At 37.1% G+C, this 52,925-nt stretch overlaps 1 protein-coding gene, 1 non-coding gene and 1 pseudogene across 2 annotated transcripts; 2 read left to right on the forward strand and 1 right to left on the reverse strand.

Moving 5' to 3' along the window:
* Nucleotides 1-4,332: 4,332 nt before the first annotated feature.
* Nucleotides 4,333-4,440, reverse strand: LOC130977666 (small nucleolar RNA R71). Its single transcript, XR_009085349.1, has one exon. It is a non-coding gene; the product is annotated as a small nucleolar RNA R71 (small nucleolar RNA).
* A 30,075-nt stretch (nucleotides 4,441-34,515) lies between these two features.
* Nucleotides 34,516-35,789, forward strand: LOC130973966 (uncharacterized). The gene is made up of 2 exons (XM_057898666.1): nucleotides 34,516-34,646; nucleotides 34,763-35,789. Exons 1-2 carry the CDS (start codon nucleotides 34,516-34,518, stop codon nucleotides 35,787-35,789), a joined length of 1,158 nt encoding a protein of 385 aa, XP_057754649.1.
* A 10,556-nt stretch (nucleotides 35,790-46,345) lies between these two features.
* Nucleotides 46,346-51,836, forward strand: LOC130973969 (glutathione S-transferase T1-like; annotated as a pseudogene).
* The last annotated feature ends 1,089 nt before the right edge of the window (nucleotides 51,837-52,925 follow it).

Consider the following 52,925-nt stretch of genomic DNA (forward strand, 5'->3'; position numbering starts at 1 on the left):
TTTTCTGCAAAATCCCTTTTATGGGTTAGTTGGTCCGGACCCTAATGGTGCGAGCTTGGAAATATGGACGAAGTTGTCTAGATGTTAGTATGAGAGCATAGGCGAATTATTCTATTTTTTGATAGTTCAGCTCGGATCCTTGTTATGCCTTGCTGATGAAGTATACAGGTGTGTTGCCCACTATTGTCTTCTCGGACTAGTGCTGAGGCTACTGTCCGATTTCCTACTGCGAGGTATAATAAAAGTGGTTCTCCTTCCCGGGCCGAGTTAGGATAGGTGGCTGTCCCAAAAATCTCTTGAAATCTTGGAAGGCCTGCTCACACTCCGTTGTCCATTCAAACCTTTTTCCCTTCCTTAGAGTGGCGTAGAAGGGGAGAGATCTTATTGCCAATCCGGCTAGAAATCTTGATAAGGCTGCCAACCTTCCATTGAGTTGTTGTACTTCTTTGACACAAGTTGGGCTCTTCATGTCGAGTATGGCCCGGCATTTATCCGGATTTACCTCGATTCCTCTTTGTGTGAGTATAAAACCCAAGAATTTTCCGACCTCTACTGCAAAAGTGTATTTCGCAGGGTTAAGTCGCATGCCATGCCTTCTTATAGTGTCGAATACTTGGGTGAGGTTGGACAGTAACGTCTCTTCACTTTGTGTCTTTATTAGCATGTCGTCCATATATACTTCCATGATTTTCCCGATGTAGTCTGTAAAGACCATATTCATTAATCTCTGATAAGTAGCTCCTGCGTTTTTGAGTCCAAAAGGCATGTGATGAGCGGATAATTTGTACGCTTTTTGGCATTGTTTTTAGTATGTTTTTAGTATCTTTTAGTTAGTTTTTAGTATATTTTTATTAGTTTTTAGTTAAAATTCACTTTCTGGCTTTACTATGAGTTTGTGTGTTTTCTGTAATTTCAGGTATTTTCTGGCTGAAATTGAGGGATCTGAGCAAAAATCTGATCCAGAGACTCAAAAGGACTGCAGATGCTGTTGGATTCTGACCTCCCTGCACTCGAAGTAGATTTTGAGCTACAGAATCCCAATTGGCGCGCTCAACGGCGTTGGAAAGTAGACATCCTGGGCTTTCCAGCATATGATAGTCCATACTTTGCCCAAGATTGATGGCCCAAACCGGCGTTCAAAGTCACCCTCAGAAATCCCAGCGTTAAACGCCGGAACTGGCACCTAAATGGGAGTTAAACGCCCAAACTGGCATAAAAGCTGGCGTTTAACTCCAAGGAGAGTCTCTACACGAAAATGCTTCATTGCTCAGCTCAAGCACACACCAAGTGGGCCCGGAAGTGGATTTTTATGTCATTTACTCATCTTACACCTTAGGCTACTAGTTTTCTATAAGTAGGACCTTTTACTATTGTATTTCATCTGGAGATCTTTGAATCTTTGATCACTGGGAGGCTGGCCTCACGGCCATGCCTAGACCTTGTTCTTATGTATTTTCAACGGTGGAGTTTCTACACACCATAGATTAAGTGTGGAGCTCTGCTGTACTCGAGTATTAATGCATTACTATTGTTCTTCTATTCAATTCCGCTTGTTCTTGTTCCAAGATATCACCTGTCTTCAATTGATGAATGTGATGATCCGTGACTCATCATCATTCTCACTTATGAACAAAGTGACTGACAACCACTCTTGTTCTACAAGCATACGAGGCTAGTGAATATCTTGGATTCCTGATACACGATGCATGGTGATCGCCTGACAACCGAGTGCTCGCCTGACAAACGAGCCAGCCATTCCGTGAGATCAGAGTCTTCGTGGTATAGGCGAGAACTGATGGCGGCATTCAAGAGAATCCGGAAGGTCTAACCTTGTCTGTGGTATTCTGAGTAGACGTGCTTCAAACTCCTAGCAGGCGGGGGTAGTGACAGACGCAAAAGAATCGATGGATTATTCGGCCTGACCGAGAACAGACAGCTGATTACCCATGCTGTGACAGAGCATAGGCGACGTTTTCACTGAGAGGATGGGAGGTAGCCACTGACAACGGTGAAATCCTACATGAGCTTGCCATGGAAAGGAGTAAGAAGGATTGGATGAAGACTGTAGGAAAGCAGAGAGACGGAAGGGAAGGCATCTTCATACGCTTATCTGAAGCTCTCATCAATGATATACATAAGTATCTCTATCTTTATCTTTATGCTTTATTCGTTTATCACCATACCCATTTGAGTCTGCCTGACTGAGATTTACAAGGTGACCATAGCTTGCTTCATACCAACAATCTCCGTGGGATCGACCCTTACTCGCGTAAGGTTTATTACTTGGACGACCCAGTTCACTTACTGGTTAGTTGTGCGAAGTTGTGTTTATGCCATGGTATTGAGCACCAAGTTTTTGACGCCGTTGCCGGGGATTGTTCTTGTGTATGGACAACTGACGGTTCATCTTGTTGCTTAGATTAGGTATTTTTCTTCAGAGTTCTTAAGAATGAATTCTAGTGTTTCATGGTGATCTGCTGAAATCTGGCTGGCTGTGAAGCCATGTCTAATCATATTGGACCGAGGTTTCAACTGATCATCACAATAGCTTGTTGATCTCTATCAATCTTGCTATTGGAGTAATGATCTGCTAAGGCTTGGCTGGCCATTGGCCATGTCTAGTGTTTTGGACCGAAGCTTTCTTTGAAAGCTTGGCTGGTTGTGAAGCCATGTCTAATTCCTGAACCGGAGTCTTAGACTAGCATTGCAATGATTCCTGGAAATTCAAATTGAGAATTCTGAAACCTTTATTTTCTATTTCCATATAATTTTCGAAAAAAAAAAGCACAAAAAAAAATTTTTTTTCATAAAAAACCAAAAATATTTTATGTTTCTTGTTTGAGTCTAGTGTCTAATCTTAAGTTTGGTGTCTTGCATGCCTTGTTTAGTTGATCTTGGTTCTATTTTCAAGTCAATAGTACAGGGGACTGAAGATTCAGAACATGCAGCAGAGGAATTACACAGAAAAAGCTGGGCGTTCAAAACGCCCAGTGAAGAAGGACAGACTGGCGTTTAAACGCCAGCCAGGGACCTGGTTGGGCGTTTAACGCCCAAAAAGGTAGCATTTGGGCGTTAAACGCCAGAATGGATACCATTCTGGGCGTTAACGCCAGGATGCACAAGGGGGAAGATTTTGTTTTCAAAATCAATTTTTTTCAAGTTTTCAAAGTTTTTCAAAATCAATCTTTTTCAAATCATATCTTTCAATCAAATGTTTTCAAAATCAATTTCTTTCTTTTTTCAAAGAGACTTGCTAACAATTAATGATTTGATTCAAAATTTAAGTATGTTGCCTTTTCTGTTGAGGAAGGTTTAATTTTTGAATCATATCTTTTCTTGTCAGGCAAGTCATTAATTTTAAAATCAAATCTTTTTAAAATGTTTTTCAAATCATATCTTCTCAATCACATCTTTTTTAAAACCAATCATATCTTTTTAATCACATCTTTTTCAAAAAAAGTTTTCAATCAAATCTTTTTAACTTCTAAATTCAAAGTCTTTTTCAAAAATCATTTGATTTCTTTCCCACACTTATTTTCGAAAATCAAGTAGTGTTTTTCAAAAATGTTTTCAAAATCTTTTACTTAATTTTCGAACATTACTTCCCTTCTTTTCACATCCTTCTATTTATGGAGTATCACTCCTTCTTAATGCACAATTCGAACTCTATCTGATCAAGTTCGAATTCTTCTACCTCTTTCTTCTGTTTTTCGTTTCCTCTGACACCTCAAGGAATCTCTATACTGTGACATAGAGGATTCCATATTTTCTTGTTCTTTTCTCTTTCATATGAGCAGGAACAAAGACAAAGGCATTCTTGTTGAAGCTGACCCTGAACCTGAAAGGACCTTGAAGCGAAAGCTAAGCGAAGCTAAGGCACAACTCTCTGTTAAGGACCTGACCGAATTCTTCAAGGAAGAAGAACCTATGGCAGCCGAAAACAACAACAATGCCAACAATGCAAGGAAGGTGCTGGGTGACTTTACTGCACCTACTCCCGACTTCTATGGGAGAAGCATCTCTATCCCTGCCATTGGAGCAAACAACTTTGAGCTTAAGCCTCAGTTAGTTTCTCTAATGCAACAGAATTGCAAGTTCCATGGACTTCTATTGGAAGATCCTCATCAGTTTTTAGTTGAGTTCTTGCAAATCTGTGACACAGTCAAGACTAATGGGGTTGACCCTGAGGTCTACAGACTGATGCTATTCCCTTTTGCTGTAAGAGACAGAGCTAGAATATGGTTGGACTCACAACCTAAAGAAAGCCTGGACTCTTGGGAAAAACTAGTCAATGCCTTCTTGGCAAAGTTCTTTCCACCTCAAAAATTGAGTAAGCTTAGAGTGGAAGTCCAAACCTTCAGACAGAAGGATGGTGAATCCCTCTATGAAGCTTGGGAAAGATACAAACAATTAATCAGAAAGTGTCCCTCAGACATGCTTTCTGAATGGAGCATCATAGGTATTTTCTATGTGGTCTCTCTGAACTATCCAAGATGTCTTGGATAGCTCTGCTGGAGGATCTCTTCATCTGAAGAAGACGCCTACAGAGGCTCAAGAGCTCATTGAAATGGTTGCAAATAACCATTCATTACACTTCTGAAAGAAATCCTGTGAACAATGGGACAGTCAGAAGAAAGGAGTTCTGAGATTGATACTCTGAATGCCATTTTGGCTCAGAACAAGATATTGACTCAACAAGTCAATTTGATTTCTCAAAGTCTGTCTGGAATGCAAAATGCACCAAGCAGTACTAAGGATGCTTCCTCTGAAGAAGAAGCTTATGATCCTGAGAACCCTTCAATGGAAGAGGTGAATTACCTAGGAGAACCCTATGGAAACACCTATAATTCTTCATGGAGAAATCACCCAAATTTCTCATGGAAGAATCAAGAGAGACCTCAACAAGGTTTCAATAACAATAATGGTGGAAGAAACAGGTTTAGCAATGGCAAGCCTTTTCCATCATCTTCTCAGCAACAGACAGAGAATTCTAAGCAGAACCCCTCTGACTTAGCAACCATGGTCTCTGATCTAATCAAAACCACTCAAAGTTTCATGACTGAAACAAGGTCCTCCATTAGGAATTTGGAGGCACAAGTGGGACAGCTGAGCAAGAAAATTACTGAACTCCCTCCAAGTACTCTTCCAAGCAATACAGAAGAAAATCCAAAAGGAGAGTGCAAAGCCATAACCATGGCCGAATCTGAAGAGGAAAGAGAGGAAGTGGACGCCACTGAGGAAGGCCTCAATGGGTGTGCACTGACCTCCAATGAGTTCCCTAGTGAGGAACCATGGGAATCTGAGGCTCAAAATGAGACCATAGAGATTCCATTGGATTTACTTCTGCCATTCATGAGCTCTGATGAGTATTCTTCCTCTGAAGAGGATGAGTATGTCACTGAAGAGCAAGTTGCTAAATACCTTGGAGCAATCATGAAGCTAAATGACAAGTTATTTGGAAATGAGACTTGGGAGAATGAACCTCCTTTGCTCACCAAAGAACTGGATGACTTGTCTAGGCAGAAATTACCTCAAAAGAAACAAGATCCTGCGAAGTTTTCAATACCTGTACCATAGGCACCATGACCTTCAAGAGCTCTGTGTGACTAGGGTCAAGTGTAAACCTCATGCCTCTCTCTGTAATGGAGAAGCTAGGGATCTTTGAGTACAAGCTGCAAGAATCTCACTAGAGATGGCAGACAACTCAAGAAAACAAGCTCATGGACTTGTAGAGGATGTATGGTGAAGATTGAAGACCATTACATCCCTACTGATTTCATAGTCCTAGAGACTGGGAAGTGCATGGATGAATCTATCATCCTTGGCAGACCCTTCCTAGCCACAGCAAAGGCTGTGATTGATGTTGATGGAGGTGAACTGATCATTCAAGTGAATGAAGAATCCTTTGTGTTTAAGGCTCAAGGATATCCCTCTGTCACCATGGAGAGGAAGCATGAAGAGCTTCTCTCAATTCAGAGTCAAACAGAGCCCCCACAGTCAAACTCTAAGTTTGGTGTTGGGAGGCCACAACCAAACTCTAAGTTTGGTGTTGAACCCCCACATTCAAACTCTATGTTTGGTGTTGGGAGGTTCCAACATTGCTCTGAGTATCTGTGAGGCTCCATGAGAGCCCTCTGTCAAGCTACTGACATTAAAGAAGCGCTTGTTGGGAGGCAACCCAATGTTATATTTTATATATTTTCCTTTGTCATTTTATGTTTTTTTATAGGTTGATGATCATAAGAAGACACAAAATCAATTGAAAAAGCAAAAACAGAATGAAAAACAGGAAGAAAAACAGCACACCCTGGAGGAAGAACCCACTGGCGTTTAAACGCCAGTGAGGCTAGCAGTTGGGCGTTTAACGCCCAGTCTGGCACCATTCTGGGCGTTTAACGCCAGAAAGGGGCACCAGACTGGCGTTAAACGCCAGAAAAGGGCAAGAACCTGGCGTTAAACGCCAGGAATAGGCATCAGCCCGGCGTTTAACGCCAGAAATGGCTCAAAACGTGATTTTGAATGCCATTTGGTGCAGGGATGACTTTTCCTTGACACCACAGGATCTGTGGACCCCACAGGATCCCCACCAACCCACCATCCTCTCTCTTCTTCTTCACCCATTCACCAATCACCTCAATACCTCTTTCCCAAAAACCCCACCTACCTCACCCTTCAAATTCAAACCACTTTCCCTCCCAAACCCACCCATAATGGCCGAACCCTATCCCCCCTCCCTCCTATAAATACCCTTCTTCACTCCTTCATTTTCACACAACCTAAACATCACTTCTCCCCCTCCTTGGCCGAATACATAAGCCAATCCCTTCTTCCTCATTTCTTCTTCTTCTACTCCCTTCTTTTTTCTTTTGCTCGAGGACGAGCAAACCTTTTAAGTTTGGTGTGGTAAAAGCATTTTGCTTTTTGTTTTTCCATAACCATTTATGGCATCCAAGGCCGGAGAAACCTCTAGAAAGAGGAAAGGGAAGGCATAAGCTTCCACCTCCGAGTCATGGGAGATGGAGAGATTCATCTCAAGGGTGCATCAAGACCACTTCTATGAAGTTGTGGCCTTGAAGAAGGTGATCCCTGAGATCCCTTTCAAACTCAAAAAGGGTCAACTTTAATCAAAGGTTGGACCAAGTCCTCATAAACATTTGTGAAGAGGGCGCACAATGGAAGAGAGATTCAAGAGGGAAGCCGGTTCAATTGAGAAGGCATGACCTCAAGCCCATGGCTAGAGGATGGTTGGAGTTTATTCAACGCTCAATCATTCCCACTAGCAACCGGTCCGAAGTTACTCTAGACCGAGCCATCATGATTCATAGCATCATGATTGGAGAAGAAGTGGAAGTTCATGAGGTCATAGCTCAAGAACTCTACAAGGTGGCGGACAAGTCTTCCACCTTGGCAAGGTTAGCCTTCCCTCATCTCATTTGTCACCTCTGTTATTCAGTTGGAGTTGACATAGAAGGAGACACCCCTATTGATGAGGACAAGCCCATCACTAAGAAGAGGATGGAGCACACAAGAGACCCCACTCATCATGAGATCCCTGAGATTCCTCAAGGGATGCACTTTCCTCCACAAGACTATTGGGAGCAACTAAACACCTCCCTAGGAGAATTGAGTTCCAACATGGGACAACTAAGGGTGGAGCACCAAGAACATTCCATCCTCCTCCATGAAATTAGAGAAGATCAAAGAATCATGAGAGAGGAGCAACAAAGACAAGGGAGAGACATTGAGGAGCTCAAGCACTCCATAAGACCTTCAAGAGGAAGAACAAGGCGCCATCACTAAGGTGGACCCGTTCTTTAATCTCCTTGTTCTTTATTTTCTTGTTTTTCGAATTTTAGTGCTTATGTTTGTCTATGTTTGTGTCTTGTGATCATTAGTGTCTTAGTGTCTATGCCTTAAAGTTATGAATGTCCTATGAATCCATCACCTTTCTTAGAGATTGTTCTTAATTGAAAAAGAAAAGAATTGCATGAATTTTGAATTTTATAACAGTTTAATTATTTTGATGTGGTGGCAACACTTTTGTTCTATGAATGTATGTTTGAACAGTGCATATGTCTTTTGAATTTGTGGTTCATGAATGTTGGCTCTTGAAAGAATGATGAAAAAGGAGACATGTTACTGAGGATCTGAAAAATCATAAAAATGATTCTTGAAGTAAGAAAAAGCAGTGAATACAGAAAAGAAGAAGAAAGCAAGCGAAAAAAAAACGAAAAAGAAAGAGAAAAAGGAAGAAAAAGAAAGAAATAAAGTTGTGTTCCAAGGCAATAAGAGTGTGCTTAAGAACCCTGGACACCTCTAATTGGGGACTTTAGCAAAGCTGAGTCACAATCTGAAAAGGTTCACCCAATTATGTGTCTGTGGCATGTATGTATCCGGTGGTAATACTGGAAGACAGAGTGCTTTGGGCCACGGCCAAGACTCATGAAGTAGCTGTGTTCAAGAATCATCATACTTAACTAGGAGAATCAATAACACTATCTGGATTCTAAGTTCCTAAAGAAGCCAATCATTCTGAATTCCAAAGGATAAAGTGAGATGATAAAACTATTCAGAGGCAAAAAGCTAAAAGCCCCGCTCATCTAATTAATACTGATCTTCATAGATGTTTTTGGAGTTCATTGCATATTCTCTTCTTTTTATCCTATTTGATCTTCAGTTGCTTGGGGACAAGCAACAATCTAAGTTTGGTGTTGTGATGAGCGGATAATTTGTACGCTTTTTGGCATTGTTTTTAGTATGTTTTTAGTATCTTTTAGTTAGTTTTTAGTATATTTTTATTAGTTTTTAGTTAAAATTCACTTTTCTGGACTTTACTATGAGTTTGTGTGTTTTTCTGTAATTTCAGGTATTTTCTGGCTGAAATTGAGGGATCTGAGCAAAAATCTGATCCAGAGACTCAAAAGGACTGCAGATGCTGTTGGATTCTGACCTCCCTGCACTCGAAGTGGATTTTCTGGAGCTACAGAAGCCCAATTGGCGCGCTCTCAATGGCGTTGGAAAGTAGACATCCTGGGCTTTCCAGCAATATATGATAGTCCATACTTTGCCCAAGATTTGATGGCCCAAACCGGCGTTCAAAGTCACCCTCAGAAATCCCAGCGTTAAACACCAGAACTGGCACCTAAATGGGAGTTAAACGCCCAAACTGGCATAAAAGCTGGCGTTTAACTCCAAGGAGAGTCTCTACACGAAAATGCTTCATTGCTCAGCCCAAGCACACACCAAGTGGGCCCGGAAGTGGATTTTTATGTCATTTACTCATCTCTGTACACCTTAGGCTACTAGTTTTCTATAAGTAGGACCTTTTACTATTGTATTTTCATCTGGAGATCTTTGAATCTTTTGATCACTGGGAGGCTGGCCTCACGGCCATGCCTAGACCTTGTTCTTATGTATTTTCAACGGTGGAGTTTCTACACACCATAGATTAAGGTGTGGAGCTCTGCTGTACCTCGAGTATTAATGCAATTACTATTGTTCTTCTATTCAATTCCGCTTGTTCTTGTTCCAAGATATCACCTGTTCTTCAACTTGATGAATGTGATGATCCGTGACACTCATCATCATTATCACTTATGAACAAAGTGACTGACAACCACTCTTGTTCTACAAGCATACGAGGCTTAGTGAATATCTCTTGGATTCCTGATACACGATGCATGGTTGATCGCCTGACAACCGAGTGCTCGCCTGACAAACGAGCCAGCCATTCCGTGAGATCAGAGTCTTCGTGGTATAGGCGAGAACTGATGGTGGCATTCAAGAGAATCCGGAAGGTCTAACCTTGTCTGTGGTATTCTGAGTAGGATTCAATGATTGAATGACTGTGACGTGCTTCAAACTCCTAGCAGGCGGGGCGTTAGTGACAGACGCAAAAGAATCGATGGATTTTATTCCGGCCTGACCGAGAACCGACAGCTGATTACCCATGCTGTGACAGAGCATAGGCGACGTTTTCACTGAGAGGATGGGAGGTAGCCACTGACAACGGTGAAACCCTACATGAGCTTGCCATGGAAAAGAGTAAGAAGGATTGGATGAAGACTGTAGGAAAGCAGAGAGACGGAAGGGAAGGCATCTTCATACGCTTATCTGAAGCTCTCATCAATGATATACATAAGTATCTCTATCTTTATCTTTATGCTTTATTCGTTTATCACCATACCCATTTGAGTCTGCCTGACTGAGATTTACAAGGTGACCATAGCTTGCTTCATACCAACAATCTCCGTGGGATCGACCCTTACTCGCGTAAGGTTTATTACTTGGACGACCCAGTGCACTTGCTGGTTAGTTGTGCGAAGTTGTGTTTATGCCATGGTATTGAGCACCAAGTCTTTGGAGCCATTACCGGGGATTATTTGAGCTGTGAAAAGTATTGATCACAATTTCGTGCACCAGCATGACGATGTATTAGTAATTTGCTTTTGGAGTTAAGAATGAGGTTTTTTCCTGATCAGGTGGGTACATTGGGATTTGGTTATATCCCGAATAGGCGTCCATAAACGAGAGGTATTTGTATCCGGAGGAGGCATCCACCAGAGCGTCGATACTTGGGAGTGGATAAGGATCTTTTGGGCAGGCTTTATTGAGATCAGTGTAGTCAGTGCACATCCGCCACTTCCCATTTGATTTTTTCACCAAGACGACGTTAGCTAGCCATACTGGGTACTTGACTTCTCTTATGAATCTTGCCTCCAGTAGAGCTTGTACCTGTTCTTCCACAGCTTATGATCGTTCTGGTCTGAGTTTTCTACGTCTCTGTTGTATTGGCCGAGATCCTGGGTAGACTGCTAGCTTGTGGCACATTAACTTAGGATCTATGCCTGGCATGTCTGCAGCCTTCCATGCAAAGAGGTCGACGTTATCTCGTAAGAACTGTACAAGTGATTCTTTTATGTCTCCTTTCAGGATTGTCCCGATATTGGTTGTTTTGTCCGGGATATCTCCGATTTGTACTTTTTCTACTTCACAAATTTTTCTATGATATTTTTAAGGTCGAAACATTCGTTGGTGGAATATCCATAGATCCGATGATATCCACAATATTCAGCCCGGTTTCCTCCTCCTTTTTTGCTTTTGAGTGGTCGAGCTGGAGGTATCTTTTCAGTATGTCATACTTCTCTGTAGACATCCACAAGGGATACCCGAAGAGGGGTATAATTGTGGTATTTTTTTTATCTTTTCCCCATATTGATCTTCTTTTTTCTTGGATTCTTTGTCCTTATCTCGAGAGGAGTAGGAGAACCCGGATTTTGAGGTCTCTCCATGTTGATATACTTCTCTGCTCGTTCTTGTACCTCATTTAGAGATGTAGGATGTTTTTTCGATATGGAGTGGCTAAAAGGCCCTTCTCGTAAGCCATTGATGAGGCCCATGATGCCGCTTTTGTGGGCAGACTTGTATGTCTAGACATGCTTTGTTGAATCTTTCCATGTTACTCCGAAGACTTTCCTAATCTTCTTGTTTGATTCCTAATAGACTTGGGACGTGTTTAGCTTTGTCTTTTTGGATAGAGAATCTGGCTAGAAACTTCTTGGCTAGGTCGTCGAAGCTTGAGATGGACCTAGGGAGTAGATTGTCGAACCACTTAATCACCGTTTTTGTTAAAGTAGTCGGGAAGGCTTTACAGCAGACTGCATCGGAGGAGTCAGTGAGGTACATTCGACTCCTGAAATTACTGAGGTGATGGCTGGGATCTGCCGTGCCATCGTATAAATTCATATCTGGGAGTTTAATGTCCTTTGGGATTTTGTTCTTCATGATCTCCTTGGTGAATGGATCTTGGTCTTTGCGGGAGCTCTCCTCATGAGCGGATCGAGTGGCTTGGCCTTGAGATCGGCTTCGAGTTTTAGAAGTTTGTCCTCCAATTCCCGGCGTCGCCTTATTTCCCTTTGTAGGTCTTTCCCAGCTTCTCGTTGATGTTGAGCTTCTTTTTCAAGTTGTTTTAAACGATCTTGAAGTGCCTCCAAGGCTCCTAGGTTTGGTGAACTCTTATCTCCGTTAGGTTGTGGGATATCTTTTGGTGTAGTGTCTGTGTTTTTGTGCGGCGTTCTATCTTCTAGATCCGAGTCGTGGTCATTATCATGTTCGTCCGTCACGGTGGTGGGAAGACTTTCAGGTTCCCCGGCAACGGCGCCAATGTTCCGAGGGTTACCTGAAACTGTAGGTCGATCTCAGACGAGATCTTCTGTTCTGGTCGGAGATGACGTGTCCGGCTGGTGGGTGGCAGCCGGAGCTGTCGTGTCTGACTTGTTGGACTGGCTATGCTACTGATCCTTTGTCACCAGAGGATGGTGGTACCTGCAAGGGACTCTAATGCTTAAGTTAGCAAGGGTATTAAGCAGATTTTTAGTAGAATCAGAGTATGAGTTATACCTGGGTGCTCCAGTGTATTTATAATGGTGTGGAGTGACCTTCTTAATTAAGATAAGTTAGTTATCTTATCTTATCTTTGAGTGAGGTCATCTTTATCTTCAAGAGAACCGCCCTTATCTCTATGGGCTTGGGCTGCCTTTGGATTTGGGTCGTGTTCTTCTATTCGGGCCCTTTATTGGGCTTTCTTGGCAATTTGGCCAAGCTCTTTGAGAAGAGGTCGGATAGTCTGACCTGAAGAGGTCGGTCGCCTTGTCGCTAAATATCCCGGGTCGGACAACTCGACCCAGGGTATGAACAATATATTTTTCTATTTTTAAATAAAATAAAGTTTAAATCAGAATTAATAGGAGATTACGTGCTTGCTTCTTGGAGAGTTGGGAACCACTTGATTCCTTAATAATCACGTCAATTGGACTTCTGTAGCTTGAGTTATTCAGGTTTGAGTGCAGAGAGGTCAAGCTTGACAGCATCATTCGACTTCTTCTCTTTTTCTGCGAAAACTCCATCAAATCCTTCTGAATGTTACCTAAAATAAACAGAATTGCACAAGACTCAAAGTAGCATCTATAGTGGCTAAAAGATAATTAATTCTTGATTAAACACAACAAATTAAATGCAAATTCACTAGGAAAAGGTAGGAAAGATGCTCACGCATCACAACACCAAACTTGAATTGTTGCTTGTCCTCAAACAACCAAAATTAGTACATGATTAAGATGTGAATTTGCATGAGAGATGAGAGTTCATTTATGCTCATGTCTCTTCTTAAAGTGGGGTTTATCTATTATAATTCTGAACAGTTTTGCCATCTCATTCTCCTTTGAATCAGAGGAATGTCATTGTCATTCGGAATTAGAATCCGGATCATATTATGAATTCTCTGCTCTTTGTACTCCAGTTTAATCCTTGAACACAGCATACATCCTTTACTTCTCCATGAATTGGTGCTTTGCATCTTGAGTCTAGCCGTGACTTTAAATGTTTTGTCTCAAGCTTCACTTGACACAAAAACACCACAAACACTTGATTGGGGAACTCTCTTTAAGTTATGATTTTTCTTTCAGTTACTCCCAGATAGTGGTGCTCAAAGCCTTTGGCATACTCTGATAAATGTATTTGGCCTTGACTCTAGATATTCTGTCTCAAGGATTACTTGACACAAGAACACCATAAGCATATGACTAAGGAAACAACTCTTTGAGCTTTTAATCATGTCTAACCTCCTTAGTCATTGATGCTCAGAGACTTGGACCTTGCTTTTATTTTATTTTTTTTTTGCTATTTATTTTACTTCAAGGATTAAGCTTTCACTAATTTCAGAGAAGTCATAATAGTTCTCTAAAGTCTTGTTCCTTATACATCAACATCCTTTGATTCAAATTTAAATATGCACTGTTCTTGTCATTCATTTAAAATCATAAATAATACCACCACATTTAAGTAAACAAGACTAATCTTAAATATAAACTCAATTTCTCATGCAATACATCACTTTTTTTCTTTTCTTTTTAGATTCAAGTTCAGTGAGTGGTACATGAAACATTTTTTTTTACTAAAAGCAGATGACAGAATGAAATTTAATCTAAGAACTGAAAGTACTAAAGATCATGCAGGCAATCAAAGCAACAGAAAATAGAAGACAACAAAATAAGAACGGAAGAGAAATAGAATGAAAGGAACTCAACCACCTCAATTATGCTGGTGGCCATCTCATTCCTCCATGAAGAACATTCATCTCCCTTTGGTGCTATTAAAATAAACAGAAGAGGCCAAACGCGAAGCGACAACACCAAACTTAAAAGTTTGCTTGTCCTCAAGCAAAGAAAAGCTGAAAACAGGGTGTCAAAAATTCTTCTTAAATTGTTCCTATTCTAAAAATTCTGCATGATCAAGCATACGTAAAACAAAGGAAAATAGTAAAAACTCAATAAAAATCAAACGAATAATATAATTAACGCAACGGAAAAATAACTAAGGATAAGAAATCATCGGGTTACCTCCCGACAAGCACTTCTTTATCGTCACTAGCTTGACGGTCAGCTCCTCTAAGGAGGAGGATCATAGGGGCTTAGCTCTTCTCCCCTCACTGTGAATCTTCTCCCTGTGTCCTCATAAAGTAGCTCAATATGCTCCAGAGAGAGGATTCTGTTTACTGTATAAGTGAACACTGGATTTCTAGTCAACACCACCTTCATTCCTGGGGAGAAGTCTTCAGTGGGAATCTTTTTGCTTCTCCATTCCCTGGGTACTTTCTTCTTTTTGGGAACCTTCGCCTTGGTGGATGATGCATTCCCGACACCAAACTTAGGTTTGATGTCAGGAAGAACTTTATTGATTGTCACCAAAGGAGGTTTGAGCTGCAGATTCTGCTGTCCATCATCAGGGGGTTCTTGAAGGTTTGGATCAATAAGCTCAGTCTGCATGCACCTCTTTTCTTCACCTGCTGAATGTATATCTTTGAAGACGTGAAAGACTAGTTGCTCATCATGCACTCTAAGCACTAATTCACCCACTTCTACATCAATTAGAGCTCTCCCAGTGGCTAGGAAGGGTCTTCCTAGAATTATAGAGGCATTCTCATCCTCCCTGTGTCAAGAATCACAAAATCTACTGGGAGAAAGAACTTACCCACTTTGACCAAGATATTATCCACTAATCCGTATGTAGGCTTTATAGATTTGTCTGCCATCTGTAATGCTATTCTTGTGGGTTATGCCTCTTGGATTTGTAACTTCTTCATCATAGACAAGGGCATTAAATTGATGCTTGCCCCCAGATTATATAATGCTTTCTCAAAGGTTGTGCTCCCAATGGTGCATAGAATTTGAAAGCTTCCTGGATATGGCATCTTCCTTGGCAAGTTATTCTAAATGATGGCACTACATTCCTTAGTCAGGACCACTGTCTCATCTCCCTTTAAGGGCTTCTTCTTTGATAATAGCTCCTTCATGAACTTAACATAGAGAGGCATTTGTTCCAAAACCTCAGCAAAAGGAATATTGATTTGTAACTTTCTGAAGACTTCCAAGAACTTTGAAAACTTCTTGTCCTTGGTCTCCTTTTGAAGTCTCTGAGGATATGGCATTTTAGGCTTATACTCAGGAGCCTTTGGCAATGTAGGATAAGTGTCAAGAGAGTCTAGAAATGGGTTGTCCGCACGCTTTGGAGGGACGTGCTCTACTTCTTCCTTCTTCTCCTCTGGAGATTCTTTTTCAACCGGCTCCTCATTAACTTATGCTTCCGTACTTGCCACTTGTCCACTTATCAAGGTGATAGCCTTGCATTCCTCTCTTGGATTTGGAATTATGTTACCAGGAAGGCTATTAGTGGTCCTCTTATCAATTTCATTAACTTTTGTGGCTAATTGACCCATCTGAATCTCCAAGTTCTTAATTGATGCTCTGGTTTCCTGTCTAAAACTTGCCAATATTGCTTCCAAATCATTATTCTGCTGGGGTTGAGAAGTTGCTTGCTGAGATGACTGAAACTGGTGGTTATTAAAATTATTCTGTTGAAAACCACCCTGAGAATTATTATTAAAATTTTGTAGCCTCTGAGGTTGCTCTCTCCACTCAAAATTTGGATGATTTCTCCACCCTTGATTGTAGGTCTTAGAGTAGGGATCATTATTGGAAGTTCTAGGAGCACTCCCCATGTAATTGACCTGTTCAGTAGAAGATTGAGCATAATTATAATTCTCATTTGGCATAAAATTACATGTCATGTCATAAGGGACCTCTTGAGGTGCATTCTGAGTGTTGATAGCTGAAACTTGCATTCCACTCAACTGTTGAGTAAGTAGATTTATTTTCTGAGACATAAGCTTGTTCTGAGCAAGAAGGGCATTAACAGCTTCCACTTCTAACACGCCTCTCTTCTGAGAGGTCTCAGAGTGCAAAGGATTCCTGTTGGAGGAATATAAGTATTGGTTGTTAGCAACCAACTCAATAAGCTCAATAGTCTCCTCTGGTATCTTCTTCATGTGCAAAGAACTACCTGGAGAATTATCCAAGCGCATCTTGGACATTTCACATAAGCCCTCATAAAAGATATCCAACTGAGTCCATCTAGAGAACATGTTTGGAGGGCACTACCTAGTAAGTAGCTTGAATCTCTCCCAAACTTCATAAAGTGTATCACCATCTTTTTGTCTGAAAGTCTGAACCTCCACCCTTAGCTTAGTCAGCTTTTGAGGTGGGAAAAATTTAGTCAGAAAGCCAGTGACAACCTTGTCCCAAGTATCCAGACTCTCTTTGGGTTGAGAATCTAACCATAGCTTTACTCTATCCCTCACAGCAAATGGGAAGAGCATGAGTTTATACACCTCAGGATTCACTCCATTGGTCTTCACAGTATCACAAATCTGCAGAAAATCAGAGATAAATTTATTTGGATCTTCATGAGGAAGTCCATGATACTGACAATTTTGTTGCACAAGAGTGACAAGCTGAGGCTTCAGTTCAAAATTATTTGCAGTTATAGGAGGCACCACAATACTTTTTCCATAAAGATCTGCATTAGGAGCAGTGTAAGAGCCAAGCACTCTTCTAGGTTGCTCATTCCCAGCTGGATTTGCCACATTGGCATTAACAGCATTATTATGATCCATAGTGAATTCTGCAGCCTTGTACAGTCTTGCTTGTTGTAAACGCCGCCTGAAAGTCCTTTCAGGTTCAGGATCAAGGTCTAAAAGAGGTTCCTTGTCTCTGTTCCGTCTCATAAACAAACAGAAAATAAGAAAAGACGGAAATCTCTACGTCAGAGTGGAGAGAATTTTCTGTGAGGTACTTGTGTAAAATAATAAAATAAAAATATTAAATAAAATAAATAAATAAATTTCGAAAATTATAGGTAGAATTAAGATAGAAAAATTCGAAATTAACAAGAAAAATAAACAAAAAAATTAAAATAAAAATAAATAGGAGACACCAAATTAATTTCAGAAATTAAGAAAAAATAAATATATGATGCAAAAAAAAATTTTAAAAAAATTAAAGACAAAAATAAAATAAAATTAATAAAATATAGAAAGATAAAAGTTAATGAAAAAAAAACAGAATGAAAATAAAAGAAAATAAAAAGAAAAAGAAAAATAATAAAAAAAAATGGACGAAGGTTTTGACGAGACTTCAAAAGTTAAAGGAAGTGAAAATAAAACAAGGGATAGGGGATGGGAAACGAAAATCAAAGCAAAAAAAATAAATAATAATAATAAAAGAAATAAAGAAAAAAAGAAAAAAATGAAAAATAAAAATAATACTACTAAAATTAAATAAATTAATATAAAAAATTATTTAATCTAAGCAATCAAACAACGAGTAGTTGTCAATCACAATCAATTTTCGGTAACGGCGCCAAAACTTGGTGCTGAATTTAGAGTCCACAAACTAACTAGCAAGTGCACCGGGTCGTACCAAGTAGTACCTCTAGTGAATGAGGGTCAATTCCACGAGAATTGATGGATTAAGCAACAATGGTTAAAAGATTTACTTAGTTAGACAAGCAGAAAATAGTGTTTGAGTGTTCAAAAGTATTAAACAATAATTCAGAGAATCAGAAAGCAAGCAGTAAATTGAGGTGAAATATATATAGAGAAAACAGTTAAGGTTTCAGAGTCATCTATCTTTCGGATTGACTTTTCTTACTAACTATTTTAATCATGAACGATTTAATTCATGGCAAACTATAAGTGGCTAAACCCTAACTCCTTAGACCTTTTTAGCCTCCTCTAAAATTCATCAACTACCAATTCCTTGGTCACTTAATTCCAATTAGAGGGTGAAGTTCAATTCTAGTTTATATGCCACAGAAATCCTAATTACCCAAATATAAGTGGATTATATGTCACGTATCCCGTTAAGTCCAGATAATTAGAAATTTAGGAGAATATATTTTCAAGCTGTTGTTCAAGTAAAGAGCTTTTCCAAGTTATACAAGAACTCAATTAGAACAAGGGTCATACTTCCGTTCTACCCAAATTCATAAAATAAAGAACGAAAACAATTCTTCAATTATAAATCAGTACATGAATTAAAATAGAAAGGTAATAGTATCAATCCATACAATAGACAGAGCTCCTAACCTTAACAGTGGAGGTTTAGTTGCTCATGGTTCCGAGAGAAAATAAGGATTCTGAAAAACTGTAAATTGTGGAATCAGGTAGAAGAGAAGAGAAGAGCCTATTTTTCCTTTTATATCTAATCCTAATTAATGTAAAATATATTTCTTAAAACTAAATAATATCTTTTCCTATTTTTAAATAAAATAAAGTTTAAATCAGAATTAATAGGAGATTGCGTGCTTGCTTCTTGGAGAGTTGGGGACCACTTGATTCCTTAATAATCCACGCCTAACTTGAGAAGAAGTATAAACTATTATATATCGTTGGAAAGCTCTGAAAGTTAGCTTTCCAACGCTACTAAAATCACGTCAATTGGACCTCTGTAGCTTGAGTTATTTAGGTTTGAGTGCAGAGAGGTCAAGGTTGACAGCATCATTCGCCTTCTTCTCTTTTTCTACAGAAACTCCATCAAATCCATCCGAATACTACCTAAAATAAATAGAATTGCACAAGGCTCAAAGTAGCATCTATAGTGGCTAAAAGATAATTAATTATTGATTAAACTCAACAAATTAAATGCAAATTCACTAGGAAAAGGTAGGAAAGATGCTCACGCATCACATATAAACTAGAATTGAACTTAACTCTCTAATCGAAATCAAGTGGCCAAAGAATTGGCGGTTGATGAAGATTAGAGGAGACTAAAAAGGTCTAAGGAATTAGGTTTTAGTCACATATAGTTTTCTATGAATTGAATCCTGCATGATTAAAATAGTTGGTAAGAAAAGTTAATCCGAAAAATAAATATCTCTAAAACCTTAACTGTTTTACTCATATATTCCACAACCTGTTTACTGCTTGCTTATTTAATTTTCTGAATTATTGTTTGATGCAATTAAGCTCTCAAAACACCATTTTCTGTTTGTCTAACTAAGTAAATTACGTAATCATTGTTGCTTAGTTCATCAATTCTCATGGAATCGACCCTCATTCATTTGAGTTATTACTTGGTACGACCCAGTGCACTTACCAATTAGTTTATCGGTTATAAATTTTGTACCACATAACAAGAAGTAATTTGGAAAGTATCAAACATTGTGAATCTATACACATCTGTATGTCAGCTAAACAATTCAAGAATGTCTGTGCATGTGATAGCAACAAATCCAAATGCTTTATATACCATTAGTTTAGATGACTTTTTCTAAAAAAACCAAACCAAATCGAAAGTTGAACACCCCTAAAAGATCATAGATCTCTTTATTGATTAATGTGGCATAACACTTGTTTAAAGAGGTGAGGTTGTTTTTTTACCTATATACTCCTTACAAGATTTCGCAATACTATTAGACCAAGTCTCTGGTGGCTAAACCAATGGTGGTTAGAGGTAGGGGTGGCAAGCGGGGAAGCCCGTCCTGCCCCGCCAGAAGTCTGCCCTTTGGCGGGTTGGCTCGCCCCACCCTACCTAGTGAGGCGGTCCTAGAATTCCACCTCACCCCGCCTAACTGTGGGCTGGCGGGCTAAGCTCGCCAAAGCTCCTTTTTTATATTATTAACTACTAAATAATATATATAATTTCACAATCATATTAATAAATTTATAATTTTTAAAGGCATAAAAAATATATTTTTTATATTCATAAACATTAAAATTTTTGTAATTATAAATATCTAATAAACATAATTATAAACCAAGTTTTCATCTAAAACATAAGTATAAATATTCTTTCCAAAGCAAAATAAAAATAATTTAAAACATAATTATAAATATTGTCTCTAATGTAACATAAACATAATCTAAACCACTCAATTTTTATCTTCATACACTTGTAAGTTAGATTGGGGGAAGTTAGGTTTTGGCCAAAAAATTGTAAAAATATCTCCTCACTAAAAAAATATTAAGCCCGACGGGGAAGCCCGTCCCGCCCCGTCAAAGCCTGCAGTTTAAGCGGTGCGAGTTAGACGGATTTTTGCTATTTGACGGTCTTAATTTTTCAATCCGATCCGTCTTTTTTGACGGATTACGCAGGCCAATCTAGTGGGTTTAGGCCTGTTTGTCACTCCTAGTTAGAGGTGACTATATGTTGAACAACAAATCATAACTGGAGACACATGATAAAGATGTGTATAAAAGAATCATTAATATGAAAAAATAAAAAGGTAAACCCAAGTAAAAGTAAAAATTTCAATGGGATGGCAAAATTGTAAAAATAAGTTAAAATAAAGTGTTCAGGCCTTTGGGACTGTGGGCCTGAGGCCGAAGACAAAAAAAAAATTTAAGTTTACATTAAACACGTTATTAATTTTGCTTTTGTTCACTACAAAAAAAATGTTGAGTATCGTCGGAGTTTGTAATCAATACAACAAAAATAAGAAGTTGGTTACTGACAAATTTTTTTGACAATAATTTTAGTGCTATATTAAATTATTATGTTTTGTAGCCCCATTTACCGTTGAATTTTTTCGCCAATAAATCCGACTGTATGTAATTTTTTTTTACACAATTAGTGCAGAATTAGTTACAAAATTCAATTTTTTTTTTTTACAAAATTAGTGCACAATTTCTAAATACCAGAAATCAGCTAATAATTTTATTAAATATCAAGGGTCTGAATATAATAAAAAGTCAAAGAAGTAAAATACAATGAGATAGACATAAAATAAATAAAATTTCTAAATCCTACGGATCCCGGTAATCGTCGTCGTCGTCTTTCCCTTGCTGAGGTGGCGGACTAGGTGGTGATATCGGTGCCCCACCAGCAGTGTGGTGCGGATTTAGAATACCACAACTAAATCGGCAAGTGTACCGGGTTGTATCAAGTAACACCTCAGGTGAGTGAAGGTCGATCCCACGAGAATTGATGGACCAAGCAATAATAGTTGAGTGATTCACTTAGTTAGACAAGAAAAAAAATGTGTTTTTAGTGCAAATAGCATTAAACAGTAATTCAGAAGTTAAGAAAGCAAATAATGACTTGGGTGTAAAAAGTATATGAGAAAACAGTTAAGGTTTTGGATATATTTATTTTTCTGGATTAACAATTCTTACCAACTACTTTAATCATGCAAGATTTAATTCATGACAAACTTTAGTTGATTAAACCATAATTCTTTAGTGATTTAATCTCCTCAAACCTAATCAACCACCAATTTCTTGGTCACTTAATTTAGATTAAAGGGTTAAGTTCAATTCTAGTTTATTAGTCACACAAACCCTAAATACCCAAAGATAAGATGATTATATGTCACATATCACGTTAAGTCCAGATAATCAGAGAATTATGAGAAATTACTTCCAAACTGTTATTCAAGTGAGTTAACTTTTCCAAGATTCAACAAGAATTCAAATAGAAAAAGAGTTATCTTCCAATATACTCTAATTCCTAGGATGAAGAACGAAAGTAATTCTTGAATATAAATCAGTACATTGATTGAAAGTAGAATGACAATAGTATTAATCCATAGAATAAACAGAGCTCCTAACCTTAATAGAGGAGATTTAGTTGCTCATAACTCAGAGAAAACTAGAATTTCAAAAGTCTGTAAAGTACAAAATGAGGAAGAGAGAAAAGAAAAAGCCCACAGGGCTGAATCTTTTCTCCTTTTATATATAACCTAATTGATTTTAAAATAAAATAAAATAATAACTACTAAAAGTCCAAAAGATTGTGTTTTGTTTTAAATAATAATAAATAAATAATCAAATCTTCAGCCTCGAAGCCTTATTTTGAAATTCATATTCGCGCTACTGGCGCTAAACACCAGGCTTGGCATTTAGCACCGTTGAGGCAGAGGAGAATTGTGTGGTTTCTGACTTCCTGGCGCTAAACGCCAGGCTCGGCGTTTAGTTCCACTAGTATGAGGCTCTGGCACTGGTTACAAGGCACCCGACGCTAAACGCCAGGTCATGGCATTTAGTGCCAACTCAATAGAAGGCTTGTACACGATACGAGGTGCTTGGCGCCAAACTCCCAGTAGTTGCGTTTAGCGCCAGATTGATAACATCAAATTTCTTCCTTTTTCTTCTGCACAAACTCTGCCAAACTCGCCCGAATCTTTTCTAAAATTAATAAAACCACAACGCGCCTCAAAGCAGCATCCAAATAGGTTTCGAACACTAAAATCCCAATAAAACTCAATAAATTCATATCTAAACTAATGGGAAAAATATAAAAAAGATGCTCATGCATCACAGCGCCGCTGCCTCCAACGCGCCTCTGCTCGTTGCACGCTGCTATCTTGTCTCGCAAATGCTCTAGCCGCTCCAGATCCTCCCTTAGCTCCAGCCTAAGGGAAATAGTGTCTTCCATGCATGCAAGAAGCTCATTGTACCTCTCCTCAAACTGTTGAGCTTGTTGGTAAAGTTCCTGTGTGAGCTTCTGCACCTTCTCCCTCAAATCGATGACTTTTTTGGGATCGACAAGGATGGTGGCAGAGGCAGATGAAACCTCCAATGTGGAGGTTGGAGGCCGCTGGCAAAGAATGACCCCAACCCGTAGATTCTTGTAGAGCTCAGAGGCGGAGTTGTGCCAAACCCTATCAGGATCGACAATTGAGGCATCGGATTTGGGGTCGTCCCTACTAGGCTAAGATTGCTGGGTCACGACCTCCAATATTTGTGTGTAGTGCTCTTGTGTAACACATGTTATGATTAGGATGACAGTTAATTGACTTTAAACCGAATACATTTCAAACTTAGAATTAATTGAAAACTCGCATAATAAGCTGCAGAACGCTCATCAGCAAATCTTTTCTTTTTGGCCTTTAACGTATTGGTATACTTAAAGATCTCTGCCAATTTTGTCTCACGCTTTAACGACTTAGACTACACATAGTGAAATCAAGTAATAAAATAAATAAATTAACAATTAATTCAAATAATAATTAAAAAAGATTAACAAACTACATACCAACCTACTCTTTATCTTCATGAAGGTCGCCGACCCACCGGTATATTTCGACGACCTCGGCAATGCCCTATTAGCTCTGTTTCTCAGACAGTGACACCTGAACCCCTCATCTTTACTAAAATGGACGTCCAATGCCCTCTTAATCTCTGGACGGATCCAAATTGTGAGGTGGTCGTTCTCCTCATGAATGTCCTACATCATCTGCTAGCTATCCAGTGGTCATAGATCTTCCTGATCATGAGATCATGTTCTCTATTCCATATAAATTTTTCCTGCATAAAATAATTCAATAGCATTAGTTAGTAAAAAAATACAGTTAAAGTACAATTAATTCAACAATATTGAGTTTTTACCGCCCACTTTTGAAATCATCGCTCTTTGGTCTCAGTAGGAATCTGCGTGTAGCTCGGCCATAGGTTATCGTACATGGACTTAATCACATTGAAGATCTCATGTGTACATGTATTGTTGTTTAGTGCAACCTATCAATGAAAAATTTAAGATTAGCAAACACATAAAAATACGTAAAACTTAACAAATTCAAAATAGATTGCGGATAAAAGACATTAAAATAGTACTCACGTTTACATGCCATCAGGTTGAATCCTCATCCGTATGACAGGCGGTGGTGGAGGGACATCTGGCTGGGATGCATTAGAGGATTCCGACACTGCAGTCTCTGTCGATGGAGTTGGAGGGGGCATAGCAGAAGGAACCACATAGTTGGGATTTTGGACCATGATGAACTGCTGGTCCGGTGGACACGCTTGTGACGTCGCAGGGATTGACGGGTAGTTGGGATAGAGGACAATGACTGAGAAGTCCCTGGGGTACTGGTGGAAACTCTCCCTGGCTCCCTGTACCACAAGCACGAGACCAACTCATGACACCTCTGCTACTTGTGGTCATGTCTGCAAAAAAAATACCAACTAACACTAATCAGCATATACAACACAAATCCTTCAACATTTATATTATTTTAAACAAAAATTGACATAACCTCTCCTGAAATTGGACATATATCCACCTTACGGTTTTCACAAATTCAACTAATCTCAATTCACAACATCAGTTAAAACTCAATTAAATTCATTAAATCTAAAAATATTAATACACATACAAAAGACAACAACAATTTATGATGAATTTGTGTAAAAGTAAAGTTTAAAGTGTGATATTTAGTGATTAAAAATAAATTCACAAACAAATTAATATGGCATTATATCACTACTTACATATCAAAAATTCAATTATTATGAAAAATATGAACACTTGCCATTTAAAAAGATCAAACATATCAAATAATACAATTAAACATTTTTTTAACTTTAATTGATAAGCAATAAAATAATTTTTTAAAAAATTATAATTTAATTTTAAAAATTTTACCAAATATTAATATTATATCTTTTTATAAATTAAAAATAAAAAAATAATTTATGAATCTATCTAAACGAGCCTAACTCTATGTCGTAACTCTCTCCATATGCTTACGAGTATTCTTTGCTGATTTTACTCAATTGCAACTCATTAAAAATGTTATAACCAGTCAACAAATATTATCCCCATCAAATGTCTACTCCTTATTGGTTTAACAATATTAGCCACCTTGCCCACCAATAAATTTTGACCACCATAGAAAATATCTAATAATATAATTAAGGACAAAAATATTGTGATTTACTTTTTTATATTCATCTTACATTTGAGTCAATCAATTCTTTATTTTTTAATTAAAAGCGTGAGTACATTAACATAAAATTTTTATTCTTTATAAGTTGTTAAAAAAATTGTAAAACTTTTATGCTTTAAAAGTTGCTAAAAAAATTATTATTAAAAAAAGCGGTGCTAACTTTCTATAGCATAGCTATCAATTAGATAAATATTATTTTAAATTTTAAAACTTAAAATAATTACAATGATTTTTAGCTTTTTTTAATATTTTTTCTATATTTAAACTTTAATATTTCATATGATCAAAAGTTAAAGAATAAATTACATAAACAAATCAAATGAAGATCAATATTACATAAATATTTTAAGATAAATTAATTTATATGCACGTCCTAAAATAATTCTATATAAATTAAATCAATTAAATTTAATTTATGATTTTTTAATATAATCAAATAAACTGGATTCGATTTATTATATATACTATATCAATAGTAAATCGAATAAAGCTGATTCGATTTTATATATATATATATATATATATATATATATATATGTTAATTCGATTTACTACTGAACAATACATATATAGTAAATCGAATCAGCTTGATTTAATTTACTACTGATACAGATTATTAACATTTACTATTTTTAAGTTAATGTATATTAATTTTAAAACATAAATGTCAATAAAAAAATACTTCCATTTAGATTCAAATAAAATATCAAAAAAAATCAAAACGAATAAGAAAAGAAATCCAATTTTTGTGTTTTAGTTCAAATTCTAAAAAATCTATATTTTTATAAAGGGATAAGTATGATTTTGGTCCCCAACGTAGGGGCTGAAAATTTTTTTCGTCCATCGCCTTTTTTTTCGCTCTAAAATGGTCCCCAAGGTTTCGGTTTGTTTTAAAATCGTCCTTCGGACGAAAATACCCTTCTCCCTTCACCCCAAAATTAACCAAAATCAACCACCACCAGAACAGAACCACCACCACCACTACCACCACCAGAACAGAACCACCACCACCACATTATCATCATGGTCATCATCATCATCATCATCATCATCATCAAACTCAGAAGCTGAAGAACAGAATCGCAGAAGTTGAAGAACAGAAGCGCAGAAGCAGAACAACAATGGAATCAACCAATGAAACAACAACAACAATAACCAGAAGCAAAGAACAACAATGAAATCAAATGAACAACAACAACAAAAGCAGCTACAAGCAAAAGAACAACAACAAAAAAAACAAGAACCCATAACTCAACCCAGAACCCATAACACATTACCATCATCAAAACTCAACCCAGAACTCAGAAAAACACCTAGAACTTAGAACTCAGCAAAAATAATTGATAAATGAATCAGAAGAACAACCAAAAAAGAACAGAAACTAGAAAAATTGATAATCAAAAACAGAAGAAGAAGAAGAAGAAGAAGAAGAAGAAGAAGAAGAAGAAGAAGAAGAAGAAGAAGAAGAAGAAGAAGAAGAAGAAGAAGAAGAAGAAGAAGAAGGAGGTGGTGGTGGTGTGGTGCGGTGGTGCGGCAGAGCGGCGGGGCGGCGGCAGCGAAGAGCGGCGGCGTCCGTGAAGACCGGTGGCGGCGGCGAGGACCCTCCCCTTCCCCCTCTTCTTCCTGAAACTCTACCCCCCTCTTCTCCCTTCGTGTTCCCTTCCCCCTTTCCCCGAGGAGCAGAGCGGCGGCGGAGCGAAGAGCGGCGGCGACAGCGAAGAGCGGCGGCGGTAATGAAGATTGTTGGCGGCGGCGAGGAGAGAAGAAGAAGAAGAAGAAGAAGAAGTGGCGGACAGCGGTGCGGCGGTGCGGCGGCATGGCGTCCCTCTTCTCTCCCCCTCCCCCCCCCCCCACCTTTCTCGGCCCCCCTCCCCCACCTTTCTTTCTTTCTCGCCCCCCTCCCACCCCGCTTCTATATCCCCCCTTTCTTTTTTTTATTTTATATTTATTTTATATTTATTTTGTTTTAAAAAATTTTTAATAAAGGGTAATTTGGTAATAAAAAAATAAAATTGATAAAAAGGACGATTTTAAAACAAACCGAAACCTTGGGGACCATTTTAGAGCGAAAAAAAAGGCGAGGGACGAAAAAAATTTTCAGCCCCTACGTTGGAGACCAAAATCATACTTATCCCTTTTATAAACATATGAATGTAAAATGGAATATTAAACGATTTTTAAAAATTTATTAAAAATAATTATTTGACTCATTAGCATCTAAAAAATCATTATTGAGACTTTTGATGTTGAAAAAATTAGGTTTAATTACTCATCGATCCCTATAGTTTCACCTAATTTTCAATTAAGTCTCTATACTCTTTTTCTTTTCGATTAGGTTCCTATACCATATCAGATTTTGTAACTAAGTCCCGACCATGACAAAAACGTTAAAATTAGTGGAATATTCTGTTAAACTGTAGAGAATATTCAGTCAAATGTTAGGCATATTCGTTTTATTTAACGGAATATTTCGTTAATTCTAGCATTTTTGTCACGGCAGGGACTTAATTACAAAATCTGATTTGGTTTAGAGACTCAATTAAAAAGAAAAAAAGTATAGAGACCTAATTGAAAATTTAGTAAAACTATAAGGACTGATAGAATAATTAAACCAAAAAATTAATATAAAGTATAGCCCTCCAAAATAGTATAGGAGTTAAAATTTGAATTTTTTTAAAAATAAAAAATAACAAATAATTATACAATATAAAAAAATTAACTATATATAATATATAATTTAAAAAATAATTTAAATATTATATTATTTAATTTATAAAATTAAGTATAAAATTTATGTTTTGATATAGTATTTAATTGATAAGTTCTATATTTAAAAGTTATTATCATTCAATAAATTCTATACTTAATTTTAGTCATTACATTTTCTTAAAAGATACTCATATATCACAAAAGGTATATAAAATATTACAATAATATTATTATTTTCTAAATATGTGATAAATACCGTAACATTACTACTCTCCACCTTAAATATTAGTTTTCTATTTAATGTTAGCTCAGATAACAATAAAAGGTGGTATTATTGCATTGCTTAAAATTTAATTTTCACAAATTATTCATTTTATATTTTCATTGTTAGACGGACACTCAAACATCACATAAACTGACATGAACAAAGATTAAAAAAATAATAATAAATAAAATAAAATAAAATATTATCTTTATATTTTATTTAAAAATAAATCATAGGAAGTATAAATATCTTTTAAATCTTTTAAATGCGAAAATTCAAAGTGAAAAACTTTGGATATGAATCAGGGCAATAAATTGAAGGGACGAACACGAGATTCTTAATCATCAAGTTTAAAATAAGAAAAAAATTTGGAATTGGGCAGAATGTTTGAAATACTTTATTTATTAATTAAACTCAGATGAATCCTCAATTAGTTATTGGATAATTATTGAGTGAGATTTGTAACACTCTATTACATAAAACTTTACGTTTAAGTCGTAAAGTAGAGGTGGCGTGGTATTACGACCTCTAAAATAAAATATATGTATATATATAATAGTATTAGGAAGAATTTAGTATACGAGGAGTCTTGAAAAACGGATAAAACAAATTGCAAACTAAAAAACGCAACGCTCAAGAAACAAAATTACTTGCGTGCGAAGAAAACTAAGGTTAATAAGCATAAATAAATAGAGAGTAGGAATAGAGGGTCAAAAGTACAACATAACGAGCTCCTAACTCAGGCTGCGAAGCTAGGGCTGGCTGGAAAATATTTACATACATATATACATAACCCGAAGTCTCAAAATACATATATAAAACCCTGGTTCTCCTTAATCCTCTAAGAGGAGCAAAATAAAATAAGATGTTCGGAGAATTAAGTACGTACGTACGTACGTACATACATACATATCAAAATAGAGTCCCAGAAACCACTTCGCTGCAGAACTCCAAACGCCTAGCGAGGTGCCTCTCGACCTGCATCTGAAAAACAACAATGTTGTATGGAATGCGAATCGGGGGTTCTCAACATGGTAAAGGTGTCACGTACATAAGATATAAGGTCCTGGGAATGCCAGAGGCAATCCTAGAATGCCGACACTCAGATAGTAAAGTTTAAAGGACTAAAACCGAAGCCATAAAAAAGGGTGATTCTAAGGGCTTCTAAAACTTAACCTGAACACTAAACCTTTCCACTTTCCTCCGTTCCTTTAACTCTGGTGAAAGTGCACAGACAGACAAGCAAACTAAGGTAAAAATAAATAATTTACAAATAATACAGATAACAAATATAACAGATAGCATATTATAAACACGTAGGCAATCCTAATTAATCACAAGCAAGCAATTCAAACAATATGCAGAACTGGTGTAGAGAGCTCTTACCGAAGCTTCCAATGGCTCCACATCACATATACATACATACACCTAATACATGTTTCACATACCCATATACAAAATTCAACACCCACACACTAAATCAATGAATCCACTATGGTTGAGAGCTCTTACCGTACCCACGCACTAAACGAGTCAAGCCCAACAATTCTCGCAAGCTAGATCGAACCTAAAGTACTAAAACCAACAAAATCTCAACATGTATACTCACAATTTTTGAAATTCAAAGGGGTAGAACAACTGGAGTGAGAGTGAGATTACCCATAAAATTGTTCTAATAGATTCATAGAGCTCGACGTGGTGATTGTGTGGCCGCAAACAGTGCGACAATCGGAGCTCCGGATCAAAAGTTATTGAAATTTGATTATACGAGTGAGGGTTTGGAGTTATCACATGTTCTTCCCGTTTCCTAAAAGTTTCCAGCGTGAAAATAAGGATGAAAGGAGAAAGGGGCTGTGTTTGTTTAAATGTGGTTGGATTGAATTGGGCCTTGGCCCAATACAGACTCGATTTACTCGGTTCAGCCTGTTCGACCTAATTTTGGGCTAAATTTTTTGAAATTAATTTTAAAATTTTCGTTTTAATTAGCTTTATCTTATTTTACCATAAAAATTTTTATTTTTTTAATTTTTTATTAAAAATTAATTTATTGATTAATTATTCGCTAATTTAACGGAGTTTACAAGATTTATCTACTATTTAGTATTAACATTACTATATGAAGAAAAAGATTTTGTTGATATGCTGCAATTTAATTTACATAAACTAGATTAAGACCAACACCATGTATGGAAAGTTAAATTAAAAATTATTGTATTATTTATGAATTAAACTATTTATTTGTTTGCTGATATGTTTTAGAAGATGAAATTCTATGACTCAATTTTGAGGTTTTTTTTAGTTGTTTATATATGAAAATAATTTTAAAACAATAGAAAAAATATAGTATAAAATTATAAATATATTTATTAATTATGATATATTAGAATATCTTCATTAAGTAGATATTATTATGCTAAAGTTGAATGTTGTAGTTGATATTTTAAACTATTTATTTAAGAGAATATATGAAATGGCGTAATAGTAGTAAAAGTGTTACTTAAAAATTAATATGTTTTTTGAACTATTCATAATATATTAGAATGTTTTCATTAAGTAGATGTGGTTATGTTAAAGTTAAACGTGGTTGAAGATATATATTATAAATTATTTATTTAAGAAAATTGACGTAATAATAATAAGATATGTTGAAGATATTTTTTTAGAGAACCTTCAAATCACTCTGGAAGGAAGGAATCTGAAGATTTATTATCCGAAGAAGAGATACTTTGGGTCCAGAAAAGTAGATGTAACAATTGAATATGAAGATAAAAATACTAAATATTTTTATGATACTACTATGGGCTATGGCTAAGAGAAGTAACGTTGTTTCTTCTATGCAAGACAATGATGGTAACTGGGTAATAGATATTGCTACTTTGGAAGGTATGGCGACTGATTTCTATTCTAAGCTATACCATGGTTATCTCCCTGACACTCTTTATGTGTTAAATCATGCCTTTTCAGAGGCGAGTGAAGATGATATTAATCTTATTGGTAGAAATATTTTTCACCAAGAGATTAAAGACTCTTTATTTAGCATGAGAAGTTTTAAATCTCCTCGTAAAAACGACATACAGATGATCTTTTATCAGAATAAATACGATGTTGTTGGAACCGATGTATGTAGAATGGTTGATGGTATTTTTGCTAATTCGAAAAACATCAGAGAGATTAATGAGATGTTAATTACTCTGATTTCAAAGGTTGAAGCAGTTTCTAATTTAAAGCAGATGAGACCAATCAATTTATGCAATGTATCATACAAAATTATCAATGAGATTTCGGCAAGGAGACTCAAAATGGTTATGGAGAAGTTTGTTCACCCTACACAATAGAGTTTTGTTTTAGGGAGGCACAGTTCAAATAATATTGTCATCACTCAAGAAGTGGTGCATTCTATGCAAAACAAAAAAGAAGAAAAAGGGTAGATGGTTATCAAGATTGATCTGTAGAAGACCTATGACAGACTTAAATAGAGCTTCATTGAAGACACCCTTAAGGATGTTGGCCTTCTTGCTCATTTCATTTCTATGGTCGGTCAAGCCATTTCTATTGGTAGAATGAGAATCCTTTTAAATGGTGAAGTTTTGGATGAGTTTACTTCCTCTAGAGGCATTCGTCAAGGAGACCCTAACTATATCTCCTTATATCTTTGTTCTCTGTATGGAACGTCTTTCTTAGCTCATTAGTGTAGTAGTTGAGCATTGTTTTTGAAGCCTATCCGTTTGAATAGGAATAGTCTAGAACTGTCTCATCTCTGTTTTACGGATGATCTTATCCTCTTTGCATAAGTTAGTATGGAGCAAGCAGACGTTATTAGCAGGATTTTGGAAGCTTATGAAGATTTTTTAGCTTTGATACTAACAATGAGAGAGCGAGAGAGGGAACGAGAGCGTGTGAAGTGGGAAAACATAGGGAGGGGAACAAGTCACAGGGTCAACACGGCAAAGATCCTAGGGTTTGGAACAAAGAAGAGTATCAACGATTGGAGCTTTATTCTTTCTCCATTTTCGTCGACAATTTGCCAGAGGATATATCGAAAAGAGAACTTTTCAATACGTTCAAATGGACAGGTAGAATCATCGACATATATCTGTCCGGATATATCTGTTTGCTTTTATACGGTACACTACAAAGGGAGGGGCTTTGAAGGCTGCTGCAGAAATGAACGGTATAGAGTTGAGAGGTAAAAGAATGTTCGTCGGTGAAGCCAAATATAGAAGAGGAGCTGTGATGCAAAATCCAAAGGGTAAAGGAGTGAAGGTGATCACCAGACACGATACTGGAGGAAGTCAGTCACAGATAAAGAGTGTGGGAGCAGCTGAAGTGAAAGCGGGGAGGCAACCGTCACATGTACCTGTCAAAGATCCATTCAGTAATGGTTGGACTAAGAAGCTAGAAGTACCGATAGCAACCGAGAATGTCGTTTGGCTACAGAGAAGCATTGTCGGAGGTACGAAATCGGCAATTGATTTTCAGTCGCTGCAGGAAAGGATCCGTAGGGACTGGCCATGTGTAACACAGGTAAGAGAGTTGGGGGCATATAAAGCAATGATTACGTTTGATATGGTTCTTAGTGCTGAAGAAGCTTACACTTTTAGAATGAACGATTTATTAAAATTGTTTTATATGGTATGGAGATGGGATGAGACTGAGAAAAGTGAGTCGAGAAGAGTTTGGTTGGAGTATTATGGAGTTCCATTGCATGCATGGTCAAATGATACTTTTCGCAGAATAGGGGATCAATGGGGTGAAGTGGTGGAGTGCGATAAACTAACGGAATCATGTAACTCATTCAGTGTGGGTAAAGTTCTAATTGATACGTGTGTTTTCGATATGATTAACTAATGGATTCACGTTACAATAGGGACAAGTGGGTTTGACGTTCTTGTAAGAGAAGTGGGTGGAGAGGTGTATCAGGAGGAATGTTTTCGAAAGAGTCAGGAAGAGACAGGGGACATGCACATGATAAATATAGAAATGACACAGCATGGAAGTCCTGGTTGCATATTGAATCAAGGAGCTGAACGGAGGGTGGTAGATTGGGATCAGGCGGTGGTGCTGATGACGGTAGAACATAGAAACGAGGAACAAGATAAGGACAGAATGGTAATTTCAAGACTTGATTTGAACGAATGGAATTACAAAAATTCAAATTTGATTGACGGAAACGGCAATTATGCGGCATTAATCGACAAGGCAGATTCCCAGGGATCATATGAAATAAATAAGGATATTAATTCAGAGGAAATGGTTTCTAATAATTATGAAGAAGGATTGACTTGCCAAATACATGAAGGAATAAGGGATGTTAATGGGCTGGGAACTACAAGGCCCAAAAAGACCATCAGAAAACATGCTTGTTGGGGGAGGGACACAGCACGCTGGGCTAGGTTTACTGCTAGGCTACCAAACCGGGTTGGCTCTAACCCGGTGGCATCTATGACCCAGCAGGATCACATGCCCCTCCTTCAGGTTCCTTCGAGAACGGCGGCTCCAAGGCGCAGGCACGAACACGACGGGATGTGGCATGAGGGGGAGCAGGTTCCTGGACGCACCAAGTCGGAGGTTAGGGGTGCATCAGACGTGCCAACCCTGCAAGGAAGAAGGCAAGCAAGCACGGGTCTTGAGCATGAACGAAAGAATGATGCAGGGGGCGAGGCGCGAAACTGGGTAGAGGAGGACTGTGAACCGCGCCGCGAGACGGAGGAGAGTGCACCAGAGGAAGCGGCGGGCGGGCTTGATGAAGGATTGACCTCAACAATGGAAGCAACCATCGACGAGAGTGAACTAAGGCTCTTGAGGAAGGAGACGGCCATGAACACTGATCCTAGATATGCTCACCGAATTTCCTATAGCTTGGACGAGTCAAGGAGGATGCAAATTGAAGGAGCTATGGTCCAGGGTAATGTTCTTGGCAGGAGCAGAAACTACAGTGCACCAGAAGTAGACCGGCAGATTCGATGCAAGGCTGGGTTGGGACTGGAAGAGGGGGAGATCTTGCTTGATGAATTGGCTCGGAATGGTAACGGACAAGAGGAAGAAAGGGAGAATAGTGCAGATTCAGGTTCAGAGACGGGAGCTAGTTTGGACGATGGTAGGAACCTAGATCCTGAGGAACAGAGGCCGAGTTGGGAAGAGGAGATGGCTGAGAACAAAGAGGCTTGGAAACTAGCTGTAGAGTTAGGAGCTCAGTGCAGTGATGAGGAGGACATCATGGCTATTCTGCAAGAGCAGAATGAAGCTATTGCTATGAAACGGCAGCAGGCTAAGCAAAAAGAAAAAGTCCGAAGAAGCCGGCCAAAAAACCATAAACAAGTGTGTAATACTTTGGTTAAATGATTTTTAGTTCTTGGAATATACGGGGGTTGGGAGGTGCTGCAAAAGTTAGTATGCTAAAGTCTTTCAAAAATAAGTTTAGGTTGGATATGTTGGGCCTGATAGAAACAAAAAGGGAATTAATAACTAAATTTGACGTTATGCGTATCTGGGGGAGTGACAGAACATGTTGGGAGTCTATAAGTTCTATTGGGGCTTCAGGAGGGTTATTGCTAATGAGGGATGAAGCGGCTTTTAAATTGTATAACTGCTATAAAGGGGATAGATGGATGTATATAAAAGGAGTTGTGATAAAAGATAACTTTCATTGTGCTATTTGCTTAGTATATGGACCGCATGAGAGAACTGAGAAGATCTCCATGTGGGAAGAATTGAGTTATATTGTAGGATTGTGTCAGGTGCCGCGCTGTGTTTTGGGGGGGATTTTAATGAAATTTTGCATTTAGAAGAAAGGAAAGGAGTGACTACATTATCAGCGTCTGCGGCAGAGTTTAGGACATGGATAAATGATATGGAGTTGATTGATTTGCCACTGAATGACCGAACGTATACATGGTTTAGAGGACAGTTGTGCAGTCGTATCGATAGGAGTCTAGTCTCCTTGGAGTGGCTTGATGTGTACCCGGAGACGCGTCTAAGGAGTGGCCCGAGAGGTTTATCGGATCACTGCCCTTTGGTTATGGAAGACAGCAGAAGAATTGAGGGTCCAAGACCGTTCCGTAGCTTGAACTCGTGGTTCACGCATGAAGGGTTCTTGAGAATGGTGAAGGAAGAATGGAGAGAACTAGGCGACGTCCAATTCTTACAGAAAATGAAAGCACTGTTAGAACCACTACGTAGATGGCATAAGCAGCATTTTGAGGATATGGCTGAGAGGATTAAGAAGCTTGAGGAAGAAATTAGAAAAGTGGATGATATGGTTAGTAGCGGACGGTATGATGGCACAACAGATGCTAGGAGAAGGGCATTAGTGAGGTGTTGCGAAAAGTGGTATCTAAGACAAGAGATGCATTGGAAGCAAATGTCAAGATCTCAGCACGCCAATGAGATAGATCGGAACACAAGGTACTTCCATAATATAACTTCGGCGAGAAGAAGGAATAACAGGATTGAGTCGTTAGTGCTTAATGGGAGGCTAGTAAGGAATCAAGCAAGAATCAAGATTGCGGTTCGAGACTTTTACAAATGCCTGTACCACCAGGAAGCGTCCCCAAGGGTGACCTTTAGGGATGGATTAGTTAATCGTTTAGAGAGGGAGGAAGCGGAAACCTTAGAGGCGCTACCATCAGTAGAGGAAGTGAAGAAGGCAGTTTGGGATTGTGAATCTTCTAAGTCTCCAGGGAGTGATGGATACAACATGTATTTTATAAAAAGTGCTGGAATGAGATTGGAACGGAATTCACTGCAACTGTGATGGATTTCTTTGTGACAGTAAAATTACCAGCAGATGCTAATGTCACATAGGTAGCGCTGGCTCTGAAATTTGTTGGGGCTAAGGAGATAAAAGATCTCAGACCTATAAGTATGGTTGGGTGTGTCTATAAGGTAATCTCTAAACTATTGACATGAAGGATGAGGAGTGTTATGCCAGGCTTAGTTGGAGAATCACAAAGTGTATTTATAAAGGGGAGAAAGATACATGATGGAACGTTAATTGCATGTGAAACTGTGCAATGGTTAAAACTAAAGAAGAAGGCATTAGCGATTATTAAACTTGACTTCCAAAAAGCCTATGACAGAGTCAAATGGTGCTTTGTTGATACTGTACTGGAGAAGATGGGTTTTGGAAGAACATGGAGGGCGTGGATTAGAGAGTGTGTTACATCGGCTTCTATCTCTATTCTGGTGAATGGGTCACCGTCGAAACCATTCAAAATGGAGAGAGGACTACGTCAAGGTGACCCTTTATCGCCGTTTTTGTTTGTTCTAGTGGTGGATGTGCTTAACAGGATGATCGGGGAGGCAGTTAGAAATGGTCAGATATCTCCACTCTTAGTCGGTAGGGACAATATAGAGTTATCACACTTACAATTTGCTAATGACACTATATTGTTTTGTCCGCCGGAGGAAGAGACACTGAGAAACTATAAGAGGCTTCTGAGGTGCTTTGAAATGATGTCTGGATTGAGCATTATTTTTGAGAAGTCTAACTTGGTACCAGTGAACTGCAGCTTGGAGTGGGTCAATTGGATGTGCCAGCTACTAGGTTGTCAAGAGGCAGCTCTACCGGTGAGGTACCTGGGCATTAGCCTAGGAGCAAATCAGCGGTTGGTAAAAACTTGGAAGCCGGTTCTAGATAAGGTAGAAGAGAAACTCAGCTTGTGGAAAGCAAAGATCCTTAGCAAGGCTGAATTATATCCTTGCAGAGGAGGTTCTTTTGGGGGAAGGATGATGGTCGACCTGGTATGGCTCTTGTGAAGTGGGAGCTGATCCAGGCACCAAAGAAGTTAGGAGGATTGGGGGTAGGTGATTGATAAATCCCGTTTTGACGGTTTATCTTGTATTGATTTTAAGAGCTTTTATCACCTTTTACCCACATTTATTCAATGAAATAGCATGGTTTTGTGATTGTCTCCTTATTTGTGCTTAGATGTGAAAACATGCTTTTCAACCCTTAATTTGATGGTTTTAATCTCCCTTTGATTCCACTAGATGCCTTGATATGTTTGTTAGTGATTTCAGATTGAAAAGGCTAGGAATGGATCAAAAGAGTGAAGAGGGAAAGCATGCAAAGTGGAGAAATCATGAAAAGTCAAAGAAGTTGAACTCGCCCATGGACGCGCGCGCGCACCTGCGAATTACCCCATGGACGCGTACGCGTGATGTGCGCGTACGCGTCGGTGCTGGTTTATGATTTTTTAATGAAAACGTGGCCAACGAATTCTGAAGGGTTGTAGGGCCCAATCTCAACCAACTTTGGCGCCTAAACTGCTATTTAAAGCCAAGGATTGAAGAGAAAAGGGGATTCCATTCATTACACACTTATTAGGATTAGTTTAGAATTAGTTTCTAGAGAGAGAAGCTCTCTCTTCTCTCTAGAATTAGGATTAGGATTAGGTTTAGTTCTTAGATCTAGATTTTAATCTTTGCTTTCTTTTACTTCTACATCTCAATTCCTTGTAGTTACATTCATTCTTCTTCCATTCTTTTCTTGTAATTTCCTTTATGTTGTTCTTATGTTTTGTTGTAGATCTACTTTTGTTCCTTCCTTTCTCTTTCAATTCAATAAGAGGTAATTCATGTAGATCTTGTTTCCTTTAATTGTTGTTGTTAATTCTTTACATTTGATTGTTGTTAGAATTAATTCTTGTTGTCAATTTACTATGCTTTCCTTTATGCCTTCCAAGTGTTTGATGAAATGCTTGGTTGGATTTTAGAGTAGAATTTTATACTCTTGGCTTGGAAAGGTAACTTGGGAACTCTTGAGTTACTAATGTCCAAGTGATTGATGATTGGGAGCCATTGACTCTAGTTCTCACTAATTGAATTGGTGGAGAGTTAAGACTTATGGACTAGGATTGATATAGCTCATTTGACTTTCCTTTACTACTGGTTAGAGGATGATTTAATGAGATTAATCCTTGCCAATTCTCATATTGTGGTTAGTGATTAGGATAGAGATCCTTGACCACCAACCCTTGCCAAGACCTTTTTAGCCATTAGTTTACTTCTTGCCATTTATCTTTCATGCCTCTTATCAAAACCCCAAAAATAATTCATAACCAATAACAAGACACTTTATTGTAATTCCTAGGGAGAACGACCTGAGATCCAATACTTCGGTTTATAAATTTTAGGAGTTTGTACTAGTGACAAACAACTTTTTGTATGAAAGGATTATTGTTGGTTTAGAGACTATACTTCGACGAGATTTTATTTGAGAAATTCTAAACCGTCAAAAATAATTAGGATAGAGATCCTTGACCACCAACCATTGCCAAGACCATTTTAGCCATTAGTTTACTTCTTGCCATTTATCTTTCATGCCTCTTATCAAAACCCCAAAAATAATTCATAACCAATAACAAGACACTTTATTGTAATTCCTAGGGAGAACGACCCGAGGTCCAATACTTCGGTTTATAAATTTTAGAGGTTTGTACTAGTGACAAACAACTTTTTGTATGAAAGGATTATTGTTGGTTTAGAGACTATACTTCGACGAGATTTTATTTGAGAAATTCTAAACCGTCAAAAATCCGATCATCAGTGATGCGGTGGTCCGAAATATAGCTTTACTGTTTAAATGGTGGTGGCGGTTCTCTAAGGAGGAATGCCCCCTATGGAAGAAGATTGTATGCTCCTGCAATAGCTTGAACCCAAATCACTTGTTGTCAACTCAGACTTTGTCGAAGAGAGGGAGACTGTGGAGAGACATATGTCAAGTGCAAATAAGGGAGCAACATGTCAGGCAGAAGATGATTGATGGCCTTGCTATGGAAGTAGGAGATGGAAGATCCACTAGATTTTGGGAGGATACATGGCTGCAAGTGGGGAAGCTGAAAGACTCCTTTCCCATACTCTTCTTGATTTCAAACCAAAAAAGATCAGTAATTGGGGAGTGTGGGTTCTGGGATGGAATAGAGTGGGTTTGGCACTTCCAATGGAGAAGAGAACTACGACAATGGGAGACAGATACATTGAACCAACTGTTTCATGTCTTGCAATCTGTTAGACTGATAGCAGATGTGCAAGATAGGGTGGTCTGGAAATTTGATAAGGAAGGCATTTATTCTACTAACTCATTTGTGCAGGTGTTGCAGGAAGAGACTTTGGATGAGGAGCTTCTGAGATACAGGTTCACAAACGAGATCTGGAAAGGCCTAGTTCCGCCTAGAGTGGAGTTATTCGCTTGATTTGTATTGGTAGGCCGGGTCAATACAAAGGACCGGCTAAGTAGGTGTGGTGTGCTTGGATCTCGGCGTTTGGACAGACATAGGTTGTCTCGAGTACCTTGAAAGAGCATTTTGAGAGTTGGAGATCAGTGCCGATGAGAAAAGAGAGGTGCAACTATTGGCTACTTGGATACTTCTCAGTTATATGGATTATTTGGTTATGCCAAAATGATGCCATATTTCACAGCAAGATAACAGAAATTGGCGATTGTGTGGAGTAATCATTTTCATGTGCTAAGGAGTGGTGTTGTAAATAACTCATATTGTTGATGGCTATGCTGGAGATGACATAAGAGTTGTTAAGCCTTTATTGTTATTGTCTTAGTCTTACTTTGCTCCACTTGAGTGTTGAGCTCTTACTTTCAAAAAAAAAAAATAGTAATGAGAAAACCTGCATCTTTTTCTCTAAGAATGTGGGTAACCATGTACGGACTGAGATCAGTAATGCACTTCAATTCTCTAGAACTCATGATTTGAGAAAGTACCTTGGTGTCCCTTTTTTTCACTCACGAGTATCCAAGCATACGCATGACACTATTATCAACAAAATGAATTCCAGACTAAACAATTAAAAAGTCTCGTCCCTGTCCATGGCGGAAAGAATTGCCTTGGTGAAATCTATTCTCTCTTCTCTTCCTATTTATATTATGCAGACTCTTATTTTACCTGTTGTTATTTGTAACTTGATTGATTGTAAGTGCACAAACTTTTTGTGGAACAAAACCGAGCAATCAAAGAAAGTGCACCTGATTAATTGGAGAGATGTTAACAAGCCGAAACATCCTGGTGGCTTAGGAATTAGGCATACAAGGGATGTTAATCATGCTTTCATGATGAAGATAGGGCTAGGGTTTAATCGCCAAAAAAGATGCTCATTGGGCAAGAGTTCTTAGAGCTAAATACAATTGCGAAAATGATATCCTCCCAAAGGTTTCTAAGAAAGTCAATTCCTCATCTTTGTAAAGGAATCTACCATTCTTGAAAAGATGTGAAAAAGAATGCTATATGGAGAATTGGAGATAGTTCTGACATCAAATTCTAGTTGCATAATTGGGTGCCAAACATGGACAATCTAGTCTGTCAATCTTCTCAGGTAATTTCTAATTATGAGTCAAGCACATCACTGAATGATTTTCTTACTATTTCAGGATCTTGGGATGAGAACAAGCTTAAGGAGTGAGTTCCAGATCCCACTGTTCGAAATATTGCTATTATTTCTCCTCCGTCCCCGTGGAAGGGTCCTGACCACATTGCTTGGGCGCTCTCATCTGACGGAACCTTCAACCTTAAATTAGCCTACAACTCACTTCGGGAGGATCAAAGCACGCCGGATCGAGTCTTCAAACTGATTTGGAAGTGGAGAGGTTCGGAACGAATTTGCTCCTTCCTTTGGTTAGTTGCCAATGATGCTATTTTAACAAATGTCAATCAGTAAAAGACATTTATCTACCTCTACTAGCTGCCGGTGTTGCAACTACCTTAAAGAGGACGTCCTTCATGTGTTACATGATTGTCCTTATGCCAAATTAGTATGGAATCTATTTCATCCGCATCAATTTGTTCAAAACTTTTACAACCTCAATGCTAGAGATTGGCTCATTAGTAATCTCTCAGTGAAGAGTGATTGGAATTGCCGATTTGGTGTTGCAGCTTCTTCTTTGTGGTACTATAGAAATCTCATCATCTTTGAAGGAAAGAGTTTTCTCCCTGCTGCAACTATTAGTACTATTCAAGCTCGATTTGAAGACATTCAAACTGCATTAAAGAATAACTTCAAACAAAATTCTGCTATAAGAAGCTCCGGGCAGCTCATGTGTTAGGTCTTTCCACCAGGATTTTGTGTGAAGCTTAATGTGGATGGTTCTTTCCTCTCCTCCAATAATAGTGCGGCCTGTGAGGGGTGTTCCAAAATCACTTGGGCAGATATATTGTTGAATTTTTGTGTAATTTGGGAAGTTGTTCCATCACTCATGCCGAGCTTTGAAAGATTGTTAAAGGCCTTCAGATTGCTAATGCACATAATTTTCAACACCTTATTGTTGAATCTGATTCTTGGTCTGCCATTAAGTTTATTAAAGATGGTTGTCCAGCCTCTCATCCGTGCAAACCAATGTTGGAAGGCATAGCAATCTTGGAAAGACGTCTTTAGAAGGTGGAGTGGATCCATACTCTTAGAGAAGCTAATGTTGTAGCAGACATCTTGGCTAAAAAAGGTCAGGAGCTCCCTATAGATCCTCATTTGTTTGAGAGGATACCTTCTGATATTACACATGCTCTACTTTATGATTCTCATGGAACTCTTAGAATAAGAGGGGCTGTTTAGCCTTGTTTTGTTTGTTCTCTTTAGGGTATTAACTCCATTTTCTCACTTAAAAAAAATATTAATATGTTTGAGTAGACCAAATAATATATACTTTGAATATTTATAACTGAAAATTATTATTATTATAGTTTTTATGTAGAGGTTAATTATATATAACTATTTTTTTTAATTTAATTGAATAATAATAGATATTAAATTCAATTGGTTAACATGATTAAAATTTTGTATCATTTTATGTGAATTCATTATTTTTATATTGCAACTAAGTTGTGTTGATCTAGTAATTAGATCACTAATACACTTAAATAAATGTTGAGAGTTTGAATTCTGTAAATTAAAAAAAATAATATGCTATAAACTCAACTTTTGTATAAATAGATAAATAGATGTATGTTCAAAATTATCACTTATACAAAATTACTTACATGACAAAATTTAAAAAAAAAAGAAGTAATATGCTATAAACTCAACTTTTAGATAAATAAATTATTAACTCTTTCAATACTTGTCTGTCCTAAATTATTAACTCTTTCGGTAGTTATTCTTGCCTACAAAAAAAAAATAAATTTAATCACATCAATAACTAATATGCAAAACTAAAATTTCAAAGAAAAAACAGAAAGAAAAAAAAGTTGCCAGCTCTTTTTTCCTATCAATGCGAACAGTCATGATCATACCAAGTACTGGAACTACAAGGGCATATATGATTTCAAACTAGAGTCCTTGCACAATATCTATTCTTATTATATAAAAGTTGATACTTAAATTTTATATTGTCTTTAAGTTATATTTTTTCTTCTAATAATATCATGTCAACAATTTTGCTTACTTGAAAAAATTTGGAAATCAATCCATTATTTTTTAATAAAAATTTTTTAAAAAAACTTTTAATTATTATTATTCAATTAAAATATAAAAAGATAATTAAATACAATGATATATATTAAAAATGTCATAATAATAATTATAAAAATTTTTAGTTACAAATATTAACATTAATATATATTAATACTTTTACTACTATATTATTTAGTTTACTTATGCATACTATAAGATTTTACTATTCTTTATTTTTTAATCTCTCATACTAATTAACAAAAACTCCTTCAAATAAGTTTAAATTTGTCACATTTTCTTACAAAATACACTTAAATATATCATGATAATAAAATCAATTCATAACTTTATATTTATATTTTTAGTATTTTTTATTCTCATTTATTTTTCTGTACCTAAGTAAGTTTAAATTTAACATATCTCTTTAATAGGTATATTCAAATATATCATAATTATAAAACTAATTTATAATTTTGGTGTTTTTCATTCTCATTTATTTTAATTTTTTTTAATTATTTACAACCCAAAGAACATCATATGAAAAGACAAAATATGACAACTAAAACAAATATAAAAATAAAAGCAACAAATAAAAATATAATTTTGTATAACTCTAATATAAAATATCTATACTTTTTTAAAAATAAATAAATTCAAATTTTTAAAATAATAAATTATATTTTAATTTATATTGTATTTTAGTTGAATAATTATATGAAATTATATACAATTTATCAAATAAATATTATGTAAAATATTTTTAATACAAAGCAATTCAAATTTGACATTAGTTTACATATTATCTAATCAATCTATAAATAATATAATACTTATTAAAATATACTATATAGTATAATTAATGAAAAAGTGTAGGGAGCCATGTCTCCACCAACCAAGAATTGAACAACTCAATCAATAATGATTAATTTTAAATTATTTTTTCAAATTCAAAATTTGATTAATTGACATTTTTGAATCAAAACTTACCCAAATTTATTTTCACTTCCACTCACCATTCACCACACAAAACCACAAATCCTAATCCCTCTTCCCAATGCCCCACGCTGCCGCGGTTTCATTCTCGCGCCGCTAGCGTCGCCGTAACACCGTCCTCGCGCGCCATCGCTGGTCGTCCTTGCATCCTTCTCCGCCACCTCATCTGCCGTTCGCGTAGGAAAGACATCCACCATCGCGCTTCTACTTCACCCTCCTCGCGTCCCATCGCGACTCCCCATCGCTCGCCCGACACACCCTTGCCGCTCGCGACTCCCCATCGCTCGCCACTCACACCCCACGACTCTCCATCCGTTGCGATGCAGCCACCACCAGGTCCCCATTCGCGACACGCGATCAACTACTCTGATCTATGGCGACTCCTCCACTCGTCGCAACACGCCATGCGAGTCCCCCCACTGTCCACGCAACGTTGTCCAAGACGTCATCGTCGACCACCCTGTGGTTCCTCTTCTCCTCCTCCTATTTGGTTTTGAATGATTTTTTTAACTATTTTTTATGTTTCTTTTTTCTACATTTCGGATTATTCTTTTTATTAGTTTTGGATGATTCTTTTTCTTATGTTTTGTATTTTTTTTCTTAGAATTTGGATGATTCTTTTTCCTATGTTTTGTATGTTTTTTTCTTAAGATTTGGATTATTCTTTATCTTATGTTTTGGTGCTTTTTGTTTTTTGGAATTTGGAAGTTTTTTTTTTGGAAAGAGGAATTAGTGTTTGCGTAATACATGGTAAAAGGTGAATTAGAGTAACAAGAGACAATTAATAATCATTAATTTTGTATTTTTTAAAAAAAAAATTAAATAACTACTAATTAATGATAATTAATGTTATTAATTAGTATAGAATATAATTCAAAAATATTTGTTGGCTTATTGTTGGCTACACCCCTCTTGGTTCCTTTGCGGGATTGAAATTAATTTATCTCTTCGCATATCGCGCGGATCTCATTCTAATTTATTCTAATTTAAATAATTAAGATTTCAGTTTGGTATTTGCGTACCTTTACTTCAAGATGCAAAACAAAAGCTAATATAATAGTTGAGAGAACTCCAACTACATAATATGACCCTAAGTTAATAAAAACACTCATTTTTTGCCAACCGTATCCTCTAACAATTCCTGAGAGAACACCTCGTACAAGAAATTGGATGCTGCAAGAATTGGCAGCATAAATCTGTTGGGAATAATACACCATTCCCCCTTGAGAAAATACCTTTCACAGAGAAATAAAATAGACACAATCACAACACAAGAATTTAACGTGGAAACTCCAATTACTGGAGAAAAAACCACGGCCGTTGTCAAATGACAACCAGAGAATATCACTATGTGAAAATTGTTACAACACATAGACTTCTTTCTCTCTAACACCGGCACCCCAGTACACCCACACTCTCAAAGCAAATATTTAACTACACCTCACAACACTCTCTAATCAAAGAGTATAGAGGAAAAGAAAAGTCAGATACAAGCTTTAAGTGTTTCCGACTGGTGCAAAAAAATATGGAGAACTTAGCCTCATATTTATAGCCTAGGCCACCCACTCCATTTACTATCCTAAGCAATGTGGGACTAATTCAACCAAATCCTAACAATCTCCACCTTGATTGAAAGTCACACATCTTCAGCTTTCATAGTCAACACCGACAATTCTTTGCTGCCATTGTCTATACCGACAATCATAGTTCAAAGAACTATCATACTCCACCATGAAAGTATACTCACTTGGAATTAGACCACTCCAAGCATTTCGCCTTGGTACAGATCGAAACCTTGCTGAAAATTCATGGTGCAACTTCCAAATTGGCTTTTCCTGGAAGTTCTTCAGCCATCGACGTAACTCTGCCACACACCTTGCATCTCAACGCCAACCAATGCCCGTGTGCAGTTGTGGACCCGATTGCCACAACTTATCCTTATCCATGGCAGTGCGGCAATACCATGAGGACACTTCTCCTTCAACGCCTTTTGCAAACCTGATTGTATCAACACATCTTTGACTTGTATTTTCCACAAGCCAAAATTGATTCTTCCATCCAATTTCTCTATTTCAAGCTTCACAGCACTTGAATATCCTGACATTGTTGCAACCGTATACTAGAATAGTATAACTCAACTGTAGACCGTGCACTAGGAAGGGTTCCCAGGAAAGAGAGGTGGGTCACAATGGACACACTTAAATACCAAGTCCTTCCTTAGCCAGAACCTTTCCAAACTGCACTCTCACAGTGTCACACTACCTTCCAACAACAACAACAGCAACCAAAGATCAACCTCAAGTCACAGGACAAAATTCTTTTCTGATGTGGAAGGTCAGACTAGGCTGCAACCACAGAGTATACTAAGAATAAATCCCACCGAACCAAAGCTCTGATACCACATGTTGGGAATAATACACCATTCTCCCTTGATAAAATACCTTTCACAGAGAAATAAAATAGACACAATCACAACACAAGAATTTAACGTGGAAACTCCAATTAATGGAGAAAAAACCACGGCCGTTGTCAAATGACAACCAGAGAATATCACTATGTGAAAATTGTTACAACACATAGACTTCCTTCTCTCTAAGACCGGCACCCCAGTACACCCACACTCTCAAAGCAAATATTTAACTACACCTCACAACACTCTCTAATCAAAGAGTATAGAGGAAAAGAAAAGTCAGATACAAGCTTTAAGTGTTTCCGACTGGTGCAAAAAAATATGGAAAACTTAGCCTCATATTTATAGCCTAGGTCACCCACTCCATTTGCTATCCTAAACAATGTGGGACTAATTCAACCAAATCCTAACAAAATCCCACGTGTCGAACCACTTGTACGTTGTTACTATAAACATGGCCCCAAATATTGTGTATCATTATCATCAATGTTGCAACCAGGGTACCCTCAATAATGGCTGCTACTACCACTACACGCACTGCTAAACGTGCAGACCAAGGATTACCAGCTCCAAGTTCGTAAGATACACGAGTGCTGCAACACAAACAAACAATTATGCAATTGCAACCGTTTACTTGATCTCGACATTTGTTGTCACAGAATTCTAAATGTTCATAAGCACTCAGTAGTAATTAAGTTACCTTATAGCTCCACTTAATCCAAACGGGATCATCCAAATAGTTGACGCTTCACACTAAAATTCCCATTAATTATTAGATCGGTGCAAATAATAATATCCATAATAACATGTAAAGTGTTGGTAGCTAAGAATTGTGAGAACACTACAAGAAAAAGTGTTTTTTTTACGCCAAAAATCGACGGCTATTTCTGTCATCGATAATTTTTTATGGCTTGCTGTCGATATTGCTAAAAAAATAATTAAAAATAAAATATTAAAATTGACAGTCAGGTCGTCGATATTTTTATAAAATATTAATTTTTTTCCTATTATCGTCTCATTATCGACGCACCAGAGGGCGAAAATACTTTTATTTTAAAATCGACGCATGTGACATCTATTTTTTATTTAAAATATCGACAATGATTGCCATTAATAAATTTAGACGGTCTAGATCATTTTCTAAAATAAAATAAACAGTATAAATTTAATGTATAAAATAAACGTTATAAGTGTTGCTTTTTTTTAAATTAAAATCGACAAATATACAGTAGATTTTTATCACTAAAAACACATATCCAAAATTCAGAAACACAATTCCCCAAATTCATACCATTCTTCGTTGCTGGGTCGCTCCGTCACGGTTGCGCCGCCGTCACTCCTCCTGCTCACGCCACCGTCGCGCTCTGTTGCTACCGTGTCGCTGTCGCTCCTCACATTCGCGCCACCGTCGCTCCTCGTGCTCGCGCTGCCATTGCTCCGCTGCTGCCGTGCCGCCGTCGCTCCTTCTCTCTGTCGCCGCCATTGCTCCTCCTTCTCCACTCTCTCTTACGCATCTTCTCTCTCTCAATCGAGCTCACAAAAATTAGGTATGTTTTTCAGTTTTTGTTACTGAACTTCCAAATTCCATTGTCTTGTTTCTATTCTTATCAATCATTTCCATGAATTTGAACTTCAATTAGATGTGTTCTTTTCTTCTTGCCAGTCACGCAATTCTTATCTATCTTGCTTCTGCCTTTCCTGGTATTGCTGATCATTGGTTAGTATTATCCCCTTTTCACTTATTTAATCACAATATTTTCTTATGACTCCACAGATATGTGAATGACCAGAGTGTTAGGTACTTGGTTGTGACATCTGCGTCACTTAAATTAAATGGAAAATCAACGATGCTTCATATTTTAAGATGATATATATATATTTGCCCCTTATTTTGTGTGGTTTTCATACTTCTTTGTACAATTTGATCAGGTACCCAGCTGATCTTTCTAGGAGAGCTAGAATTCACTCTGTGTTGGATTGGCATCATCTGAACTTGCGCCATGGGGCAGGTGCTTCATTTGTTATGCTGAATGTCAAATTAAAATCAAAGTTAATACTATTTCAGAAGTTCATATTTATGTTGACTTCCTTTCATAGCTTTATACACTGGATGGCTGGAGCTTTATACTTCAGAAAATTGTAGTGAACTTCCATGAAGTAAAAATATAAAGATTATACTTCAGAAAATTGTTTCAAACACCCTATTCTGGATGATGTAAATAGTTGTAAATGACTGCATTAAACCAAACTGCTGAACACTGAACTAGACTGAATGGGAGGCTAGTGACAAATTTCCCAATGCTGAGTACAAGTTTAAATATGAGGGGGGAAGCGGAGATGCAAATATTCTGCAACAGGTTTCTTTATATGTAGTATAAACTGTAGAAGAGCCCTTTTTCCTTTGAGATTTCCTGTTGCTAACTATTACAATTCTTGTTGTGGTTGATTTACGTCCTTCTCGTGCATGTTCATGATAATATTATGTTTTGCATGAATTTCAAGCAATTTCCTTTGAGCATTTAACATGCTATTTTTATATTGTGTGCAAAAGTTTTCCAGCTTCCTCACTTTTTGATAACCTGCTCTTCTTCTTCTTCTAGCTCCATTTGTTCTACATGGTGTGCTAGCTCCAGTACTGGGCCTACCACTTAACCCAAAAGTAGCTGCAGAAGCAGAGAAAATTTTGATATCATCACTGTTAAAATTAGAGAGCATATGGCTTAAGGGGAATGGTCGGTACTTACTTGACAACTTGCAACCGTCTATAGCGGACCTCAGCCTCGTCTGTGAAATTATGCAATTAGAGGTGAGGGGAGTAAGTCAGACTATCATTTTGGAGTTGATGAGTTCATAGTAAATAAATTCTGAACGGCTTTCTCAATGCGTTGCAGCTTTTAGATGAGAAGGATAGAGAACGTATTCTTAGCCCGCACAAAAAAAAATTAGGAATGGATTGAGAGCACAAGAAATGCAACGAGGCCTCATTTTGACGAAGTTCATAAGGCCCTCTATAAGGTCAAAGAGATCATTCAGGCGTAGCAATCTAATCAGGGAGATGGCGTGATGCAATCTAAGACTAAAGCCCCGCTACCTTCAAAGATGTGACTAAACAGCCATGCCATTATCCTACTTGTGACAAACTTCAAATGATGATGTGGATGAACCTCATGCCTCTGGACTTTGGGACCTCCTTTTTAAACTGCTCAAACAAATATGATTGCCCTTTGAAGGATTCTATCGAGTCTGAAGTCTTGCAGATTTGACATCATATATTATGTTGGCCTGTACTTTACATTTGTGCAAAACCTTTTGGACAAGCTGGTAAAAATTCTTGTAATAAATGCTGGTTTCTTTTAAGCCTTGCAGACACATTATATAGTTGGATGTATGTTTATACTCAGATAGTCATTCTGATTCTTAGGTCTTGTTTAGTAGTATGCCATTTTCAGATGTTGAGGGTCATTGGATTCTAGGATCAAGTCCTTTCTACTATTTTAGGTGGAACTATAAAGTACTATCAAGTCGTTTCCACCATCTCTGATGACAGAGGTATACATTGAGTTGTCTCTCTGTCTCCTAGACACAGATTTGATAGTTGTATTAAGGTTCTCTTCCATATTTTAGGTGAGGAGCCGTGCTATGCTGTTGTACCCATGTCTTCCATTATCGAACAAGGTTTTGGTGTGGGTGATGTTAACTGTGTTTGTTTTATTCACTTTTTGCAGAGTCTTGCACCTTATGAGTTTGTAGAAAGTATGAAGAAGAAAGGCATTCGTGTGCCAGGAATAGGGCACAGGTAATGCATACTTCCTGTTTGTGTGCTAATGTATAATAATTATGTTTTTGCCATAAAAATCTAAATGTATGAAGCTTAGGTTGGGTCTGCAAAATAGAATCAAGAGCAGGGATAACAAAGATAAGAGAGTCGAATTGCTACAGAAGTTTGCTCGCACGCATTTTCTTTCTGTGAAATACATTGAATATGCTGTCCAAGTTGAAGACTACACCCTCACCAAGGCAAATAACTTGGTTCTAAACGTGGATGGTGCCACACAGCACACTACACTACAACTACTACTTTCTGTAGAACAGAAAAGTAGATAATATAAAAGCCTCTTGTTAGCTACTACTTTCAGGTTGATTTCTCTCCCTTTTAAGTCTTCAAGTTTAATTAGCTGAAATTTCTATATGTATAGGTCATGCCTACTAGCAGCCCCCTCTACTAGAGTGAAATATTTTCATTGTAGCAGCAATTAATATATATCATTATATTCATTCGGCCCAGAAAGGTGCATGGCATGATTGACTAATTAAGACTACTAGCTCTTGTTTTGTATGTTTGTTAATGTCATATGTCATATGTTGGTAGTCCCTATTGCTTGTAGTAGTTTTGTATGTGACGCAATTAATAAGGTACACATGATATGCATGAATCTATCACAATTTGCTATTATATTGAGTTAAATCATGCTCTTTCGGTGCTACTGGTTACATGTCAAAACTTGTGTTAAATGTCACAAATATTTTAGGAATTAATCAAATATTAAATATACCAATTTTATTTTTATAACCGATAGAACATTTATAAATGAGTTAAGCTTGATAAAGTAATTTGAATAATCCATAAAAAATATATATGTGATTGGTCTTAGTATGACTGACTTGACTCAAAGATGATCCAAATTTATTTGAATTACTTACTATTGTAGTACTTAATTTGTCGATCAAGAGTCAACGACTAATTTCTATTTTTGTCTAAATTTACTTTTCTAAATTAATATTTTTCTTTGCTTCGTGTGTGTCTCTGTTTTCTATGTATTTTAGATGCCTACAGTCACAAACTCACAATGCTAATAAACAAATTCAACATGTTACAGGAAGCAACACCTCATCATTTTTAAAATTAAGATGACTACGGAGATTGTAAGTAGTTTTCCTCTTCCACTTGTTCACTACTTTAATTCTCGAAAATGGAGATTTAACATCTATGATTATACCGTCATTTTATTCAATTGTTGGTTTGTATCGAAACAGGGCACTTCATCAGAATGGTTTACATGATATTATTCCTAATGAGATTACCAATTGTATTGAGCTAAGAGCATTGTAAGTGAAAATAGTGCTTTGGCTTTTCATGATCATTCCTTTAATTTTCTTGCGTAAGGGCTGATACAGTTTATTTGGTTATAATGAAAGGTACTTGAGAGCCAATTATTTTCAAGGAGGAATCCCGCCAGATATTGGAAATCTATCGCATTTAAAAATATTGTAATACTTTCCTCTCTTTCAATTCTGCGCTTTTTTTTGTCGAAATCCTTTTTGCTTTGAATCATATCTGCTTTCTTATTGAACTATTAATATCAAGTTTCAGTTAAGTTGTTAAAATATATATTAGATAATGGCATTTGATTCATATTTTGGTTATACCTAATGGGAGTTTTAAATACAGGGATTTATCAAGCAACTCATTAAAGGGTGCAATACCTTCTTCTATTGGACAGCTCACACATTTGCAACTTTTGTAAGTTTATTTTGCACTGCATAATGATATTGATTTTAACAATCTCTGCTAGGTCACAGTAGAAGTAACATCTATATCTATGTTGAATTTATTTGTATCAATTTTTTTACAAACATTTTTTTTTTTACAAAAAGTTAAAAGTTATTCTTAATATTTAATTTGTATTAATTTTTTATTCTTAATATTTGAATATATTTTAATTTTATCATATGGGTTAGCTCAATTTTTAACTCCCACCTATTTTGCAGCGACCAGGACAACCACAGTGTTCTCAAAGGGAAGATGATTCTGATGATCTTGATAACTCAGATGATTATTTAGACGAGTATGAGTAGGTTATTTACTTTAATTTGAATATTTTGTGTTATTGGTGGATTGCAATTTAAACAAATATAAGTCTAAGTTTAGTTATTTATCTTGTCTTGAGTTTTTATGTTAAAAGATTATTTATTATTTTGATAAGTTTGTAAACTCATTATCTAATATTTATTATAAATTTTATTTTTATATTTAAAAGTTTATTTGTCTTGTTATCTAATATTCTGTATAAATTTTATTTCTATATTTAAAAGTTTATTTGCATTAATTGTTTACTATTTTTCAAATAAAAAAATTAAAAAATATGGCTATTAAAATCGACGACAGCGTTGTCGCTTTTTAAATTAAAATAGACAAAATATAGACAAAGAAGTTGTCGGTATCTAAATAATTAAATCGACGGCAATTGTGTCGATTTTATTGAATCAAATATCGATAAAAACGACGTCGATTTTATATAATAATATCGACAGGAATGACATCGATTTTAAATAATAATATCGACGGCAATGTTGTCGATTTTAGTAAGAAGGTAAAATTTCCAAACTCACATATAGACGAAAAAGCTATCGATTTTATTAAATTATTATCGGCGGCAATGCGAGCCGTCGATTTTATTAGAATTTTGAAAAATCGACAAGCTTTATAGCGACAATCCCCGCCGTCCATTTTGCCGTCGATTTTTAATATTATCGACAATTTGACCGTCGATTTTAACGATGTTTCTTGTAGTGGAACTACATCAAATGTGGAACTAACCAAATAGAAAGCAGAAAGCACTAACCAAATAGAAAGCACTGATGTTTGCAACTCTGGATTTGGAAGACGACCAGATAGGAGAACCATCAATTCAAACGACCACAGTTCTAAGCTGTTCAGTACAATTGGAACCAAACAAAAACTCATCAGTAGAGGATCTCCAATAGTATAACGGTGAGAAAAGCAACAGTTAGTAGAAACTTACCAGACCATAACAGTAGAAGGAATGAAGTTTCAAAAAAGAAGGAATGTTATGGAATGCCTCCACTGAAAACCCAGTCCAAGTTTGTGAACATTTTGGAGAAAACTTGATATATAACGCAAGTATCAACACATTCGCCCAATACGATATACAATTTGATATGGCAACTACACTACTCCCTAGTCAGATTTTAACAGGAACGCCCAACACAAAGCAACATGCAGTGCAGTAGCTATTCCAGAGATGCGCATCATTGGAACTCCAATGTTTTATGTCTGTAGAAATCTAGTCT

Source organism: Arachis stenosperma, chromosome 4 (genome assembly GCF_014773155.1).
Source record: "Arachis stenosperma cultivar V10309 chromosome 4, arast.V10309.gnm1.PFL2, whole genome shotgun sequence".
Classification (NCBI taxonomy): Eukaryota; Viridiplantae; Streptophyta; class Magnoliopsida; order Fabales; family Fabaceae; genus Arachis; species Arachis stenosperma.

What these genes read in the sequence shown, in the direction of transcription:
- LOC130973966 (XM_057898666.1), top strand. Translation starts at nt 34,516, where the DNA reads ATGCGTATCTGGGGGAGTGACAGAACATGTTGGGAGTCTATAAGTTCT. An exon ending in TATAAAGGGGATAGATGGAT is followed by an intron (nt 34,647 to 34,762) that starts GTATATAAAAGG and finishes GTTATATTGTAG; the next exon opens with GATTGTGTCAGGTGCCGCGC.